Source organism: Vitis riparia, chromosome 10, assembly GCF_004353265.1.
Source record: "Vitis riparia cultivar Riparia Gloire de Montpellier isolate 1030 chromosome 10, EGFV_Vit.rip_1.0, whole genome shotgun sequence".
In the NCBI taxonomy this organism is placed as follows: Eukaryota; Viridiplantae; Streptophyta; class Magnoliopsida; order Vitales; family Vitaceae; genus Vitis; species Vitis riparia.
In genome coordinates this window covers 21,880,455-21,952,543 of record NC_048440.1, presented here as the reverse complement: position 1 = coordinate 21,952,543, position 72,089 = coordinate 21,880,455, and the positions used below count along the sequence as shown (strand labels likewise).

General features: G+C 33.4%; 3 protein-coding genes and 3 long non-coding RNA genes across 9 annotated transcripts; 4 read left to right on the top strand and 2 right to left on the bottom strand.

Moving 5' to 3' along the window:
• The first annotated feature begins 490 nt into the window (after positions 1–490).
• LOC117924067 lies at positions 491–1,390 on the top strand. Its single transcript, XR_004652711.1, has 2 exons — positions 491–1,124; positions 1,315–1,390. It is a non-coding gene; the product is annotated as an uncharacterized LOC117924067 (long non-coding RNA).
• Positions 1,391–21,760: 20,370 nt separating this feature from the next.
• LOC117924244 lies at positions 21,761–29,479 on the top strand. 2 transcript variants are annotated; one of them, XM_034842836.1, is made up of 6 exons: positions 21,761–22,431; positions 23,528–23,731; positions 24,816–24,861; positions 26,242–26,752; positions 28,354–28,660; positions 28,778–29,479. In XM_034842836.1, the coding sequence occupies exons 1-6, from the start codon at positions 21,903–21,905 to the stop codon at positions 29,128–29,130; spliced, it is 1,950 nt and encodes a 649-aa protein (XP_034698727.1). In that variant the 5' UTR covers positions 21,761–21,902; the 3' UTR covers positions 29,131–29,479. The 2 variants fall into 2 exon arrangements, with proteins under 2 accessions (XP_034698727.1, XP_034698726.1); XM_034842835.1 differs by having other exon boundaries at positions 21,764–22,431; positions 28,354–29,479.
• A 4,012-nt stretch (positions 29,480–33,491) lies between these two features.
• On the top strand, positions 33,492–45,655 carry LOC117924136 (ankyrin repeat-containing protein At5g02620-like). 2 transcript variants are annotated; one of them, XM_034842708.1, is made up of 5 exons: positions 33,492–34,094; positions 40,800–41,027; positions 42,263–42,302; positions 43,507–44,014; positions 44,659–45,655. In XM_034842708.1, the coding sequence occupies exons 1-5, from the start codon at positions 33,572–33,574 to the stop codon at positions 45,550–45,552; spliced, it is 2,193 nt and encodes a 730-aa protein (XP_034698599.1). In that variant the 5' UTR covers positions 33,492–33,571; the 3' UTR covers positions 45,553–45,655. The 2 variants fall into 2 exon arrangements, with proteins under 2 accessions (XP_034698599.1, XP_034698600.1); XM_034842709.1 differs by lacking the exon at positions 40,800–41,027.
• A 3,390-nt stretch (positions 45,656–49,045) lies between these two features.
• On the bottom strand, positions 49,046–52,364 carry LOC117924265 (plastid-lipid-associated protein, chloroplastic-like). Its single transcript, XM_034842858.1, has 3 exons — positions 51,700–52,364; positions 50,378–50,573; positions 49,046–49,759 (listed from the first exon to the last, which is right to left on the bottom strand). The coding sequence occupies exons 1-3, from the start codon at positions 52,155–52,157 to the stop codon at positions 49,445–49,447; spliced, it is 969 nt and encodes a 322-aa protein (XP_034698749.1). The 5' UTR covers positions 52,158–52,364; the 3' UTR covers positions 49,046–49,444.
• A 1,243-nt stretch (positions 52,365–53,607) lies between these two features.
• On the top strand, positions 53,608–55,003 carry LOC117924033. Its single transcript, XR_004652708.1, has 2 exons — positions 53,608–53,917; positions 54,028–55,003. It is a non-coding gene; the product is annotated as an uncharacterized LOC117924033 (long non-coding RNA).
• A 6,926-nt stretch (positions 55,004–61,929) lies between these two features.
• On the bottom strand, positions 61,930–64,494 carry LOC117924250. Of its 2 annotated transcripts, none has more exons than XR_004652747.1 (3): positions 64,424–64,494; positions 62,105–62,168; positions 61,930–61,945 (listed from the first exon to the last, which is right to left on the bottom strand). It is a non-coding gene; the product is annotated as an uncharacterized LOC117924250 (long non-coding RNA). The 2 variants fall into 2 exon arrangements; XR_004652748.1 differs by having other exon boundaries at positions 61,934–61,945; positions 62,100–62,168.
• Positions 64,495–72,089: the final 7,595 nt, after the last annotated feature.

The window sequence follows — 72,089 nt, the reverse complement described above, 5'->3', positions numbered from 1 at the left end:
TATGTAGTAGAATGGAATTGATTAAGTCATATTCCATGTCCCTAAAGACTTGTGTTCTGAAATGGGGGCTTTGATGGATATAACTGTTTTCTTCCCAATTTTTCTCTAACTAAACATATTTGTTCTCGATTGGACTCATTTTAATTGCTTTAACACATAACAGTAATGTTTAATAGCACCCACGATGTAAGTTGGATATGTAGTAGAATGGAATTGAGTAAATCATATTCCACGTCCCTAAAGATTTGTATTGTGAAATGGGTGCTTTGATGGATATAATTGTTTTCTTCTCAATTTTTCTCTAACTAAACATATATTTGTTCTCATGGATTTTGTTTCTTAGTCTATATATATATATATATATATATGTTCATAACTATTTATTTCTTTTTTGTTACATATTTTTACTATTTTTTTCCTTACGAATTATGGCGTAAACATCTCACAAACAAAGTTCTATTTCAGTTAAGCTACTATGGAAGCCAAGAAGAAGCATGATAAGAGATGAAATGTGAGATATGGAAAGTTTTGATACATACCTTGGATATTTAATTTATTTTGATGGTTAGTACTTTTGAAAGCTCTTGCATAAGAAATTTAAAATATAATTAGTTAAAGGAGAAAAAACAAACTTCGACTACTTCTCATTATAGTTTGTAATTGAAAATTATTAATAGGTTTTGCAAATTGCTTCTCGAATATACAAAGACATGAATTCTTTCTCAAACATACAAAAATTCCTAATTTAGCATGTATTTAGGCCATTCCATAGGCTTGATGTTCAACCCAAGTCTACTATATACTAGCCCACAATGGCTCTAACGCTTATTGTTCAACCCAAATGTAATACTAGGCCCAAAAATGCTTTAAGTGTTCTTTGACTTCAAGATTCATAAAAGGAAATTTCTAGAGTCTTAATTTATCATCATATCAAACATTGAACTTGAATCATTGATGTGTATAAATGAATTTAAATTATTGAACAAAAAAAATGACTTCATTATGTAAAGGAATTAGACGTAGATACAACTAAATGATAAAATTTTAAGAAAGAATAGATATAGAATTAGGTTTTAGATTGATTGTTATCAATCTACTAGTTAAAATTTTAAGATAGAGAATAGGTACCTTATAACCCTAAGGGGTAGCTCAGTTGGTCCGCTTTGGGTTTGCTCCCCAATAGTCACCAGGTCGAGTCCCCTCAGGGCCACTGGAGGTTTATCCGATCGTTAATTTCAGAGCCCCGTGGGATTCGTTGAGGAGCGCGTAAGCTGGTTCAAACATCCACGATTATCAAAAAAAAAAAAAAAAAAGGTACCTTATGCCTAACTCATAATATGAGTTGTTGATATATATGATAAAATTATATAAAAGAATGAAAATAAGTTACAAAAAATGAGACATTAATACAAAGTCAATATACAGACAAAAGTAATCATTTTTTTCCATGTGAATATTTTTTATTGGACCAATTTTTAATAACTTCTAAAAGGTTGTTAGAAAAAATTAAAAATAAAAAGGAAAAGTCTTCTTTATGGATCTTAACCCACTAATTGAAAGTTGTTTTTGTGGTATTCTATTGGTATAATATTAATGAAAATGTGCACAAACATGTTTAGATTCATATTTAGAATAAACTATACATTAGACTTTAATATCATAAAATACTCGGTTATTTAATTACAACAAATTTTAGTATTTCGGTAAATTAAGTATATTTAGTACTAGCTTGTTTCCATGTTTCATATGATATTAGATTGTTTACTTGTAAATTTAGTATTTATATGCTTAGTATTTTAGTAGTTAAATTTTAGATTTATAAAATATTATCCATATCATAAAACCACTTTCTATCAAATAGTGTTCAGTATTATATAAAGTAATCCTCAATGTCTTACATCACTAAAACAGATATTCACTTGAAGAACTTGTCACGCTTTTGGTAAAAAAAGATACTTCATGGGATGTTAGTATTAATTCTCAAGCAATAAGCCTAAGTGAGAGTAAGAAGGAGCCTGAAATAAAAGAACATTCCTCCAAATTATCCCAAATAAAGGAAGGACAAAACTCTCAAGAAAGTTCAACTAGCAAATACAAGAAGAGGAATGAAAGTCCATTATTTTTGGCAACAATGTCAGATGTTAAACAAATTGTCAAAGCAGTACTCAACTTTCGACCTCAGGCACTTGAGCATGCTAATAAGGAGGGAATGAACATATTACAAGTGGCAATCCTTTACAGTCGTATTGATATTTTTGATATGGTGATAAAGTTTGAAGTGCTTGCAAGAAGCCTATTATCAGCTACTGATAATGAAGTGAACTCCATACTACATATGGTTAGCCAAAAAAGAAAAAGTCAAGTTAGTGAAAAGATGCAAAGCCCTGCACTTCAGCTACGAGAAGAGTTGCTTTTGTCTGAGGTGCACTTCTACTCACTTATTAGTCATAAATATAGACATTGTTCATATTAAAGGGTGTAAATAAGGTCGTTTTGATCAATTTTTGAGTAAAAAAGTGAATCAAATTGATATAGTTGGTTTTATATATGATAGAAACGGAGCTAACCAAATTTGAAGTGAAAAACCAAATCAAACCAAACCTTTTAAGGTTGATTTGGTTCGGTTTTTGTGGATTGATTTTGACCCAACTTAATGACCTTCTTTAGTCCTTAGCCCAATTATATATTTATGTTTGTTTTTAACCTAAAACCCATTAATTTGAGTTTATATTTAGGCCTTAAGTATAATTTGCTTTTTGAAATAAATTGAAACCAATTTGGATTTAATGTTAAAAATATATTGAGTGCATTTAGAATTAATTTGACCATAATACAAAAACAATGAATCATTTTAATAGAATCCAATATAAAAAAACTTGTTAAATATCAAATAATTATATATAAGTTTTAAAATATTGGTTTGGTTTGGTTTTTATTGGATAAGAGACATGAAAATTGAAAACCAAACCAATATGATCAATTTTGGTTCGTTTGGGTTGGTTTGTCGGTTTTCTTTTTTTTTACTTACACCCTTAGTTCACATGCATTCACTTGGGTCAAGCCATTTGATTCTTCGTCTTCATTACCAAAAAGAGTAAGTTATTAGCTAGGTAATAGATGAGAAATATGCATTAAATTTGAAAAATGCTAAGTTACTGAATGGTAATCACACCTAATTTTAAATTTGAGCCATTATTGTGTAGAGCAAAATATAAATTGTAAAATAAAAATGCTAAAAGATGAGATTTAGATATAGAGAAATAAAATCAAATTAAGTATAAAAAAAATATAATCTAAGCATAATTAATAAGTAGAACTTTATTAGAAGTATAAACAGATATCATTTTTCTCATATATCAGTTTTTTTGTTGGCTATCACTTTTTTATATGGTATGAATAGCAGTTTCCCTATCATAGACTGATCTATTAACTTATCATTGTAGTCTTTTTTACACTAACACAAGGCTGAGTAAATGCACAGTAATGAGATTCAAATTCAAGATTTCTCATATGCCAAGATACCTATTAAAAGCTACTAGTTGACCATAAGCTTAAGTTGTTGGATAAATAACGAAATCAAGCTTACTAAGATTAAAACTTAAAAGTTAATGAATAATTGGCTTGAGTCACCATGTTTAATTCAAGTATGGGTATAGATGAAGGGATTACAAACAGAAAAAATGCTTGCATGCATGATAAGGGAGAATCAAATTCTCCATGATACGTGCTGCATTCCTTTTCTGTTAGCATAATATCCGCTTGTATAGCTGTAGGGATATGCTCAATATTCATATTTGATTCTTTCCTTTTATGTAGGAGTTTACAACTGTAATTATCGTGTATATAATGAAGAGTTATCTCCTCATCCGGTAAGGAGGATTTCAGTCATTTACCGTGTTTGTCAAACACCTTTATGGTATCAGAGCATAGTTTTTCTTTCGATTCTGACCATGGCTGTTTCGTCTTCTTCACCTCCCACTCTTCCGCTCAATACAATGGTGCATATGCTCACCATTAAACTGACTTCCTCCAATTATCTATTGTGGAGAAATCAGTTTGTTCCTCTGTTAGCTAGTCAAGAGCTTTTTGGTTATTTGGACGGTAGCATCACGGCTCCTTCTCCCATGATTACTGCCTCTGATGGCACCCCAAAATCCAATCCTGCATATACCTCTTGGCTACATACCGATCAGACACTGCTCAGTTTATTCTATTCTTCTCTCACAGAGGAATCTATGAGTGAGGTACTGGGTTTCCGTCACTCCCACGAGGCCTGGCATGCGCTTGAAGTCTCATTTTCGCACCGATCAAAGGCTCGCGAACTGCAACTCAAGGATGAACTCCAGCTGATGCACCGTGGCTCTCAGTCCATTGCTAAGTTTTCTCGCACCTTCAAAGGCATTTGCGATCAACTGGCTGCTATTGGACGTCCCATTGACGACACGGATAAAGTCCATTGGTACCTACGTGCATTGGGACCCGACTACAAGATCTTTTCTACCACCATGATGTCACAACTTCCTCTACCATCCTTTGCTGACATTGTTCCGAAAGCTTTGAGCCATGAAATCTTTGAACGGTCAGTTTCCCAGTCATCTTCCAACTCTGCTTATTTTGTGCAGCAAACTTCCAAAGTGGCTGGTCATAAGCAAGTGAAGCATCGGTCTTCAGCTTCTCCTACACCGTTTTCCAACTCAAAGTCATCATCTCACTCCTCCGTCCACTGTCAGTTGTGCGACAAAGAGGGCCACTTGGCTAAACGTTGCTGGAATTTCCTGAAACTCAAGAAGAAGCAATCAGCTAACCTTGCTGAGGCTTTTTCTGCCTGCTCGATTAAGGATTTTAATGACTCTAAATGGTTCCCTGACTCTAGTGCAACGTCCCACATGACTAGTGACACCGAAGGTGTGGATCAACCGGCTGTCTATTCTGGTAATGAACGTGTCACGGTTGGCAATGGTCAGTCCTTAGAAATCTCTCACACTGGTTCCATTTCATCTCTTGTTCCATCTAGTCCTCTTCTTTTATCTAATGTCTTAGTTGTTCCTGGAATTAAGAAAAATCTTATTTCTATTAGCCAACTTACTAAAGACAATAATTGTTGTGTTACCTTTTCTTCCTCTGGTTTTGCCATACAGGATCGGGTCACAAGAGTGGTACTGGGAGTCAGAAGATGTGAAAATGGTCTCTACGTGTTGGATCGTCGTCATCATGCCTTAGTGTCCACTACTTCTTCACCGCGAGCATCTGTTCGTTTATGGCATACTCGTCTTGGTCATCCACATTATCGTACTGTTGCTTCTCTTTCTAAATTAGGATCTATTTCTTGTAGTAATAAATTGGTGAACAATGATTCTGAAATTTGTGTTGGTTGTAGACTCGGCAAAAGCCACTGTTTACCTTTTTCTCTAAATAATGAACGTTGTGCTATGCCTTTTGATCGTTTACACTGTGATCTATGGGGTCCGTCACCAGTTTCTTCTTTTAATGGATATAGATACTATGCGGTTTTCATTGATGATTGTACTAGATTTAGTTGGATATTTCCTTTAAAACACAAATCTGATTTCTTTGATAATTTCATCAATTTACAACGTTTTATTGAGACACAGTTTTCCGCCAAAATCAAATCATTTCAGTGTGATGGTGGAACTGAGTTTACTAATAATAAATTTCGCTCTCATTTGCATTCGTGTGGCATTGATCTTCGTCTGGCATGTCCTTACACTCCTAGTCAAAATGGAATTGCCGAACGTAAGCATCGTCATGTCACAGAAACAGGTCTTACTCTTATGTTTCATGCTCGTGTGCCGCTCTTCTTATGGGTTGAGGCCTTCTCTACTGCCGTTTTTCTCATTAACCGACTCCCATCACCATCTCTTGCTGGCAAAAGACCTTATGAGCTCCTGTTTGGTAAGCAACCCGATTATTCTATGCTTCGTACTTTTGGGTGTCTTTGCTTCCCTTATTTGAGAGATTACTCACCTAATAAATTGTCTCCAAAATCTACTCCTTATGTCTTTTTAGGTTACAGTACCCTTCATAAAGGATTTCGGTGCTTAGATCGTAAGACACATCGTGTCTATGTTTCTCGACATGTGCAGTTTTATGAACATACCTTTCCCTATAATGGTGATTCTGTGCAAAATCTGCCATCTAACATTGACTATATTCATTTTTCTGAGTCTCAGGAATGTGTTTCTAGTTCTTCTAACGTTAGTACTTCAGATTCTTTGCCTTCACCATCTTTCTCGAATTCACTATGTCTGCCTTGCAATGATATTCCACACTTGTCTTCGACTTCTTCTCCTGGTCCGCAAGTTCCTCTTGATGAGGACTCTTTCTTGGATTCTGTTGCTACAGATTCGACCACTCCTTCACCAGTTTCGTCCTCTCCTCGTGTGATCACTTCTAGCCATCCGATGATTACTAGAGGGAAAGCTGGTATATTCAAACCACGGTTGTATCATGCTATGAATATCTCATCTTCTTCTCAGTTGTTTCAGGCTCTTCTTGCTCTCAAAGAGCCCCGAGGCTTCAAGTCTGCTGCAAAGCACCCTGAATGGCTCTCGGCTATGGATGATGAAATTCACGCACTGAAGAAAAATGATACGTGGGTTCTTGTACCTCGTCCTCAGCATCATAATGTGGTTGGCTGTCGCTGGATTTTCAAAACAAAGCTTCACTCTGATGGGTCTATTGAGCGTCATAAGGCACGTCTTGTGGCTCAAGGTTTTTCTCAAGTTCATGGTCTTGATTTTGGTGACACCTTTAGCCCTGTGGTGTGTCCTGCTACAGTCAGAATCATTCTATCCTTGGCTGTTACTTCTGGATGGCGTTTACATTAGCTAGATGTTAAAAATGCCTTTCTTCATGGCTTTCTCCACGAAGAGGTGTACATGGAACAACCGCCTGGCTACACTGATCCACAGTTTCCTCAGCATGTTTGTCGTCTAAAACGTGCTCTTTATGGCTTGAAACAAGCTCCTCGAGCTTGGTTTCATCGATTTAGCTCATTTTTGCTCAAACTTGGTTTTCACTCTAGTCAGGCTGATTCTTCGTTGTTTGTCTATCACTCCTCGCATGGTACTGTTTACTTACTTCTTTATGTTGATGACATGATTATCACTGGAAGTACTCCTTCTCTGGTTCACACCTTTATTACTCGGCTTTCCAACGAGTTCTCCATGAAGGATTTGGGTGATCTTCATTATTTTCTCGGCGTTGAAGTCCAAACTAATGAGAAGGGTCTACTTCTCAGTCAAACCAAGTATGCTCTTGATCTCTTGCAACGTGCTTCAATGATTGATGCCAAGCCTATTTCTACACCTTTTGTTGTTGGACAGCATCTATCCGCCGAAGGGACTCTATTCTCCGACCCTACTCTGTTTCGTTCTCTTGCCGGTGCTCTTCAATACCTCACGATCACCAGGCCTGATTTGTCCTTCAGTGTCAACTCCATTTGCCAGTTCATGCATGCTCCCACTGAGGATCATTTTCGTGCTCTCAAGCGTATCTTGCGCTATGTTAAAGGCACTGCTCATCATGGTCTTCAACTTCACAAACAGTCCACTCGTGATCTTCTTGGCTACTCTGATGCGGACTGGGCTGGATGTCCTGATACACGTCGTTCTACTACCGGCTATGCTATCTTTTTTGGAGCTAATTTAATCTCTTGGTCTTCTAAGAAACAAAGCACTGTCTCTCGTTCAAGTGCAGAAGCCGAATATCGCTCCTTAGCTGTTGCTACTGCTGATATTTCATGGATTATTCAGTTGCTTCGGGACCTTCATGTTACACTCTCAGTGCCACCTAAAATTCTTTGTGACAATCAAAGTGCAATTTTTATGGCAGTCAATCCGGTTACTCGTCCTCGATCCAAACATATTGCAATCGACTACCATTTTGTTCGTGAACTTGTTGATAAAGGCACTTTGCACATTGATTTTGTTCCTTCACATCTACAGCTTGCTGATTCTCTGACCAAAGGAGTTACCAAGCCACAATTCTATCTCTTTCGACGCAAGCTCAGCGTTCTCCCTTCTACCACGCTCACCTTGCAGGGGGGTGATAAGGGAGAATCAAATTCTCCATGATACGTGCTGCATTCCTTTTCTGTTAGCATAATATCCGCTTGTATAGCTGTAGGGATATGCTCAATATTCATATTTGATTCTTTCCTTTTATGTAGGAGTTTACAACTGTAATTATCGTGTATATAATGAAGAGTTATCTCCTCATTCGGTAAGGAGGATTTCAGTCATTTACCGTGTTTGTCAAACACCTTTAATGCATTTCAAGAATAACGACTCATGATTGTTGTTGAACTACCAATTTTTCTAAAAGCCTAAGCTTATAGGATTTGAGTCCAATGATGTATATCATGCTTCCTTAGGCCTTATACCCTCACATAGAGAGATAGACTAAATTTGGGAAATGCAAGTTATGGAGGGACAAACTAAATTTGGGAAATGCAAATTGTGGAGAGGGGGTTGAACCCAGGACTTCCCACCAATATCATGTTAAATAACCAATTTTCCTAAAAGCTTAAACTTACAAAATTTGAGCCCAACAATGTATATCATGTTTCCTTAACAATTGTATTGCATGTGTGGGAGCAGAAAGTGAAGTTGGCCTGTAAGATGCATGTCTCCAATCCTCTCAACAAAGACCAGCAGACTGCTGAAGAATTATTTGCTGCTAAAAATGAGAAACTCCATCAAGAAGCCAAGGAATGGCTAATGCGTACTACGGAGAATTGCACCATTCTTTCTGTTTTCATAGCCACTGTTGCCTTTGCAGCAGCCTACACAGTACCAGGAGGTCCTGATCAAAGCACCGGTATTCCAATCCTTAACTCTAAACCCTTCTTTGTGGTTTTCATTTTAGCTGATGTGATCTCCCTCGCTTTGGCTTTGACATCTGTGGGTATATTTCTCTTCATCCTTACATCCTCATTTCCATTAGAAGACTTCAAGAGATATCTTTTTAAAAAGCTGATACAGGGAATTATATGTCTGGTCCTCTCGGTCTCAATGATGGCAGTGGCGTTTGGAGCAACAATCGTAGTGATAATGACAAATAGTCCAAAAAATGTTGTTTGGGATGTGGTTGCATTCCTTCCTGTCCCCATTTTTTTTTCTTTCATATTCACCTCTACGTTCAGTAGTGCTGGGACCTTGTAGAGAATGGTTCGGAAGTTTTGTTGTAAACTTCCTCATAGTTGTTGCCATTCTGGTTGTAATATTCCTCCTCGTCCTCTTTTTTCTTCTCTTCTTTCTTCTCATTGGATATCTGGGAATGAATCTCGCTTCAGAACTCTTTTCAGAGCACCTTTTCTATTTCCAAGAAGTATAAGAACATGTTTGTGTATAAATAATTAGCATATTGAGGATCTAGTTTTATTATTATTAATGATTGGAATTTAATCCTATCAATTACTTTCAATTTGATTGCATCCCAAATTAATGTTCTTTCTAACAAGGAACACCCAGCACATTGGACTGGATTGTAGCTAGTTATACCCATTAGGTCTCTTGCTACCCAGCAATCATATGCACAAGCATAAAACCGATGTTGGAGATGTTAAGAGATTTCTGCAGATGCTGCCACCTCAGCAACCCCTCCTCACTCTCTGGTCTCCATTTTCCTTCATGGTGACTCGGACGATTCAGTTGCAGCAGGTTCGACAAATTCAGTTCCTATTTTATCTCCACAGCTTTCGGTAATAACCAGTTTGTAATTCAAAAGTTTGTTTTATCTTTTCTTTGTATGTAGGCATTTTTACATCTAACAAATTGCATAGTTCTTGTATACATATACTGATCCTGTACAGCACATTAAATCAATGAAGTCATTATTCAAATCATACAACCTTGTTAGGAGATTGCCCAAACTTAATGGAAGGGCAGCTCAGCTCCTACGTTCACCAGGCTTTGCACCACTCTATTCCAATTTGCTGCTTTACGAGCCATCTGCTAAATTCATGATTCCACCAATATCATCCACAGGATGAATAGAATGACAAATTGCTTGTGTGGTAGGCCATGAACTTTTAAAAATGCTCCTGTAGCTGAGTGGGTCCAAAGCATGGATTAAGACTAGTCACCAACCATATCTTTGTAAATCCTGTGGCATATATCATCATGCTTATGGGCATCCTCAAATGGTATTAAAGGGACTCTGCGGTGACTGTGGAAGCACCCCGACCAAATCCCTTCTAAGTTCTTAAAGCCTTCTGCTCTGCTCTCCCTCACCAAAAACACTCTCATGGCGGATACCAATTACACCAAACAAGGGTTGTTACCATTGTGGAGGAATCTTTTAATACCCATGATGGACATGTTCCAAAATGGGATGAATCATATAATGCAAAAAGTAAAAAATATATTAGAGGATCAATAACTTTTTAAGCTGGTAGATGATATCGCATTAGCGGTGCAACACTTTCATGTTACTACATCTTTTCCAGGGAAGATTGAGCATGCATGAAAGAGTGATCATTCCATTGAAGCAACTATAAAAAGTAATGACCCTTTACAAACTGTAGCCAAAACCCTAGCAAATCTGCGTCAACACTTACCAGTTCCCTATAACAAATTCTACTTCGGATCTTGAACAATTAGGGTACAAGAGCCACATCTTCCTATATCTTTCACTCCATTAGCCGCAAACAACATAGACCAATCAGTTATCATACTCTGAGACATTTATAAATGAAAGGAATTAAGCCGATTTCCGGCAAGAATTTTGACATTGTGGTGTGGAAATAATATTTATATATATATTTTGTTGTGTGGAGGTGGGGGGAGGAGAATGTAACAATATAAAAGGAATGATAAATTTTGGAGCCAAATAATGCATTGTGGGAGCAAAATAAATTCTTCCCAATGCCAGATGGTATCATGGCAGGCAAGAATAGTATATTTGGGAGCAGAATTTCTTACATCCTATTCTTGCACATATGGTACAAGACATTGAGGTCAATGTACAAAGACATAGGACTTGGGTATAACATAGGAGATTGAGGTGGTGTTTGTTTTTTTGGCTTTTTGCTGAAAACAATTTATTTTTCAGAATTTAGGTTGTTTGTTTTTCTACTTTTTCATGACTTATTATAAACTTTTTATTAAATAGAAAAAGCTAAAATATGTAGTTTTTTTTAAATAGAAAAAAAAAAACATATTGGTTTTTCTTTATTTTTAAATACTTAATAAAAATAAAATACTATAAAAACAAACAACCTAATATTTAACACTATTAAGTATTAAGGTTCTATTTAGAATTAAGTAAAAAAACAAACACCGAGTACAAACTTTTCAAATTCCTTATAAATCTATATTTGGGAGAGGAATTAGAGACATAAGAAGCAAGTGTGTAATGTAGGATAGAGGAATTGAACAAATTAGGAGCACACTTGGGAGACATCGGAGTGGAATGAGACAATTTATGAGTTAAATAAAAAAAGAAAGTTCAAAATTCACACTTTTTAACTTTCAACAATACTTTTATGTTTCAAAATAGATATTAGTATATGTTTAAAATCATATAAGTAATTTTAAATTTTAAAATAAGTTAAAAGCATGTCTTCTTAACAACACATCTTTTAAAATAATTATTTCAATGTATAAATAGATGAGATAAGATCAATATTTTCATAATCGAACCGGTTATTGAACCGGAAAAGTTACCGGTTCACTAGTCGAACCAATGATCGAACTGGTGATGTCATAAATATATAATTTATATTTTATTAAAATTAAAAATAATTTAAAGAAATTTATATAATATTAAAATTATAGCATTTCATTTTTTGTATGTGATATATCTATTAAATGATAAACATAAATATAAATATAAATGTATTAATATATCAAATTTATTAAATAAAATATGTATAATATTTACATATGATAAGAAAATTATAACATTTAATTTTATCTACATATCTATGCATTTTATTATTTTAAAATTTTAAAAATATTATATCAATTAATTTATATTATTTTCATATTTATTATTAATAATTATTATAAAAATAAACATGAATATAAATATTTATATTTGCTTAAATTTTTTATACTATAAAAATTTGCAAAGAGCATTAATACAAAATATTGTTTCACATGTATATCAAAGGAGTTGTGTAGCCTGATGGTGGGCTGTTTCTTTTGTAAAACTTGGATCCGAGGTTCAAATCCTCACACATCACTTCCATTTATTGTTCTTTATTTCTTTATAACCACATCCCACATAGGAAACTCACACAAATTTAATGAGTTGATTGAGTTCTATAAATAACCCACACAGGCCACAGCTGATGGAAAAATGCTCAATGGGCTGCTCACTGGGCTGCCTGGTGAGGGAAAGATTGTAGGCCCAGACAAGGCCCAAGAGTATTTTGGACAACCTTCAGTGTGACCGGCTCACAGAAAACCGGACTTATCCAATGAACTTAAAAATACTTTTTTTTTAAAAAAATTATTAAGTATATTATTTGTATGGTAATATTTTTATTTTTATCTATTGTATATTTAGATTTTTATTTAATTTATTATAATTAGCTATTTATTATATATTTTCATTTTATGACACCGTGCCTAGAAAATAGTTAAAATCAATAAATATCGAGAGATGAGAGAGTGAAAAATTTTGTACTTAAAAGCATATTTTAAAAAAAAATGTCCATAGAGAAAATAAGTAAGAGAAAAAAAATAACAAAAAGAAAGATTACTTGGATGATAGAATAAATAATACGAAAGAAAATAAATAAATAAGAAAAGTGATATTTAGGTTTGAAAGGTCGAAGAGGTGACGTGAGAGAATTTAAAAAAAAAAGCAAAAAAAAGTGGCACGTGTGTTTGTGATTTAAAGAAAATGGCAAAAATTTTGAAATTATTATTTTGATTACCGTTCAAATTATTGTATTTTTAACTAGTTTGGTCTTGTCTTTGTCGGTGGGGTTGGGTTTGAAAGGGGGTATTCAATCTAGGTAAATTGGAGGTTTATACAGCTCATAAGAAGACTTTATGAGGTGCGGCCGTGCGGGGTCAACATACAAAATCCAAGTGTTGAAAAGACAGCTCTGTTTTTGCATTTTTTGGTTGGACTTGGTGCGAAAGGGATGTATTTAATTTATGGAAATTGGAGGTTTTCACAGCTCACCAGAAGACTTTATGAGGCGTGAGTCCACATTTTTGAAATGGGACAAATCTGGCGTGAAAGGGGTATTTAATTTGGGGAAATTGGAGGTTTTGACAGCTCATAAGAAGATACTTTATTATCCAGTGCTTAAAATACTTTATTTATTTTGTGAACTTTATGAGTAGATGATATGTTTTTGTGAGAGTATGGGGTCTCATATAACAAGCACAGGTATTCCACTCTTCTTCCTTCCGTTTGTTAGACAAAACAAAAACTATATAGTGGTATTTTCTCCTATTTTTAATTAATTTTGGTGAACAATTACTAAGCTTAGTTAGTGGAATCAAATTTTCACAACACTTAAAAATCGTTCAATTGTGAGGGGAGAACATCAATAAACTTTATGCAAAATCATTGTATCGGAAAGGAAGAGTGTCAATCAACTATTCTAGGCATAAGCAGGAGAATTTTTTTTAGGAGAGCGCATCTGCAATTAGTTTTTTTTCTAATTTTTATTTTTTTCTGTTAATATAATATTTAATTTATTATTATTGATGGTTGGATTTAAGCCTATTTGAATTACTTTTCTATTGATTGCACCTTAACTTAATATCCTTTCAAGACAATTCCATGATTGAGAGTTAGAGACAGTGAAGGTCTTTTACAGAAAATTAAAAACATTCGATTAGACATGATGTAAGGGATAGAATGATTTGATCAGTCTCAAGGAATGAAAACTTTTTTGGCTTCAAGGGTTCAAAGGCTTTCCCAAGTAGAGTTGTTCTATGCATTACAAAACATCTCAATTTTCCATTATCTTAATCTATCTTCAACTAATATTCTACATATAGGATGATTAATGGATGATATTTTGATTTCATTAGAAATCAGGATTCACTTGTAAGTCTAGGACTATAATCCGATGGCTAATGACTGCTTCATTGGTAATCATCTTATTATAAGCCTACTAATCTAATGATCACAATAGGAAATATTACTCTTTCCATGCATTTGTGGTTGCTTTTGGATAGCCACTTTGTGGTTGTCATTCCGCCAATATTGTACTTGGATGATGATCACTTGTATCGTTATCTTTCTTTCCATGCATTTGTGGTTGCTTTTGGATAGCCACTTTGTGGTTGTCATTCCGCTAATATTGTACTTGGATGATGATCACTTGCATCATTATCTTTGCTTTTTTGAATAAGCCAAAAAGGATAAGCTAATTGACATGCAACTAATTTACAACTAATTGATGTGCATTTTATTTGAAAAGCATTTTAAGAAAAGCGAGAGTTTGTTTGAACATCTGATTTAATAACTTTTTTAATTATTATTTTTAATTTTAAAAGCAAAACACATGGATGGGCTTGTTGTATTATTAGTCTCAAAAAAATAAGGTTTCATATGTTGTAGCTTTTGCCACTTTAAGTCTTAATATTTTTCGTTGAAACAACTTCTTAAAATTAAAACAAATATAAAACAAAAGAGCTTTTGTTATTCAAAACTCCTTTTTAGGTATAAAAATGGTACCAAACAGTGCATTGAATAACATAAATCATAACCCACTTCAAATCTTTTAAAATGTTTATATTTAATTGGTTAAGATTTAAAATCATACCATGTGTTTGTACGATAGGAGTTTAAGTTTTTAGGACATATTCATTCCCTCATGCAAACACAATGTTTTTAGCGTGTCCCACTGGATTATAGAGTCACTCACATAACAAACATCCTCTGCAATTAAGGCTAGATAGATAGAGTCCTATACTAGATCAGGTATCAACTATGATATTATTTGTAATGATCGGCTCCTTATTATGTAAATATTATCCACTTTACGCATATTTACGACTTTAAAAGATGTCTACATCTCTAAAAAGAGATCACTATATATATATAGTACTATTAAAATCTTCTTTTCCTATCAAATGTGCTCAAGAGAATGCTTAAAGGTTATCCTTGTGATGATTGGATGGAGAAAGATGTCAATTAACTTAGCACTCCTCGATTTTTAGGATGTTGATGTGATTTTAGGAATGGATTAATTAGTTTCCTATAATGCCTTTGTTGATGGTTTTAGGAAAAGGGTGATCTTCTGAATTCTTACTTAGCATAAGTTAAGTTTTGATGGAATGCACATGGATAAACCTTTGCATATAATCTTAGACTTGCAAGCTAGTTGCTTACTAAAAAAGCATTGTCAAGGCTTTACAGTACATTTGGTGAGTTACTATATTGAACTAAAGTTATGAAGGCTCATTAGGATCAAAGCAAATAATATCTACACAAAAGAGAGTGAATCATTATAGATGTTATATAGTCAATCATCAACCTCAATGTAAGACTTTGTTTGTTTAAACCCACAAGGGATGTTTGTTTGTCCAAGTGACCTCGCAATCTCATAGGACATAATGAGGATGTTATATTTGCATGAAAAGTCATGAATGTTATATGCCACATTGGATAAGGGAAGAAATTCCTAAAATTGTTTAACTTCTAGGTTTCTTATACTTGTGTTAACCTATTTTAAAGACATAAGGACCTATTAGGTTAAAAGTATATAATATTTACATGAGAGGAAGTAAGTCGTTACTTGAGTTAGGCCTTTGCATAATTTGAACATTACATAATTTTAACTACAATTTAACTTGGAGTTTAGCATAACTTGTGCTTAATTTAAGTGTTGGAGTGGCTTGACTCTAGATCTAAGTCTTTTACGATTTCCATTTTGAAGTTTTCAAAATTTTGACAATTAGAAGAAACTTATAAAAAAATTAAAAATCCTTTGAACTAATTAACAATTTAAAGTCTATTTTGAAGTTTTGAATAAACAAAAATCTCCTTTAAAAGAGCTCTATTTTAACTTCAACCATTTAACTCTTGAATTATGTTTTGCAATGTTCAGTACCTACAGGAATTGAAAGCATAATATTTGGAAAATTTTATGATCCTAAAAAATATTATAACTTAATTCATATTAATATTAAATTTACGATGATTAAAGACATTGGTTCACTTGGAGAACGAGTGATAGTAATCTTACAAATTTGATTTCCCATATCAATATTTGTTATATTTTCTATGAAAGGTACATTTATGGGTGAAGAAGGTATAGTCACAGATTCCATAATTATAGAGGATGGAATCGAGGAAATATTATGAATGAAAAAGAAACTAGCTCGACCACACCAAGTGGTCCTGACTGTCTAGATGAGCAATGCAATATCATTTCTACCAAGTGGTCCCCTTGAGTGTTTGGATGAGCAATGCAATATCATTTGGCCACTAGATTGCTTTTGGATATCCACTTTATGGCTATCATTCCTCTAGAATTTACTTAGATAATGGTCACTTGTTTGATTAGCTTTGCTTTTCTGAATAAGCCAAAAAGAAGAAGCTACTTGCCAAGCAGCTAATTGACTGTTGGACCAAGCATGAGTGTATGAACCATCAATGGATGGTTAAAATTAATTGTGCCTGCATTCTTATCTCCATTCATGTACAACTAATTAATATGCATGTTTCAACATCAAATTCTTGTGAACTTTGGAATATATATTGCAATTAATAAGATACCAAAATTGATAAAAATTTGAATTTGAATCAAATTAAATTTTATCATAATTGGTTTTCAAATTTGAATGTTAACCACTTCAAATATTGAATTTTAGGCTTTACTTTGAATCTTAAATGCAACCAGCATGGATCCTACCCATTACAACATCTGGTGTGTTGTTCAATTACTCTCTGCAAGGGATCTGGATTGTTCTAGGCATTACAAAACATCTCAATTTTCCATTATCTTGATGGATGATATTTTGATTTCATCATAAATCAGGATTCACCTATAACTGTAGGACTATAATCCCACGGCTAATGAGTGCTTCATTGGTAATCATCATATCCTAAGCCTACTAATCTAATGATCACAATAGAGAAGATTACTCTTTCCATGCATTATTGATATTATTAGAATTACAATGACTAAAGGACACTTTCTAGTTCACTTACAAAAGAGTGGTGGCCCTCTAAAAAATCTTTTATCCAATATCAATATTCGTCATTGGGACAAGCAATATCTGTTATATTTTCTATGAAAGGTATGTTTATGGGTAAAGAAAGTCAAAGACTAATTCCATAATTGTTGTGGCCCTGACTTTTTGGTTGAGCAATGCAATATGATTTGGTCACAAGATTGCTTTTGGATAACCACTTTGTGGTTGTCATTCCGCTAATACTGTACATGGATAATGATCACTTGTATCATTGTCTTTGTTTTTTTGAATAAGCCAAAAAGGAGAAGCTAAGCTAATCAACATGCAGCTAATTTACAACTAATTGATTTGCATTTTATTAATTTGAGAAGTACTTTAAAAAAAGTGAGGGGTGGTTGAACATGTGATTTTAAAACATTTTCTTTCATTTTAAAAGAAAAACACATACATAAGCTTGTTAGGTTTGTTAGTCTCAAAAATATTTTTTCATAATAAAATAAAAGGATAATTCTTAAAAATTAAGAAGTTGTTTTCAATTATTTCCTTATAATATAATAACAAGAAGTAAATCTTGAAAAGCAAATAAAATAAACTAATAGAATTCTCTTTATTCCAATGATGAAAATATCGGTAATCACGAATATATCGACAGTTTGATTTTATGGAAATATTAGAGAAATATCGGTGAATATTTTCTCACAAATATCGGTGAAGTAAAAATTATTCAAAATTCTTAGAAATGCTTGGAACAACTCCAAAAAATGATAAAATAAGCAAAAATATACATTTTAAACTTATTTTATAAGTGTAATTGACATAGATATGGTCAAGAAGAAAAATATAGGTAAGTAGAAATATATCAGTACATTCGATATTTAAATTTTAAGAATTATAAATATGAATTTTGGAAGTATACACTTAGAAAGTTAGAATTGAATTCAGAAATATTTGATTTGATTGAATAAGAATAATTTATACATAAATATAATACATATGACATTGTAATAGTTCTTAGTACTAAAATGAAAATCGATGTGATTCCATCATATTGTTAGATGAAGAGATCCCATTTTGTTGAAGACAATATTTATTTAAAAAAATTTTAAAATGCTTTTATTAAAACATGTTTTATTTATTACATTTTAAATGAAAATTAAATTAATTTATATAAAATATTTTATTTGAGATTTAATTTCTAAAATTTTATTAAAAATATGTGGTAACAACTTTTTCTATTAATATTAATTTATTTAAATAATTAAAATTATTAATAATTTATCTTATCAAATTAATTTTAATTTATAAAATATTATAACTTTCTTATTTTTTTTTATATTGTAGAAATTTTTTTGGTAAAATTATATTTTTAATATTTAAAATTAAATAAAATTGAAAGGGTAAATGTAAAAAAAATTTAAGAGTGAAATGATAATAATTTTTAAAAATAGGATCAATGAGATAAATATGAAAAGTAGTAAAAAATAAAAGGATAATATAAAAACATGGGTGAAATATGGGTCATCAGATCATCAAAAATTCAAATTTGATAGTTAGATCATCAAAAATTTAAAAATTCAATTTTTTTTTTTAAAAAGGGCAAAAACTTGCCGATTTTTTTAGCTCATTCTCCGTTGCTCCCTACGTGGCTTCATGCTCGATTTTTTCACCCACAAACCGATATATCGTTGATATTTTGATGATATTACTATTTTTTTTTAAATTCACATCGATCGATAATCGATGTCCAATATCATGTCGGACACCACCAATATTCGATTTATCAGTAATATTTCGCCGATAAAAACTGAAATTTTAATCCTTGCTTTATTTTTCTATTTGCTATCTCGACCACCTTTTCACATATGACCTCTCTTAGAATTGAATGTACTTTTTTGAATTTATCGTCTTTTATCTTCTTGAATTTTTTTATTAGACAAACAAACTCTAAATGGTGTTTGTCTTTGCAACACTTGGCCAAATGACATGACTAATAACCGAATGGATGTGCATTGCTTAATTCAAAGACTGATCATGAAATCTCCAAATGGATCCCACTTCTCAGGGCAGGTAGTCAGCCATGTTATCCTCATAATTTTGAGGGTCCCAAGAGCAGGAATTATTAATTCAAGGCTTTATTCAAAGGTAATGCATAGTTTTATTACCACTGCAGTTGATTGACGTTATAAGTTTTTTTGAATATTAGTGTGGAAACTAATAATATTTCCATGACTTTATGTTGAAGGTGAAACTGAAGAGTATTATGCCATATTCGTCATCTCCAATCATCAGGAGAAAAGAGAAGCAAGGAATATGGCATATTATAACTCCTTTGGAGTTGGAAATGAAAAAAGAAACGGAATCAAGGAAAACTCACTAGAAAAATGGGACAAGGAATGATGTCACCTGAGTAGTCATCACAATGAACAACACCTGCATCAAATTCTAGTCACAGGGTAATCTAGGCAGAAAACTTACATTGGGCTATTGTGATGAATGAATGAAAAAAGTGGTCCTCAATGTTTGGATGAGACATGCAGTAGCTTTTGGCCGCTAGATTGCTTGCTTTTGGATAGCCAGTCTATGGCCCTCATTCCTCTAGTACAGTGCTTGGATAATGATCACTTGTTTGATTAACTATGCTTTTCTGAATAAGCCAAAAAGGAGAAGTTGATTGACATGCACCTTATTGATGATAGATGGATTTGCATTTTATCTAAAAAGTATTTTAAGTGAGAATTTGTATGAACATATATGATTTAAGAATAATATTTTTTTTACTTTTTATAAAAATGCATGGGCTTGTTAGGTTGTTAGTCTCAAAAAATGTTTTTTCAAAACAAAATAAAAGGAAGGTAATTTTCAAAAAATAAGAAGTTGTTTTCAATTATTTCCCAAGAATAAAATTAAAACATGAAAATTTTTAAGAAAAAAAAGCAGTAAACAATAAAAAATAAAAATAAAAACAAAGATAATCTTTATTCTCTTAATTTTTTTTTTATTAAACAAGCAAACTCCAAATAATGTTAAACTTAATGCATTTAATTGATTGGTTAACAATTTTAGCAATTTATACAAATAATTTAGAACTCATCGATTCAATTAATATTATAAATTTATTAATTAAAATTGATTTAAAATAATTTATAACATAACCAAGGCAAAGCCAATGCATGCCTAGGAGGGGCATATGCCCCCTCAATTTTCCTTTTTCTTTTTTTAAAGAAAAAAAAAATCACATAGAGGGATTTGAACCCTTTTAATGAAAAGGTGAAGAATTCCTTTATTACTATTAGATTATAAATAGTTTTTTTTTCTTTTTTTTTTTGCACCCCTAGATATAAATAGTTAGATGTTGTCCCTTCAAGCTATTTTATGGCTCTACCATTGAACATAACTACCTTTATTTCCATCAAATAAAGAAATTTTAAATCAAATCAGATTTTATATGTTGGATTGGGTAAAGGTTTAATCATTTTTTTAAACAATTCCTATCTCTAGTTTGGATGATTATCTCTACATATTTTTATGTGACTATTCCTAGACAACATGACAATTATGAAAAAAGAAGTTACAATGTATACATATTTTCTTATATATAAAATTAAAAAAATTTCTTTTATATATATATATATAGAGAGAGAGAGAGAGAAATTATATTTTTTTTCTTTTATCTCTATATATTTTTTATGTTGCCAAGATTTTCGCCTTAAAAATAATTTTTATTTTTTTTCTGTGGCCATCCATTATTGTCATTCTTCCGCGATTTGGGGAAAAGGTTTTCTCACTCCATTCAAGCATCTTTCTCATGTGGAGAGAAGATATTGGAAATCCATGAAATTGATGTCTTCAATCTTGTCCAACTTCAGCTTTATCCATTAAATTAAATTTTATATTGTTTTGAGAGAGAGAGAGGTTGAAATTTAATAAGTATTTGGTAAAACTAAAGATTTAATGTTTAATGATTTAAATAATTTTAAATTAATATATTTATATTGTTTATTTAAATTTCAATATTTAATCATTATTTAAATATTAATGTTATTTGTTAAAACCAACTTAAAATTTTGTCAAACAATGGAAGAAAGAGACATAATTTATGAAAATTGTATTATTTTAAAAATACGAAATAACATTTAAGGTCTCTTATCGATTTTAGAAATTCTAAATAATTTTTATCTATTTTTCTATTTTATAATAGAAACAAATTTTTATTTATTCTATAAAGTATTTTATAATCTTATTGTTGTAAGTTCCAACACATTATTTTTCTTAAATCATCTCAAATTATATATATACTAATTTAAGAAACCTATAATTTTACCTTTGCTAATTAATGTGGAATAGATAGATAATAGGAATGGTAAGATGTTATTTAATTGCTTGTGTGGTATGCCATGAAGATTTATTTTGCTTTTGAAACGTTGGCATGTTCCTGAACTATTTTAAACAAAGCATGGATGAAGACTATTCCGGAACCCGACACCAACCATATCTTCGTAAATCCTGTTCCATCATCATGTTTATGGGCATAGCAGGCAAGCTGGCCGGACACCCACGGTTATAAATAAAAATTAAAAAATAAAAATAAAAATAATCATGTTTCTATGAGCATAGTCGAGTGATATTTAAAGGGATTTTGCAGTGATAGTGGAACCACCCCCACCAAATCCACATTACCACCCAAACCTACGATGACCCTGTGAGAACCCATCCCTCACTGCTAAGCCTTCTGCTCTGCTCTTCCTCTCCAAAGACGCTCTCATGGCGGATACCGATCATACCGAGCAACAGAAACACATTGCTTATTTCGACAGAGATTTGAGGTGGAAAGACTGCATCTTGGACTCTGTAGAGTTCGATAAACTTCCAGAAGGCCCGTTGCAGAGAATTACTAATCACAACGACACAGTCCTCCACTTGGCCGCTCACTCCAAACAAAAAGATCTGGTACTCGACTTACTAAAGAAGTTGCCTAAAGACCGCAACCATAAACTTTCCGATATTATAAACACCGATGGCAACACTATACTCCACGAAGTAGCCACCAGCGATGCCATGAAAGGTGCGGCGGAGGAGCTGTTGACGAGAGATTCTGACTTGCTAATTGCGTCCAATGGCTCAGGAGAGACGCCTATATTTTGTGCAGCCCGCTATGGCCAAACTGAAATGTTTGAGTTTCTGGCTGCGAAATTGGGGCTAACGAAAGAAGGTCCAGAAGATTATAAAATCTATTTGCGGAGAAAAGATAGAACAACAGTTCTCCATATTTCCATCGCCTCTGAGTGTTTCGGTGAGTTATATATTCTGCACTTAATTCATCTCCAAGTTAAGTTTTCCTTAACTTGATTAAATTTTCTATCATGATTCGTTCTCAAGCGTCACGAAATTAAGTTTTCCTTTGGGCAACTTTTCTGCAAAAAGTAGCATTTCAAGGTCAAAATACAACTTCAATAGTATTTGAATATAAAATATGACTTTTTAAAATATTTGAGTAAAACTTTCAATTTTTTTCTAATAGATTTATCAGCTGTTTTTCCTCTCAAACACGAAAAACAGATTTTAATTTAATATATATATATATATATATATATACATACATGCAAGGCCTGATAAAATAAGAGGAAAATAGAAAATATATTTGAATTGATTGATTCTTTTCTAACTTATAATTATGTTTTTCTATTTAAAAATATGATAAATTTAAAAACAATGAGAAAAATTGGCAGAAAGAGGGGAAAAGAGGCAAAAAGAAAAAAACAAAAGAAGACAAAAATGAAGAAAAAAAACTTTGAACAAAAATTAAAAAATAAAGAATAGGTTCATCACAATAAATTTTTCTTATGTCATCCTCCATATTTAATTTTCATCTTTCTACCTCTCTATATACATAATTTTTATTGTATTTAATATTTCTCTATAAGCTCTATGATAAATAAAACAAGAAAATTTAAATTCTTGTTATTTTTTATTTTTTTTTCTTTTTCCTACAATTTTTTTACAATCCAAGCAGTGCTTTACGTGGTGTTTTGTAATCAAAATAAATGCTGAAAATTTAAAAGATTAATGCTATATCCTAATTAAAGCCTTATTAGACATAGCTTTAGCTTTATCATGATCCTTTTAAAAAAGATCTTTGAATAAAAATTTTAAAAATAGATTTATTAGTACCACATTTAAATGAAGTTATAAATATTCATGGAAAAACTTTTTTATTTCTTGAATAAATATGAACTTTCCAAAGCATTTTTGGCCAAAAGTTACTAAATTGTAACTTTTATTAATTTAGTATTTTCATTCAAAGAACTTCTTGACTATATATGTATAAGAGTATTGAACTACTAATTTAATATTTTTGTTTTTTGCTTTATCTCTATAATATGAAACAGAGTTAGCCTCGCATATTGCTGACTGCTACCCATATTTAATTGACGAAAGGGATCAATCCTCAATGACTGCTCTTCAATATCTCGCATGCAATCCATCTGCATTTCAAAATGAGAAAACACAAATAAGACGAGGATTCATAGAGCAACTCAGCAAATCAAAAGGAATTATTGGAGAAAAAATCATATGGACTATCAAAGTCTACTGTATAGTACACTTAACTCCTTCGTTATCATCATTTATTTTTCAATTACTCAATTACTCTTATTTGCATTTTTATTTAGAAGGTAAAATTTTATTGAAATTGGGTATGTCGTTAATAGTTTTGGAGTGCTAGATATGCTTTTATATATTCTCCCTTTTTGAAGATATTGTTTTAGAGTCGAGTTAACTAGCTAGCAATCTTATTAAATGTAGTGCACTTTTTGGTAATTAGTGTACATTGCTTTATAAAAGGAACATATGAACGAATGTGTTTGATTACATAGAACTACTTAGAGATAACTCAAAAAAAGATTAACTACAAATTAAATATTCAATGAAATCAGAAATAAAATACAAAAGTGATAGGTGATACAAATGATACATATGGGAACTCCCTCCAAACTCTTTCATTCAAGTAAAACCATGGATCTAGTCTATTGTATAGAAAATTTAATATATCTTTTATTTAGATTAGATGCAACTTTCTTCAAGGGATTTACTCTAACACACACTTGTACTCTTCTTTAATGATTTTTCTATCAACTCTTCAACTTTAGTCTACTACAAGCATATATTTCTTCTTTTATCATGAATTGCACGAACTGCTTAATTCATGAGATATTAAGCACTCTTTGATTTTGTTAATTTATGTTTATATATTTTTAAAAGTTTATAGGTCAATTTATAATTCAATTTAATTGGCTTACATGGTTTTGACTTGAAAGAAATTCCCAAGTCATATTCAATATCCCTAATGACTGGTGTTGTGAAATGGGGCCTTTTATGGATATAATTGTTTTCTTCTCATTTTTTCCTCGGTCTAACAAAATATATTTGTACTCATGGATTTTGTTTCTTAGTCTATCTATCTATATTTATTCATTTTGATTATTCATTTCCATTCTTTTGTTGCCTAAACATCTCAATTTTTCTCTAACTAAACATATATTTGTTCTCATGGATTTTGTTTCTTAGTCTATATATATATGTTCATTAACTATTTATTTCTTTTTTGTTACATATTTTTACTATTTTTTTCCTTACGAATTATGGCGTAAACATCTCACAAACGAAGTTTTATTTCAGTTAAGCTACTATTGGACATAAGAAGAAGCATGATAAGAGATGAAAGGTGAGATATGGAAAGTTTTGATACATACCTTGGATATTTAATTTATTTTGATGGTTAGTACTTTTGAAAGCTCTTGCATAAGAAATTTAAAATATAATTAGTTAAAGGAGAAAAAACAAACTTCGACTACTTCTCATTATAGTTTGTAATTGAAAATTATTAATAGGTTTTGGAAATTGCTTCTCGAATATACAAAGACATCAATTCTTTCTCAAACATACAAAAATTCCTAATTTAGCATGTATTTAGACCATTCCATAGGCTTGATGTTCAACCCAAGTCTACTATATACTAGGCCCACAATGGCTCTAACGCTTATTGTTCAACCCAAATGTAATACTTGGCCCAGAAATGCTTTAACTGTTCTTTGACTTCAAGATTCATAAAAGGAAATTTCTAGAGTCTTAATTTATCATCATATCAAACATTGAACTTGAATCATTGATGTGTATAAATGAATTTAAATTATTGAACAAAAAAATGACTTAATTATGTAAAGGAATTAGACGTAGATACAACTAAATGATAAAATTTTAAGAAAGAATAGATATAGAATTAGGTTTTAGATTGATTGTTATCAATCTACTAGTTAAAATTTTAAGATAGAGAATAGGTACCTTATAACCCTGAAGGGTAACTCAGTTGGTCCAGCTTTGAGTTTGCTCCCCAATGATCATCAATTCGAGTCCCCTCAGGGCCATTGGAGGTTTATCCGATCATTAACTTCAGAGCCCCATGGGATTAGTCGAGGAGCGCGTAAGCTGACTCGGACATCCACGATTATCAAAAAAAAAAAAAAGGTACCTTATGCCTAACTCATAATATGAGTTGTTGATATATATGATAAAATTATATAAAAGAATGAAAATAAGTTACAAAAAATGAGACATTAATACAAAGTCAATATACAGACAAAAGTAATCATTTTTTTCCATGTGAATATTTTTTATTGGACCAATTTTTAATAACTTCTAAAAGGTTGTTAGAAAAAATTAAAAATAAAAAGGAAAAGTCTTCTTTATGGATCTTAACCCACTAATTGAAAGTTGTTTTTGTGGTATTCTATTGGTATAATATTAATGAAAACGTGCACAAACATGTCTAGATTCATATTTAGAATAAACTATACATTAGACTTTAATATCATAGAATACTCGGTTATTTAATTACAACAAATTTTAGTATTTCGGTAAATTAAGTATATTTAGTACTAGCTTGTTTCCATGTGTCATACTTGTAAATTTAGTATTTATATGCTTAGTATTTTAGTAGTTAAATTTTAGATTTATAAAATATTATCCATATCATAAAACCACTTTCTATCAAATAGTGTTCAGTATTATATAAAGTAATCCTCAATGTCTTACATCACTAAAACAGATATTCACTTGAAAGACTTGTCATTCGTTTGGTAGAAAATGATACTTCATGGGATGCTAGTATTAATTCTCAAGCAATAAGCCTAAGTGAGAGTAAGAAGGAGCCCGAAATAAAAGAACACTCCTCCAAATTATCCCAAATAAAGGAAGGACAAAACTCCCAAGAAAGTTCAACTAGCAAATACAAGAAGAGCGATGAAAGTCCATTATTTTTGGCAACAATGTCAGATATTAAACTAATTGTCAAAGCAGTACTCAACTTCCAACCTGAGGCACTTGAGCATACTAATAAGGAGGGACTGAACATATTACATGTGGCAATCCTTTACCGTCGTATTGATATTTTTGATGCGCTGATAAAGTTTGAAGTGCTTGCAAGAAGGCTATTATCGGCAACTGATAATGAAGGGAACTCCATACTACATATGGTTAGCCAAAAAAGAAAAAGTCAAGCTAGTGAAAAGATGCAAAGCCCTGCACTTCAGCTACGAGAAGAGTTGCTTTTGTTTGAGGTGCACTTCTACTCACTCATTAGTCATAAATATAGACATTGTTCATATTAAAGGGTGTAAATAAGGTTGTTTTGATCAATTTTTGAGTAAAAAAGTGAATCAAATTGATATAGTTGGTTTATATATGATAGAAACGGAGCTAACCAAATTTGAAGTGAAAAACCAAATCAAACCAAGCCTTTTATGGTCGATTTGGTTCGGTTTTTGTGGATTGGTTTTGACCCAACTTAATGACCTTCTTTAGTCCTTAGCCCAATTATATATTTATGTTTGTTTTTAGCCTAAAACCCATTAATTTGAGTTTATATTTAGGCCTTAAGTATAATTTGCTTTTTGAAATAAATTGAAACCAATTTGGATTTAATGTTAAAAATATATTGAGTGCATTTAGAATTAATTTGATCATAATATAAAAACAATGAATCATTTTAATAGAATCCAATATAAAAAAACTTGTTGAATATCAAACAATTATATATAAGTTTTAAAATATTGGTTTGGTTTGATTTTTATCAGTTAAGAGACATGAAAATTGAAAACCAAACCAATATGATCAATTTTGGTTCGTTTGGATTGGTTTGTCGGTTTTCTATTTTCTTTTTACTTATGCCCTTAGTTCACATGCATTCACTTGGGTTAAGCCATTTGATTCTTCATCTTCATTACCAAAAAGAGTAAGTTATTATCTAGGTAATAGATGAGAAATATGCATTAAATTTGAAAAATGCTAAGTTACAGAATGGGTATCACACCTAATTTTAAATTTGAGCCATTATTGTGTAGAGCAAAATATAAATTGTAAAATAAAAATGCTAAAAGATGAGATTTAGATATAGAGAAATAAAATCAAATTAAGTATAAAAAAAAATAATAATCTAAGCATAATTAATAAGTAGAACTTTATTAGAAGTATAAACGGATATCATTTTTCTCATATATCAGTTTTTTTGTTGGCTATCACTTTTTTATATGGTATGAATAGCAGTTTCCCTATCATAGAATGATCTATTAACTTATCATTGTAGTCTTTTTTACACTGACACAAGGCTGAGTAAATGCACAGTAATGAGATTCAAATTCAAGATTTCTCAGATGCCAAGATACCTATTAAAAGCTACTAGTTGACCATAAGTTTAAGTTGTTGGATAAATAACGATATCAAGCTTACTAAGATTAAAACTTAAAAGTTAATGAATAATTGGCTTGAGTCACCATGTTTGATTTAAGTATGGGTATAGATGAAGGGGTTACAAACAACAAAAATGCTTGCATGCATTCCAAGAATAACCACTCGTGATTGTTGTTAAACTAACAATTTTCTAAAAGCCTAAGCTAATAGGATTTAAGTCCAACAATGTATATCATGCTTCCTTAGGCTTTATACCCTCACAAAGAGAGACATACTAAATTTGGTAAATGCAAATTATGGAGAGACAAACTAAATTTCGGAAATGCAAATTGTGGAGAGGGGGTTGAACCCGGGACTTCCGGCCAATACCATGTTAAATAACCAATTTTCCTAAAAGCTTAAACTTACAATATTTGAGCCCAACAATGTATATCATGTTTCCTTAACAATTGTATTGTATGTGTGGGAGCAGAAAGTGAAGTCGGCCTGTAAGATGCATTTCTCCAATCTTCTCATAAAAGACCAGCAGACTGCGGAAGAATTATTTGCTGCTAAAAATGAGAAACTCCATCAAGAAGCCAAGGAATGGCTAATGCGTACCACGGAGAATTGCACCATTCTTTCCGTTTTCATAGCCACTGTTGCCTTTGCAGCAGCCTACACGGTACCAGGAGGTCCTGATGAAAGCACCGGTATTCCAATCCTTAACTCTAAACCCTTCTTTGAGGTTTTCATTGTAGCTGATGTGATCTCCCTCACTATGGCTTTGACATCTGTGGGTATATTTCTCTCCATCCTTACATCCTCATTTCCATTAGAAGACTTCAAGAGATATCTTTTTAAAAAGCTGATACAGGGAATTATATGTCTGGTCTTCTCGGTCTTAATGATGGCAGTGGCGTTTGGAGCAACAATCAACCTGATGATGACAGATAGTCCAAAAAATGTTGTTTGGGATGTGGTTGCATTCCTTCCGGTCCCTATTTTTTTTCTTTCATATTCACCCCTACGTTCAGTAGTGCTGGGACATTGTGGAAGTTTTGTTCAAAACTTCCTCATAGTTGTTGCCATTCCGGTTGTAATATTCCTCCTTGTCCTCTTTTTACTTCTCTTTGGAGCTTTTCAAGGACTGCGCTGGACCTTTAAAAAGGTTTGTGAGCTTATATGTAAACCTGTTCATTGGATATCCGGGAAGAAATCCGAGCCCAAATCCGATACCCAATCTCCTCAGCCAACCACTCAAGTTTGAAAAAAGAAACAGAATCTTGCTTCAGAACTCTTTTCAGAGCACCTTTTCCGTTTCCAAGTAGTAACAGAACATGTTTGTGTATTAATAAATTAGCATATTGAGAATGTAGTTTTAGTTGTACTACTAAGTTGGTGGAATCAAATTTCCACAACACTTGAGATCTCTGTATCGTGCTAGAGGAAAATCACTTCTATGCAGAATCATTGTATCATAAGGGAAGAACGCCAATCAACTCTATGTGAAAGACGGTGTATTTTTCTTGAGAGAGCGGTTTTATGATCAGGTTTTCCTAATCCTCATTGTTATCTGATTAGTATAATATTTGGTTTATTATTATTAATGATTGAAATTTAAGCGTATCAGTTACTTTCTATCGATTGCATCCCATTAATATTCTTTTTAATGATGAACACCCAGCACATTGGACTGGATTGTAGCTGGTTATACCCATTAGTTCTCTTGTTACCCAGCAATCATAAGCACAAGCATAAAACCGATGTGGGAGATGTTAGACATTTCTCTGCAGATGCTGCCGCCCCAGCAACCCCTCCTCATTCTTTGGTCTCCATTTTCCTTCACCAAACTCAAACCATTCAGTTGCAGCAGCTTCAACAAATTCAGTTCCTATTTAACCAGTTTGTAATTCAAAATTTGTTTAATCTTTGTATATAGGCATTTTTACGTCTAACAAATTGCATGGCTCTTGTATATATATACTGATCCCGCACAGAAAATTAAATCAATGGAGTTATTATTCAAATCATACAACCTTGTGAGGAGAATGTCCAAACTTAATGGAAGGGCAGCTCAGCTCCTACGTTCAGTCTTTGCACCATTCTATTTCAATTTGCTGCTTTACGAGCCATCTGCTAAATTCATGATTCCACCAATCACCAATATTATCCACACGATGAATAGAGTTTGGCCATTGCATTTAATCTCAGGTTCATTAAGTAATGTTAAATCACATTAAAAGATGCTCTAAAATTTAAAATAAATAAAGAGGGGATTTTGTTTGTGTCTATTTGGAATTTCAATTCAAAGAAGCAATTCAAGTAATTATATATTTTGTTTCATTTATAGCATTATCAGTTAGGTAAACTGACGTGTTTCCAAAATGGTAGAGTGCGTGGACTCCATGTTTTAATCTTTCAAGAAAATATTAGTGATTGTTCCAACTTATGAATGTAAGAAATGTGAAATTCAAAAGAATCACAAACAAAGGGAAAAAATAGAGTTTAGGGTTTCTTGTTATGATCACTTATTAAAAAAGGTAAATACTAATTGAGTTTAAACATGTTTACAATAAAATGATATAAAAAGGAAATGATTAATTTACTATTACTTCTAAAATAATATATACACTTCCAAAAATAACCTCAGGAAGCACTCTAAAATTTGATCCAAAGTTAGAGTTGGTTATATTCAATCTTCAACTATCTTGCAACTCCTCTTGATTTTTACTTAGACTTGTTTTTATGAGATTTCATCTTCTCCAAATATGTTCATAGACACCATCATTTATGTCTCATGCTCATGACTTGTCCCTTTTAAATTTGCTTAGCTCTCATCATGTTTCTCAAAACTCGAGTCTCTCTTTAAGCATATTTGATCCTTTGCTCTTCCTTGGTTGAAATTGAGTTTGCATCTTTTTCCTTTCCTAAATATGAAATTAAGCTCAAAATGTATGTTAGATTCATAATTAGTATCTTAGCATCAATTCAAGTTAATTTAGATGAGTTGAACGTTTTATAATGCATATGATTCGTAAGATTCTTTTTCCAAATCCCAACTTCATTTGTGATATCATGAGCCAACCATTTTTCTCTCTCTATTCTTCTTTTAACTCCCCGATTCCACCCAACTACCGTTGTTCATCTTCTCGCCCAACCTAATGCAAAGGGAGAAGTCAGAGCTTTAAATTTGAATATACAGATCTCCATGTAAAGAAAAGAAGAGATGTTTGTCTTTGATTCTTAGAGTTGAAGAAGGTCTATCCATCATCAGTTTGGAAAAGGTTTGGAATATGATTTGAAATAAAGGACCAGTTAAGGATTATATACGATACCTACGCTAGTGGTGAAGCCCACTGTTGCTATAGGTCTTTGGTAGCAGTATAAGCGAGCTTGCTGCTATAGCACTTGATATATGGCTACATTACAAATGTACACACACTAAAAGGCCATTTGTAGAGTTCCTCTTATTGCTACAACTATAAGCTTACCATAAAATTTTCGCACCAAACTTTCCCTCTTTCAAGACTTGGGGGCACAAATAAATTTTTGAGATTTTTTTTATCCCACTAAAATTGTGGCTATAGCTTCTAATTTTTGTAGTGATATATGTGTCATTGGAGCACATATTTTGATTAGTTCCAATCATAGCCTTTGAGTCTAAGTAAAATTGTATACTTAATTAATTTCATAATTAGTTATTTTCTATGCATATTAGACATATGGTCTCTACATTTACAAGATTTTTATATGAGACTCTTTAAGTGATTTTTCGCACCAATTATGCTTTTCTTGGTGCGATTGCTTGATAATTCTCATTCCTAGATATTTGCATTGATTAAAAAAGAATTAGAATTATGAAAAATAAAATTAATTTTTAACTTAAACAACCGTAGCTAAACACTCCCTCTACATAGTCTCACAAATGAAGATAAATAAACTTTCATATAAGTAGACTATTCAATGGATAATACGAGTTTGTCCATAACCCATGTAACATAATAGTTATAGGGGGCTACATCATATAAAGCAAGTGAAAAGATAAATGGTTGCAATGAAATCTCTATCTTCAATTTTTTTTTAGTTCCAACTCCAAATATCTACTCAAGCAAGCAAAAAAATATCATTAATTTATATAAACTTCATTGTTAACTTAAAATATAACAAACAATATTGATAAGAGTTTTTGTATGGATGAGAACTATTACTTACTAAAAATTATAGTTTTAATAAATGGAGAATGGGATATCCATAGTGCATCAAGTCCTGATAATGTTTAATCTTTATAGATTAAAAATGCAAGATGAATCTTAATATATAGAAGCTTATAGAAGTAGAAAGTTGGGGGAATATAATAATGCCTGAAGTACAAGCATCAGCCTTGTCTATTTTATGAGTAGCTTTTTCAATGAATTGATTAGAGAAGAAAGATAGCATTTTACTTTGTTTCTGTAATCATATAAATAATTTATGAGCCCCGGCAGTGCACATGTTCTCAATATCCACAAAAATAATAAATAAAGATATATTATTTGAATTTTTATGAAAAATAAATAAATTTACATTCGCTTGAAGCCTGTAGACGAACTCTCCTAGGTATATAATTTAATGCTGTGTTATGTTAAAACTAGAGATAAATCTAAGTATATGTTATTACATAATATAAATGTTAGAAAACTATTATACTTTTTGCATGGTCTAGATTTTTATCAATATTTCTAATTTTGCAAGAGTAAGTATATATATATGTCTTGTTTCAAAATTTCTTGAATTTGTAAAAGATAAAGTTATAAGAATATATAATCATTCTTGAAGGACAACTTTTCCGGTAGGCAACTTTGCTCTTTTGCTCTTTGATGGTAGGCTTCAATTTTCCATACTAATAAAAAATGTGACAAACTTTAACTTTATTTGTCTTATGAAATAGGTAAAGAATAAACAAAAGATAAACCTTATGAAGTAGGTAAAGAATAAAAGAATAACTTTGTCAGACTTATGAAACAGGTAAAGAATCATACAAATAATGCAAATGCTATTAATTAAATTTGTTAATCTTGTCCTAATGTACACATTTTTCAAAGCCAAAATGTTCACTTAGCCCACAGAGAAAATTGATTCACTTGGGCATGATCTAAATTTTTATTTATATCATTTTCAATATAATATCTACAAAGGGCAAATATAATTTTTTTTTTTTTTTTAATTTTTCAAAGCATGTTCATACGAATAATCTAAAACCATTAAAAGTCCAGCATGAAAATCGACATGATACAAGTTTATAAAAGCAGAAGCAGGATGTTCTTGACTCCAGTGCCCTATCATATAACCTTTATTTCTTTGAAAATTGTTTTTGATAACTTCTCAAAAGCACTTTTATTTTTTTGGAAAAACAAAATATAATAATAATAATAAATTTTAAAACAAAATTTTAAAAAGCAAGCTTCAAAAAAGGTGACACACATGGCTTTTAGCAAGTAAGGAATTTTTTCTTCTTTTTGTAGCATTATGAATTGGATAAATATGATGAGATATTCACATTTATCATAGCCATAAATTAATACTGTGGGCACACTCAAATGATATAAAATGGATTTTGCTGTGGCCTCACCAAATCCATATAACCACTACTGTAAGAAGTAAGAACCCATCCCTCACTGCTAATAAAGCCTTCCGCTCCGCTCCGCTCTCCCCTCTCCAAAGACTCTCCCATGGCTGCTACCAATGATTCCGAACAAAAGGAACTCATTTCAAAATTGTACAAAGCTTTGAGGAAAAAAGACAACGAGCATGTGGCTGAAGTCTGCCATGAACTTCCAGAAGGCCCGTTGCAGAGAATCAGTATTTACAACGACACAGTCCTCCACATGGCCACTCACTCCAAACAAAAAGATCTGGTACTCAAATTACTAAACATGTTGCCTGCAGACCGTCAACTTTCCGATATTAAAAACAACGACGGCAACACTATACTCCACGAAGTAGCCACCAGCGATGCCATGAAAGATGTGGCGGAGGAGCTGTTGACGAGAGATTCTGACTTGCTAATTGCGTCCAATGACTCAGGAGAGACGCCTATATTTTGTGCAGCCCGCTATGGCCAAACTGAAATGTTTAAGTTTCTGGCTGGGAAAATGGGGCTAACGAAAGAAGGTCCAGAAGATTATAAACCCTATTTGCGGAGAAAAGATGGAACAACAGTTCTCCATCTTTCCATCGCCACTGAGTGTTTTGGTGAGTTACATATTCTGCTCTTAGTTCATCTCCAAGTACTGCTAGTCCATTTCTATTTCTAACGTGTCTCTTTCTCAAGCGCCACGAATTAAGTTTTTGGATGCTGAATGCTTAAGTTGTTAAAGCCCTTGGAGAACTTTTTCTACTAAAAGTTGAAGTATTTGAATATATATACATGCAAGACGTGATAAAATAGGAGGAAAATAGAAAATATGTTCCTTGGAATTGATTGATTTTTTTGAATTTTAAATCATTTTTATTGTATCTAATCTTTGTTTATAACCTTTAAGATAAATCAAACAAAACAATTTAAATTCTTTTTATTTTTACATTTTTTCCTTTTCCTACTATTTTTTTACAATCAAAGCAGTGCTTTTCATAGTGTTTTGTAATCAAAATAAATACTGAAATTTTAAAAGATTGATTTCATATCCTAATTAAAGCCTTATCTGACATAAGCTAAAAGCTTTAGCTTCTAAAAAATATAGAAAGAGTTTCTTAAAAATTGATTTGTTAATGCCACATTTAAATGAAGTTATATTGTATTCATGGAAAAACTTTTTTTTATTAAATAAATATTAAATTCGCAAAGCCTTTTTGGTTAAAAGTTTCTAAATTGTAACTCCCCCGCCGCCCCGGCGTCCCCAAAAATATATGTATATAAAGAAAATTCATTATACACCCAAAAGTGTATCCTATGACAAAAATAAAACTTAAGCTTTCAAAATATACACTTTATAAATTATTTATTGTTGTAAATGAAAAGAATGAATGACCACATTGATGGCCATTATGAACTCCCATTACTCATCTTAAAGATGAGTAAATGGAGTTCATATTATGAAGCCTATAAAAGGCTTCTTACTCCTCCATGTAAAAGGATCCCGAGAAAGAAAGAAAGCTTTTCCTCTCATTCTCTCTCTTTCTCTCTCTTTCTTTCACTTTCTCAATTCTCTTCTTTGATTCCTTCTTCCATATTATATATCAAAGTAAGATATATTTTATCTCTACTACTTTGATTTGCATTATATTTGTCTTTGTTTTACAACACGTTATCAGCACGAATTGCTCTGAAGGTAATTCTCGTATCTTAAACTTGAAATTATTTATATAAAATAAAATTTTACATATTTATATTATTGTTGACTTGTTTTGTTACATATTGTTAAAAGTTATAAACAAATTATTTGATTTTGTTTATAATCAAAGTTATACCAATGCTATCAAGTTATTATAACTTATTTTAATAATATTGTTTTGTCATATATATGAAGTTATTTGACAATGTCGAATATCACAAAACTCGAATTTGTGGCACTTGACATTTCGGGAAAGAACTATCTATCTTGGATCCTTGATGCTGAATTACATCTTGATGCAATGAACCTTGGAGCTACGATCAAACAAGGAAATCAAGCATCCCTGCAGGATCGCGCAAAAGCATTGATTTTCCTTCGCTATCACCTCCATGAAGGTTTAAAAAATGAGTATCTTACGGTAAAGGACCCATTTACTCTATGGAGTAATTTGAAAGAAAGATATGACCACCAGAAAACTGTGATTCTCCCAAAAGCTCGATATGATTGGATGCACCTAAGGTTGCAAAATTTTAAAACTGTTAGTGAATACAACTCTGCACTTTTCAAAATCAGCTCTCAATTAAAGCTGTGTGGAGAAAAAATCACAGAGGAAGACATGTTAGAGAAAACTTTTACTACGTTTCATGCCTCGAATGTGCTCCTGCAGCAGCAATATCGAGAGCGTAGATTTACAAAATATTCTGAATTAATATCATGTCTTCTTGTTGCTGAACAAAATAATGAGCTTTTGATGAGAAATCACCAGTCTCGTCCAACTGGATCTGAACCATTCCCTGAAGTGAATGCAATATCATCCCAAACTCGTGGACGTGGACGAGGACGAGGACGTGGTCGTGGTCGTGGAAGAAATCCCCGATACCATGGTTCTTATAGTAATAATTCTCAGAAAATGAAAGCCTCATTGCACCACCAGAAGTGGAACAATACTGAGACAATACAAGAAAATGGGAAGCGTATACAAGATAAACCTGTTAAGAACCATGAGAATAATTGTTATAGATGTGGTATGAAGGGGCATTGGTCGCGTACTTGTCGTACGCCCAAACATTTGGTCGACCTTTACCAAGCATCAATAAAAGCTAAAGGAAAAGAGATAGAGATGAACTTTACCGATGGTGATGGATTGGACCTAACCTACTATGACATTGATTTCTTTGGAGGTCCCAATGAAAAAACAGACCATTTGATAAATGATGAAAAAATTAACATTGATTGATGTTACTTTATATATAAAATAATATATTATTATGTCTTATATTTACATCTGATTTACTTTGTTATTTACATTATGCCCTGTTTTTTTGTTATATCTGAAATCCATGTGTTATTTGGTCTCAAGATGAATGAGGATGATGTATGTCTTGCGGACTGTGCGACCACGCACACAATTCTTCGAGATAAAAGATATTTCCTCGAATTGACATTAATAAAAGCTAATGTAAGTACCATATCAGGTACTACAAACTTAGTTGAAGGCTCTGGAAGAGCAAACATAACGTTGCCAAATGGAACTAGATTCCATATAAATGACGCGTTATATTCTAGCAAATCCAGAAGAAATTTGCTCAGTTTTAAAGATATCCGCAGAAATGGATATCATATTGAAACTATGAATGAAGATAATGTAGAATATCTTTATATTACTTCCATTATATCTGGCCAGAAGCTTATAATGGAAAAACTCCCGGCTTTCTCCTCTGGGTTGTATCATACAACTATAAAGCCTATTGAATCATATGTTGTCGTGAACCAGAAGTTCAACGACCCAAAAGTTTTTGTCCTTTGGCATGACAGGCTAGGTCACCCAGGGTCTTCAATGATGCGTCGAATAATCGAACACTCACATGGGCATCCACTAAAGAACCAGAAGATTCTTTCGCCCAATGAATACTCATGTGCTGCCTGCTCACAAGGTAAATTGATAATCAGACCATCTTTTACTAAAGTCATATCTGAGTCACCAATCTTTTTAGAAAGAATACATGGGGACATATGTGGGCCTATCCATCCACCATGTGGACCATTCCGTTATTTTATGATCTTAATAGATGCTTCTACTAGGTGGTCACATGTTTGTCTCCTTTCTACACGTAACGTAGCCTTTGCTAAACTCCTTGCACAAATAATCAGATTACGAGCACAATTTCCAGATTATCCAATTAAGACAATACGTCTTGATAATGCTAGCGAATTTACTTCTCAAACATTCATTGACTATTGCATGTCAGTAGGGATAAATATTGAGCATCCTGTTGCTCATACTCATACCCAGAATGGTTTAGCAGAATCCTTCATCAAACGTCTCCAATTAATAGCTCGACCATTACTAATGAAAACCAAATTACCTACTTCCGCCTGGGGACATGCTATTATGCATGCTGCAGCTTTAGTCCGTATTCGACCTACAACTTACCATGAATACTCCCCTTCACAACTTGTGCTTGGAAAACAACCAAATATCTCTCACTTACGAATCTTTGGTTGTGCAGTATATGTACCAATTGCACCTACACAACGCACTAAAATGGGTCCCCAACGAAGACTTGGGGCTTATGTAGGTTTTGATTCTCCATCTATCATAAGATATCTTGAACCTTTGACAGGCGATGTTTTTACAGCCCGCTTTGCGGATTGTCATTTTAATGAGAGTGTTTTCCCATCATTAGGGAGAGAAAAGTCGATTCTTGAAGAACGACGAGAAATTAGTTGGAAGACATCTACTATGACCCATCTTGATCCTCGTACAAATCAATGTGAACTAGAAGTTCAAAGGATCATTCATTTGCAAAATCTTGCAAATCAATTACCAGATGCATTCATTGATACAAAGAAAGTGACAAAGTCATATATCCCGGCTGCAAATACTCCAGCACGGATTGATATCCCTGTAGGACAGTTAACAAATGAATCTAAGATACACCTGAAGCGTGGTAGACCTGTCGGCTCAAAGGATGTAACTCCCAGGAAGAGGAGAACCCAAGAAAAACTTGGCACTCTAGAAGAGACCATCAAAATGACTGATCAGTTTAAAATTGATAAATCTATAGCCCTAGAAGAGGCACAAATAATGCAGAAAGCCCCTGAAGAGGCACATATTGAACAAGAAGCCCCCGAAGAGGCACATATTGAACAAGAAACCCCTGAAGATCCACATATTGAACGAGAAGCCCCTGAAGAGGCACAGGTACCTGAAAATTGTGAGATCTCAGTAAGTTATGTACAAATGGGAGAAAAATGGGATCGAAATAATATTGTTATTAACAATATTTTTGCTTTCCAAGTGGCCTCTAATATCATAAGAAATGATGAAGATCCCCAACCACGAAATGTGGAAGAATGTCGACATAGAAATGATTGGCCAAAATGGAAAGAAGCTATACAGGCAGAATTAAACTCATTAACAAAACGAGAAGTTTTTGGACCTGTAGTCCAAACACCTGAAGATGTAAAGCCTGTTGGGTACAAATGGGTATTTGTACGAAAGCGCAATGAGAATAATGAGATCATAAGATATAAAGCGCGATTAGTAGCACAAGGTTTCTCGCAGAGACCTGGCATTGACTACGAGAAAACATATTCTCCTGTCATGGACGCAATCACATTTCGTTTCTTAATTAGTTTGGCACTCTCAGAAGGACTGGATATGCGTCTCATGGATGTTATTACAACATATTTATACGGATCCATGGATAATGATATATACATGAAAATCCCCGAAGGATTTAAATTGCCTGATGCAAATAATACAAAGCCTCGTAGCATGTACTCAATCAAGTTACAACGATCCTTGTATGGATTAAAGCAATCTGGACGCATGTGGTATAATCGCCTTAGCGAATACTTGCTAAAAGAAGGGTATGTGAATAACCCTATATGCCCATGCATCTTCATTAAGAAATCAGAAACCGGATTTGCAATTATTGCAGTGTATGTTGATGACTTAAATCTTGTTGGAACTCCTGAAGAGCTCACAAGAACAACAAATTACTTGAAAAAGGAATTTGAAATGAAAGATCTTGGAAAAACAAAATTTTGTCTCGGCCTGCAGATCGAGCATTTTCCAAATGGAGTTTTAGTACATCAATCAACATACATTAAGAAAGTTTTGAAGCGTTTTTATATGGATAAAGCGCATCCTTTAAGTTCTCCAATGGTTGTCCGATCACTTGATGTGAAAAAATACTCATTTCGTCCTTGCGAAAAGGATGAAGAGTTACTTGATCCTGAAGTACCATATCTTAGTGCTATTGGTGCACTTATGTATCTTGCCAATTGTACACGTCCAGACATTGCTTTTTTTGTCAATTTATTAGCAAGATACAGTTCCGCTCCAACTCGAAGACATTGGAATGGTATCAAACATATATTGCGTTATCTTCGCGGAACTACTGATATGGGTTTATTTTACTCAAGGGAATCAAAGCAACAATTGCTTGGATATGCAGATGCAGGATATCTTTCAGATCCACATAAAGGCAGGTCACAAACAGGGTATGTGTTTAATTGCAATGGTACTGCTATTTCATGGAGATATGTCAAACAAACAATGGTAGCCACATCATCAAATCATTCAGAAATACTGGCAATTCATGAAGCAAGTCGTGAATGTATATGGCTAAGATCTATGATCCAGCATATTCGGGAATCATGTGGACTCTCCTCTATCAAAGGTGACCCGACAACATTATTTGAAGATAATGCTGCATGCATTGCACAAATAACAGGGGGTTATATTAAAGGAGATAGAACTAAACACATTTCACCAAAATTCTTTTATACACATGAACTCCAGAAGAGTGGTGAAATTGATGTGCAACAAATACGCTCAAGTGATAATCTAGCAGATTTATTCACAAAATCATTGCCAACCTCAACATTCAAGAAGTTAATACACAGGATTGGAATGCGTCAACTCAAGGATATCGACATGAGGGGGAGTATGCTTGTAAAAGGGTGTTAGTGTACTGTACTCTTTTTTCCTTCGTCCAGGTTTTGTCCTACTAGGTTTTACTGGCAAGGTTTTTAATGAGACAGTCCTAATATACCAAGAAAAGAATATTGTACTCTTTTTCCTTCGCTAGGTTTTTCCTATAGGGTTTTTTACTAGCAAGGTTTTAATGAGGCATATTCTTTTAATATGGTGGTCATCCAAGGGGGAGTGTTGTAAATGAAAAGAATGAATGACCACATTGATGGCCATTATGAACTCCCATTACTCATCTTAAAGATGAGTAAATGGAGTTCATATTATGAAGCCTATAAAAGGCTTCTTACCCCTCCATGTAAAAGTATCCCGAGAAAGAAAGAAAGCTCTTCCTCTCATTCTCTCTCTTTCTCTCTCTTTCTTTCACTTTCTCAATTCTCTTCTTTGATTCCTTCTTCCATATTATATATCAAAGTAAGATATATTTTATCTCTACTACTTTGATTTGCATTATATTTGTCTTTGTTTTACAACATTTATAGTAATTTTAATTTAAGCTTTCACTTTATATATTATTTATAGTAATTTTAATTTTGATATAAATATTGCAAAAAGTGTACTAGACTACTAATTTAATATTTATGTTTTTCGTTTTATCTTTGCAAAATTGATGTGAAACAGATTTAGCGTCATTAATTGCCGAGAACTATCCATACTTAATTAAAGAAAGGGATCAATCCTCAATGACCGCTTTTCAATATCTTGCATGCAATCCAACTGCATTTCGAAAGAGGAAAATACAAAGACGAGGGTTCATGGAGCAACTCAACAAATCAAAAACTCGAATGAAACAAAGCTCTATACTACAAGAATTTGTAAAATTTTCCATGGAAATTCTCACGGAATTATGTATGGTACATTTGACTCTTTCTTCATCATCATCTATTCTTCATTTACTCAATTACTCTTATTTGCATTTTTATTTGAAAGGCAAAATTTTTTTGAAATTGGGTATATGGTTAATATAGTTTTGTAATGCTAAATTTTGTTGAATTTTTCAGTGCATTTTTTCATAATTAGTTTACATTGCTTTTTGAAAAGAACATATGTACAAATACGTCTTATTGCATGCGACTACTTAGAGAGAGGTGAATTGATAGTTCAAACAAGATTAATTTTAGATTAAATATTCAACAAGATCAAAAAATAAAATACAAAAGGTGGTAGATAAACAGATGATATATATGGGAACTCCATATAAACTCTCATTCAAGCAAAACCATGTATCTAGTCTATTGTATAGAAAATCTCATGAATCTTTTACTCATATTAATTGCAACTTTCTTCAAGGGACTTACTTAACCCAAACGCTTATGCTCTTCTCTAGTGATTTTTATATCAACTCATCAACTTTAGGCTACAAAAGTATATATTGCTTCTTTCATCATAAACTGGTCCAGTGGACTATTCATGTGATATATATTAAACAATCTTTGATTATGCTACTTTATGTTTTATATATTTTTAAAAGTCTATAGGTTAATTTATAACTCAATTCAATTGACTTATATGATTTTGACTTTAAAGAAATTCATAATTTTGATAATGTTCTAAACTATATTTTACTAGAGTCAGAAACAGACTTCTATGTATATTGTTATGGAACAAAAGAGGAGAAATATGTAAAACAATGTATGATATACATTCAAGATTTCAAGCCTATCTAACCCAATTGAACCCAATTTAATTGCTTTAACACATAGCAGTAATGTTTATTCTCCATAAATAGAATAGGACCCATGATGTTAGCACTATGTGTAGTAGAAAGGAATTGAGCAAATCATATTCAATGTCCCTGTTTTGTTGACTTGTGTTGTGAAATGGGGGCTTTTATGGATATAACTGTTTTCTTCTCAATTTTCCTCTCTCTAACAAAATATGGATTTTATCCCCATGGATTTTGTTTCTTAGTCTATCTAATAAAATTTGATATATAATTTTTTTTCTTTTTCATTCACCAATAATTGCTTACTTTGATTTCCTATAATTAATAACCATTTATTTCTTTTTCTATTACATATTTTTATTATTTTTTCTCTTACAAATTGTGGCGTAAACATCTCACAAACAAAGTTTCATTTCAGATGAGGAAACCTTCAAAAGAGATGTGATGAAAAATAAAAGGTGAGATATGGAATGTTTTGGTATGCACCTTGGATATCAACTTATTTTAATAGTCAATACTTTTAAGAGTTTTTACATAAGAAATTTAAAACATAATTAGTTGAAGGAGAAAAAACAAACTCGAACTACTTCTCACAATAGTTTGTACTTGAGAATTGTTAATAGGTTTTCGAAATTGCTTCTCGAATATGCTAGGATACGAATTCTTTCTCAAACATACAAAAATTCTTGATTTAACATATATTTAGACCATCCCAAAAAATAGATGTTCAACCCAAGTGTATAATATACTAGGCCCACAAAGGCTCTAATGCGCAATGTTCAACCCAAGAGTAATTCTAGGCTCAAAAAAGAAAATTCTAGTGTTTCAATTTATTATCATATCAAACTTTGAATTTGAATTATTGATATGTATAAATAAATTTGAACTATTGAACTAAAATAGAAAAAAAAATGACTTAATTATGAAAAGGAACATGACCTAGATAAAAATTAAAAAAAATTTATAACATTTTAAGAAAGAATAGGAAGAGAATTAGGTTTTACATTGATTGTCATCAATTTACTATTTAAATTTTTAAGAAAGTACAGAATAGGAACCTTAAGCCTAACTCATGATATGAGTTGTTGATATATGTGGTAAAATTAAACAAATGAATGATAATAAGGTATAGAAAAATAAGACGTCAATACAAAATCAATGTACAAACAAATATAGCCACTTTTGCTATGTGACTATTTCTCATTAGCAATGACCCAATTTTTAATAACTTTTAAACGATTATTAAAAAAATTAAAAAGAAAAATGAAAAGTCTTCTTTATGGATCAATTGACCTACTCATTGGAAGCTATTATTGTTGCAGTATTCTATTGGTGATATAATATTAACCAAAATATGTATAGGCATGTAAGGACTCATATGTAGAATAAACTATTAGACTTCAATATTATATGATACTAAGTTATTTACTAATGATAAATTTCAGTATTTTAATAAATTGAGTATTTAGTATTAGCTTGTTTGAGTGTTTCATATGATATTAGGTTGTTTATTTGTAAATTCAATATTTATATGTTTCAGTATTTCAATAGTTAAATTTTAGATTTATGAAATATGATCTATATTATAAAAGCACTTTTATATCAAATAGTTTTAAATATTACATAAAAGTAATCCTCAATGTCTCATGTTACGGGAAACAGATTGACACTTACAGCACTCGTCAAGAATTTAGCAAAGCACGACACTTCATGGGATGCTAATATTAATTCTAAAGCAGTGGGTCAAGATGAGAGTAAGGAGTATGAAATAGAAGAACACTTCTCTAAATTGTTCCAAAAAAAGGAAGGACAAAACTCCCAAGAAAGTTTAACTAACAAGGACAAGAAGAGCGATGAAACTCCATTATTTTTGGCAACAATGTCAAACATTGAAGAAATTGTCGACAAAATACTCTACTTCCATCCTCAGACATTTACACATACAAATAAGGAGGGAATGAATATATTACATGTGGCAATCCTTTATCGTCATATTGATATTTTTGATATGGTGGTAAAGTCTGAAGTACTTGCAAGAAGGTTATTATCAGCTACGGATAACAAAGGAAACTCTGTACTACACATGGTCAGCCAAAAAAGAAAAAGTCAAGCTAGTGAAAAGATGCAAAGCCCTGCACTCCAACTACAAGATGAGTTGCTTTTGTTTGAGGTGCACTTCTACTTACCCATTAACCACAAGCATATACATTGTTCACATGCATTCACTTCGATTAGGCCATTTGAGTCTTGATCAGTCTTTATTACCAAAAAGAATAAGTTATTAGCTAGGTAATTGATGAGAGATATGTGTCAAGTTAGAAAAATGCTAAGTTACTAAACGATTACCTCAACTAAAAGATGAGACTTAAATATAAAGAAATAAAATCAAATTAAGCATAAGAAAATATAATCTTAGTATAAATAAAGAGAACCTTGTTAGAAGTATAAACAAATAAGATCAATTTTTGTCACATATGGGTTTTTCCTTAGCTATCACTTTTTTTATATGGTATGAAAAGTAGTTTCCTTATCGTAGAATGATGTATTAATTAATTTATCATTGTAGTCATGCTGGACTGACACAAGGCTCAATAAAAGCATGGGAAAATAAACACATTAATGAGATTCAAATTCAAGACTTCTCGTAAGCCAAGATACCTATTAAAAGCTATCCTAGTAGACCTATAAGTATAAGTTGTTAGAAAAATAATGATATCAAGCTTAAAAGTCACCATGTTTTAATTTAGTCTGGTTATAGATGAATGGATTACAGGAAAAAAAAAAAAAAGCTTGTGATGGTATGTGTGGGTGCAGAAAGTGAAGTCGGCCTGTAAGATGCATTTGACCAAGCCTCTCAACAAAGATCACCAGACTGCTGAAGAATTATTTGCTGCTTCTAATGAAAATCTCCATAAAGACGCCAAGGAATGGCTAATGGCCACTACTGAGAATTGCACCATTCTTTCTGTTTTCATAGCCACTGTTGCCTTCGCAGCAGCCTACACGGTACCAGGAGGTCCTAATCAAGATACCGGCATTCCAATCCTTCACTCTAAACCCTTCTTTATGGTTTTCGTTTTAGCTGATGTGATCTCCCTCGCTTTGGCTTTGACATCTGTGGGTATGTTTTTCTCCATCCTTACATCCTCATTTCCTTTAGAAGACTTCAAGATATATCTGTTTAGAAAGCTGAGACAGGGAATTATATGTCTGGTCCTCTCGGTCTCAATGATGGCAGTGGCGTTTGGAGCAACAATCGTCCTGATAATGACACATAGTCCAAAAAATGTTGTTTGGGATGTGGTTGCATTCCTTCCTGTCCCCATTTTTTTTCTTTCATATTCACCTCTACGTTCAGCAGTGCTGGTACCTTGCAGTGAATGGTTCAAAAGTTTTGTTGCAAGCTTCCTCATAGTTGTTGCCATTCTGTTTGTATTATTCCTCCTTGTCGTCTTTTACCTCTCTTTCCTTCCGTTTGCCCTCGCTTTCTTTTCGTTTGCCATGGTGATTGTAACATTCATCGTTCTCCTACTTCTCCCCATTTTTCTTCTCTATGGAGCTTTCGTAGGACTGCGCTGGACAGTGAGAAAGGCTCCTGAGTTTTTATGTAAACCTGCTCATTGGATATCTGGGAATAAATCCCAGCCCAAATCCGATACCCAATCTCCTCAGCCAACTACTTCTGCGCCTCTTACCGATCAAGTTTGAAAAAAGAAACAGAATCTCGCTTCAGAACTCTTTTCGGAGCACATGCATGGATGAATGATTACTTATCACTGGAATTGTCCTCTACCTTATATATATTGTTTATGATGACTCATTATTATTATTATTATTTATGGTTGGAATTTAAGCCTATCTAAATTATATTTTTATTGTTTGCATGTTAAATTAATATTTATTCAAGATAGTTTGATGATTGGGAGTTAAAAGAGGAGGCCTTTGAGTTAAAAATTCAAAAACATTTGGTTTGGTATGATATAGAGAATAAAATGAACTGATAGATCAATTTCAAGAAATGGAAAGGTTTCTGTTGATTAAATATAAAAACAAAAAACAAAAAAAATAAGAGATTTAGCTTTGATAGCAATTGTGAAACAAAGCTAATTAACTTTAGAGAATCACCCAAGAGAGGATTGAATTGGTTTAATTTATTAAACCTTTTTTTGAAAAATGACAATAAAAGCAACAAAACAAGTAAATAAATAAGTAGTTGAGATGAGAGAGATGCAAACTCTTTTTATAATGATTCGGTAATCTACTTACGTTCACTCTCTTCACTCTCTTAAGCAAATTAAGGTTTCATTAATCACCAAGACATTAAGGTCAAAGTCTTCAACCTTCTTACACTTTACAATCCTTTCCAATTTTCCACCAACACTCAATAGATAGAAAGGATTTTAATGTTCACAATCCTAATACAAAATGGCCCACAATGCAAAATAAAACTAGAATGGAATTCAATGGTGCAATGAAAAGGATTCTTCAAGTTTTGAACTAATGCACTTTAATGAGGAAGTTTTGAAAAAAAGAAAAGGAATGGTAAGCAAATAAATGCAAGTATTCCCTTGTTAATAAATGCATAGACTCCAATTTGTAGAAAACAAACATCTAAAACAACAAAGTTGTCTTCCACCAATCAATTTCCAATTCAATCAATTGACTAGTCGTTGACACATTTAATGCACAACTATTAATTATTGCCTTTTTTAAGGTTCAACCAACCCTTAACTAGGCCTCAATCAGACCTTGACCAATTGAGTTAGATGTTCTATCAAAAACACCAAGCTACTAGAGAGAAAGAAGAATTTTTTGGGCAACTTGATCGAACGTCAATCAAAAAAGCCTAATTGGTTGAACTGATTCAAACGATTCAAGGTATCCTTGATTGATTGGGCTAAAAACAACCCAAAATGCTTATGAACTCATTTCTAATCTTCTAATATCTTGACCAATTCATTTTAAAACCTATATAAGACATTTTTGAAAGACTTTAACCTAAGGTTTTGAGGTAAAAATAAAATTCATCAATTTTTAAAAATAAAAACCATTTTAAGTTTAGATGGTGATAAAGTATAGAATCTTTGAAGGGCGTAAAAAAAAGGTTAACCCTAAGTGCAACGACGAAAACCATCTTACAATATTTTCCTAGGCACTTGAGTCTTCATGGTCCAAAACTTCATGCTTTTGAAGTGTTTCCTTAATGCTTGAGCTTTCTTCAAAATTTGTGCTTTTAAACTTGAGCACTTCACTTGACTCAAAACATTAGTAAGCTTAACCTTTGTTTTGTAATTATCAAAACTCAATTAAGAAAATACTTGGCTAACAAATAATATTAATTAAGGTTAAGTTTCATAAGAAGCTTAATTGGGATTAAATTTTTGTTTAAAATGTACATCTAGATTTAACTGTGATTAAGTTTAACAAAATCACCATAATTTTTCATTGATGCGAATTGTTACTCACCATCATTAACCTTGCTAGATAGATAAAATGTTTCAACTCCTTTTAGGTTATTGTTTACCTCTCTTAGATCTTTTTCATAGCTAATAATGAAGAGTAATTAATGGTTCATCTCCAGCTCTTTTTTGTGATAAAAAAAAAGAGGATAAGATAAAATAAATAAATAAAAAATGTTGAATATTTACATCATTCAATTATTTCTCATTACCAATGATAAAGATTAGAGGAAAGAATAGTGAGGACTTCTTTTACTTTACAGCAAAGCAAAACATAAGGAGAAAAAAAAAAAAAAAAAAAAAAAAAAAAAAGAGAAAACATGGAAAAAAAAAATAAATAAAGGGGTCATTGGGATAGGTGGGTCAAAATATTCACAAAATTGTAAAAATGACTCTTTTATTAATTTGATTAAAATTTGGCTTCCTTTGAACAAGTTTACCCCTCTATTTTATTGCCCTCCAAGGGCTTCTCTTTTTTCTCTCTTTCATTTCTTTTAATCCCTCCACACCTGTTTGTATCCCTAGCTCTCCCATAAATCCAACATAAATTGTCTTTAATTGAGTCACTTAACACCAAAACTTTCTTTTTTTTCATTTACTTTCTAACTTGCTCTCATTTCTTTATTAGTCTCACTCTTTTTCTTTCTTAACTGATGATGTTCCAGAAAAACTCTCTCTCGTGATAATGATTTCTCTCATAAAACATGTTCCTACCATTATTATAACTAATAAAAAACTAGATAAATAATAAAAATAGAAATAGAAAGTTAAAAAAAATATATATGACAAATCATTCTTTTTTTGTTCTCATTCAAGATATATTGTCAGTTCATAAATTTAGTATAAATTAAAAAAATGTTTTCATGATATACAATGGTTAAATTTATTTATAAAGAACTTAATTAAGATTAAGTTTGTAAATTTAATTTCAAAATAATTTAATTAGGGTTAAATTTCATTTCATTTACAAAGAACTTTATTAAAGTTATGTTTTTAGTTGGAATATTTATCTAAATATAAATATAATTAAGTTTCATTTATGATATTGTAAGGTATTAAGATTGAAACTTTGATTCCGCAATCAATTGAGTGTGATCCAAGGTTTTCGTTAAAGAACTTGTTGAAAATCAATAAATTTAAAAAATAAATAAATATATAAATAAAAAAAGAAAGAAAAATGCAACAACACCAACTAAAATCCAGAGATTTAACCGATGGTAGCTTTCTAGTTAATCTTATTCTCAATATTATCAAAGTTCATATGAAACTATAAAAAAAAAATCCTAACCCAAAACAAAAAGAAAAAATGGAGGATGTGGCGAATCTCAGAAAACAAAGAAATATGAGACAACATCACTCTTTGATTTTTGACATGAATAAGATTTTAATCTTTAGTTCCTTGATCTTTGCTTTTAGGGTTTAAACTTCATTGAAAGAGGAAGTAGTAAAAACAGGGGGAAATGGGCTAGAAATGAGATATACATAATGATTTTAAAGTAAAGACAATGGGTCATTTCCAATGAAAAAGGGGCTCATTTTTCCAATTTCAAACTAATTTTCGCCCTGTAACCAAAATATGTCCCTTTAACCTTCCACAAAAACATAAGTCATTGTTCCAACTTCTACACATAAGCAAGAGATTATGTTGCTTGCCTGCTACACAATCCAAACGCGTTCCACCCTCCTTTCTTATTATATCCCATGAAAAATACATCAAAAGATAGAGAAAAAAAAAATAGAAGTAGAAAATAAAACCAACTTAGTCAATATCTCTTAACCACCAAATGAGGGTTGAAGCGTTGAATCTGATACAGCCCCCTTTCCAAAACCAATAATGTCATTCAAATTCTGCAGGATCCAATGAAGCAAGAAGTACTAAATCAATGTAGCTTATGAAATATAAGTGTTATTCTATAAAATGAATCATCTTGGAGTATTAATTTCACATATATGATCTGATTCCTGGCACAGGTGCTAGAAATCTAAACCTTTTTGGGTTTTGTGGCTATGGTCTAATCTATTTTATCTGACAATGATTTATAAACAAGATTCTTCAGTTCATTCTCCATTTATTCTTATATAGAATCCAACATGTCTCTGGAGAAGCATCACACTACTAAGAAATAGTCCTTTGCTTTGGCTCAAGATACCAATAGGGAGCTGCCTTCCTTTATGAGCACAAAGATACTGCCAGCATCTCCCCTAGAGATTCGAAGATCTTCATCAAGGTATGTGGTTAGCAGCCATGATTCAGCATTGCTGTTTGGGATAGAGAACTTCAATGGTGGTTGGCTGGAGATTGTCTTGGCAACAGAAGAAGCTGTATCTTGGACTGAGGTGATCAAGCCTTTGAAGGGCGTCAAGTCAATATTTTGTCCCAGAAATTCCACATTCTCTGGTAACTCGATGGAGTCAGTCAGCTGTGGAGTGCCAATGATGCCTTCTTGGAACTTGATCTGAATTTAAATAAAAATGCATACCAATTTAGAGCAGAACCTTGTACCAGCCCCAGTAAGAGGGTGGAAAAGAACTTTCTTGTTTTTGAATAGAATTTACAATCAAATAGAACCCTGAAAATGCAGGAGCATATACAGGAACAATAAGGAAATGAAAATCATTCAACTTTGTTTTGGTGGAGCATACAAACAATTCAATAAGTATACTGGAGTGTTGAGTGGAAAAAAAAAATCTAGAATAATGAAAAATATAAGTTATTGAATTCCAGATACTAATTATTACCATTATGAAAGACGAAGAACCATTTCACCATGTTTTACATGTTGGAAAAAGAAAAGAAAGTGGATCAAGTTCATGCTCATGACCTTTCCTATGGTCCAAATATTCTCCTTCAACTAATTCTCCACCATTTTTCTCTTACTACTATGGCAAGTGTGAGAATTTTTTTGATTGAGTATACACAAAAAGAAGGATGATGATCTTTAAAGAAGATACAAATAAAGATGCTGACATGTACATTGAGAATGAATCCTAAGAAGCGGTCAATCACTAACCTTCCTGTTAAAATTTGTCACCATGATAACCAGGGAGTATATGGTTCAGGTATAGAGAAATACCTGCACACGCTTGGGACTTCTGACTTCAAATTTAGCATTGGTACTGATGGAAGTGGTAGCCAGAGGCCCAGAAAACTGGACAGAATTCTGGACTGTGAAATTCTCCGAGTCGATGGTCTGTGATATCTCCTCAACCTTCACCAGCGGCAGTGTACCCCTTGACAACAAGGGGAACAAACCAGCAAAAGATGTGTACCTGCAGCACCACACAAAAATCTCAGTAACACTATCATGCCCAATTTGAATCCCCTTCAAGAGAGTTACAACACACTAACACTGATGAACAAGCCATATTCACCATCTCTAGAGAAGCATGCAAATCATAATCACTCCCGGGTTGGACATGAAACAAGAAATAGAATCAGGGAAAACTCCCAAGCATCAGGCAACACAATAGAAAATATGGCTGGAGAAAAGAATGCAGAGTTAATACAAACACGAGTTGACATTAATATAATGTTCTCTTGTGCAGGCATCAGAATGAACTACACCCGTAGCTAAGTCTAGCCATTGGGTAATCTTGATTTTGCTGCCAAAGAAAAGGACTGAACACAGTGTACAATTTGGTGTATGTAAAGCAAAAGCAGAGGAAAACACATAATAACTTTGAAACATATATGAGATCTCCAAGGTTATGTTTGGTTAAAAAAAAATTGTTAAGGAAAATGATTTTTCTCATATTTGATATTAATACGGAAGATTTCGAAACCAAAGTCAAATTAATTAAAATTATTAAGAAATTTACATAAAAGAGTTAAATAAATGAAAAGAATTTAAAGTAACATATAAAAAAATAATTCATTGACTTTAAATTCATTTCCTGCTTTCCATTCAACTTTCCAAAAACCAAACAGCGCCAAAAAGATTACAACATAAAACAAGATGATTCTGCACCCTACTTGCACATATTGACTCAGACAGCCATAGAATAATGCAACATCACCAATCAGATTGATGGTCAGAGCTCAACCTCGATTAATCAAGCAGCTGCCTCAAGTTTGATTTTACAAAATCTAAAATAATCAGAGAAGGCAAAGGGGCTTTTCACACACCCGTTTCTTCTCCTTAGATATCTCATGTAAGTCCCAGTCACTCCCTTAATTTTGATTCAGTGATCCATTAGCATCAAAGAAAGCAACTATTACAAATAAATAAATCCGAAGATGCATTTTCCCTCTGTTAATCAGGAAAAATTGAGAAACATGCTCAACAATGATCCGTGAGGGAAGTCATTTTAAATAACTTTCCGTTCTTTTTCCCCTAGTCTTTCCCAACAACCAAACGGATAAAAAAGAAAAAAAAAACTAAAGCAAACAACTTACGCTAGAATCCATTTCCCATTGAGCAGAGTCAACGCCTCAGTTGGCGCCGGAGTCGGATTCTTCGCTTCCAATTGAGTAATAAGCTCCACAATCTCCGCCCGAGTCTCGCTCGTCGCCTTCAACCCCCGATCAGTCCCGTAAAACGAATCCACCAACGCCTTCTTCAAACTAGTAATCTCCTTCGACTTCTCCTCCTCCACCACCGCCACCGTCGACCCTTCCCCCTCCGGCTCCACCTTCTCCGGCCCCCACTCATCATCCAACGCCGTCCGAACCAAAACAACCGGCCTTCCCCTATTCACCTCCCCCGCCGAAACCCTAACTCTCCCCACTGCCTTCCCCACCACCCCCACCGAATTCGCCGGAAAAAAAGCCAATTTAGCGCCAGACTGTAACTGAGGTGCCGCCACGGCGCAGGTCTTGCAGAAAATTTGATTGAATTGAGAAACTCCAGCCATTTTCAGAATCTCAAAGTTCGAATCTTTCGCAGAGAAAACAGAGAAGAAGCGAAAAACGCAACTGCTCTCTATTCAGTGAAGAAACAACGTTAGAAATAGGCGGGTACGGAAGACGGTTATGCCCTGGAGACCGGAGGCAGTTTGGCCTCATTGGTAGGGGTAATATCGGGAACCGTGGCCTAGTTTTCTTTGCCACGTGGAATTTCTGTGTCTGTGGGATGAGTGAATTTTTCAGACAATAAGCCAGCGAGGGGGGTGTGAGGCTGAAATTGGTTTTGTATTTTGTGTGAATTCAGCAAAGCCGTGTGGATCCACTCCTCTACATCCTTCCCTTCTGTGGGTTTCTATTCAGTGTGAGAGCCTTCACGAAGCTTCCACTAAAATATCTCCTTTCTGGGCTAGCTTATTGGGCTGGGCTAGTTGGAAATGGGCCTGCCATTAGTATTCTCTCCCCATGTTTGGATTTGTTTATGAAAAAGTTAATCAGGGATAGGCCCAATTATTTTCTTGGGCCAGGGCTTGCCCACTTCCTTTTGTTGAGTCCAGGTGGTCCAACACTCCCATAATATATTCGACTTACCAATAAGTGGACTCCAATCATTGATCCAAAAATATTGGGGTCCCTCAAAAGAGAATCAAGTATTAGATTATAACTATGAAAATTATTTGAATAAAAAGTTGTGTTGTACTCAACGTTATAATAATCATAAGGTGTCTACTTTATCTAGATTTGAATCCATTGAAAAAGGAGATCCAATTAGTTTGATAATATAACTTCAACTTTTGGTCAAATTAAGCAAAAATTTTAAATTTCTTTTAATTTGTGATTATGCATTTTGTAATATATTTAAAATATTGATATTTAATTTAAATAAATGCTTAAAAATGAAGCACGCCACGACGAAACCTATAAGATGCCTTATATTGTAGCCATGCCAACAACTGCCACATGGCATGGCCGGCTTCCATGGGCTTTGACTGTGCTTTGGCCAGCGAAGACCATTTCTTAAGCATTACAAATGGAGTATAATAAAATGTGATTAATTAATTAATTATGAATTATTGTCCTAACCTACCTATAATTCATTTGCATTAATTTATTTCTTTCAATTTTCAAATTATTAGTTACTAATTAAAACAATTAAATAGATATAAATAATTTTTTTAGGAAAATAAAAAAAAATGGTAACTAAATGTCAAATCCCTTCTCTAAGAAGAAAATCTCTCTATTGGATAAATTATAGAATGCTCTGTTAGGTATGCAAGAATCAACTCCAAAAATTCTTCTTAAAAAATAAATATTTAATAAATATATTTATTGGATTTAGTCTTTTTCATACTTATTCAAGAAAAAAAGAAAAGGAAAATACAATTCATCAGGGTATAAAATTGAATAAAATTTTATTAAACAGAGGAATAAAGTTGAGCAAGGATGCGCAGAAAACTAGAAGAGAACTCTGTACAGACTCACATTTTCTCATTTCTTTTGTTTTCTTTCCTTCTTCTATTTTGTCCTTGTTTGTTTCTTCAAAGCTTGAATACCCATCTCATCGATGACGGAGCTGCCTATGATCTCAAAAACCCATTGTATATTCACTTTCCAACCGTGCAAAACCGCTTTCTTTGGACCCCATTTCTTAGTTTGCTTCTGTCGTTTTCGTATTTGTGAATTGAAGACGAGGTGGGGGTTCTGATTCTTGAAGAAACTCACGAGACTTACATGGATGAAGCAGGCCAACTCGTCGGCGTGATCAGTGATTGTATGTACTCTTCTTCAAACCCCTTTTTTTTTATGATTTCTGGAAAAAAAATTTCGTGGGTTTGTGTGAGAATGAATGGAAACGGTGAAAACTCCCTTGTCCGTTTGCAGGAGGCGAGAACGCTGCTGTGGTTCCTGAGAGAGGAAATGGACGGTTTGGATCGAATCGGGAGGTGGAGGAGTATAAAGCGACGGCTGGGATTTAAGAAGATGAGCTGCTGCGGCGCGTCCTGGGGTTTCAGGCCGTCGACGATGACCGTGAGAGAGGATGACAATGACGACGACGATGGAGTCCAAGCCCAAGCCCAAGCCCAAGCGCAGTCCATGGCTCAGGCCAAGAGGAAGTGGGTCAGGCCTCGCCGGGGATCAGTCCGGACCGGGGCTGCGTGGGCGAAGCTCCGGTGTCGCCGAGGATGAACCTGGCGACGGCGCTCGCGGCCGAGAGGCAAATGAGGGCGGCGCAGGACGTGGCGACCGTGGCGGAGGGGCCCACGAATGGTGGGACAAGTGAGGGTGCACCTGGGACGCCGCTGAGGGTGTCGCTGCTGAGACTGCTGGAGGAATCGGACGGTGGGGATGGGGAGATGGAGAAGGAGAGAGGAGCGGGGAGTGATCAACTGTGCTGCGTGTGCATGGGAAGAAAGAAAGGCGCAGCTTTCATACCATGTGGTCACACCTTTTGCAGGGTGTGTTCGAGGGAGCTGTGGTTGAACCGAGGCTCTTGTCCCCTCTGCAACCGTTCGATTCTCGAGATTCTGGACATATTCTGAGCCGTCAGATCAACCGCCTCGGGATCCGACGGTTGATGGGTGGACTCAAGGAGGGAAAATTTTTCAAAAGGGTGATTCAATTTTCGATGTTACGAGGATTTATTTGTAATTTGATGATTTTATTGCGACTTCAAATTTGTCTATTTTTGTGAATTTCCATTTTTGGGGTGGTGCATTGGATTCTTGTGAGCCCATTGATTGCCCATTTATTGATTGGGAGAATTGTGTTTTGGGCCCAGTTGGGCCCAAAAATTAACAAATGGTCCATATATGTTACAGAATTAATAGAAAGGCTATGAGATATTGAGTGACCTATATACCCTTCAAATTTCCAACTCAGATTGCTGTAAATTAAAAGGGAGAATTATGTTAAATGTGAAATGCCATGTCACCTTCGCTTCTGTTAGTACTCTCGATGAAACCTCTGAACTGAGCGAAGCTTATCAATGGCGTCCCAAATGGCGATCCTCTCCAGAGCCCGTAAAACCCTCCTCAAAACCCTAAACCACCACAACAATCCCTTTAAAGCTTCCATTTCCACCTTCACATTCCTCTCCCAGGAACCCCAACTCGCCGAGCCCAGCCTTTCCTCGCCATCTCCCACTCCACTTCCTCCCAACCCCGCCTCAGGAAGCCCGCTCTACAACGAGAACTGGTGGAGCCCCATCCCCTAGGCTCAGTCCATCATTCCTCTAGGATTTCTGCACCAGTCCTCTTCGTCGCGGCTGCAGACGCTGGATGTGCCGAGCCTGATGAACGTGTTCGCCGATTGGATGACGTCGCAGCGGTGGGCGGATATGAATTAGTTGTTCGAGTTTTGGATTAGGTCGCTTGATAAGAATGGGAAGCCGAATAAGCCGGATGTGAACTTGTATAACCATTACTTGAGGGCGAAGTTGATGATCGGCGCCTCGGCTGGGGAGCTGTTGGATCTAGTGGCACAGATGGAGGACTACGCCATCATTCCTAATACGACGTCGTTTAATTTAGTGTTGAAGGCAATGTATCAAGCCAGAGAGACCGAGGCCGCCGAGAAGTTGTTTCAGGGGTTAGGATTCTTTTCTTCTGCTTATATTCACAGTGTTGTTTTTATTGTTTTTCAAGAAATGTTTTAGTATTAATGTTGATTTTTGTCTATTTCTGAAAATGGAACGTCAGAATTCTCTTTCACTTACCCCCATTTCCAGAAAATTAAGGCTGTTCCTTCTGGAAAACAAATTATCATTGAACTTTTTTTTCCTAGGAAACTGCATACACAAAATTTGAATATGATATGCTTGATTAGTGGAGAATGAAAATGAACTTGGTACCTAAGACATTTGCATGGATTTTTTCATTTTAATTTTCACGTAAAATTGTTATTAGATGCCATGGATTTGTTAAAGCTTCGTAGGTTAAGATGTGGGTCAAGACTTTACAAAACCAGATAAGATTCATGCTTGGGGAGATTGGCCATAAAGAAAATTTATGAAGGTGACCGATAAAATAGTTTATTTATTAAGGCTTCATTAATGGCAAGATTTAATTACTGTTTGAGTTGAGGCTAAGATATGGGACAAGAATTTACAAAACAAGATTAGCTTCATGCTTGGGAGATTGGCCATAAAGAAATATTTATGAAGGTGGCTGATAAAATGGTTTAGAGAAACTCTCATTGGTGATAAGAAATAGGATAAGATAAGTAAACCTCTCGATTATTCCTTATAATAATCAAAGATTTCGTCATTTCTCATATCTTATGTTCAACTAATAGGATATGATAAGTGATGAGATAATTTATCCAACTTTTTTTTTAAATCTCATGAGATATATACATCCCATAGATCTGCCTATCAAAAAAAAAAAAAAAAAAATACATCCCATGGATCCTAAATTCGTTCATCTCAACCATTTTCTTCATTTTTTTAATGGCACTTGGTATATTTTTTATTTTAAAAAATATCGAATACGGATATGCAATATATTTTCCTTTTTATTTTTCATTTCTTCTACAAATCAAACATGAACATATTATAACATCTCTGATTGGATATAATGAACTAGAATATCGTTTCTATCCGATATAATATCCAAGAACATCATATTCTACATTGACAATGATCTTTAGGATATGTATATATTATCCTATCATGTCGGCCAAATGTAGTCAAAGTGTCTTGCAAAAGATGGTGAAACCTGTTTACGTTAGATGTTGGCTGTAATGGTTGGATATTATCAATGAAGTACATATTATTGACTTAGTGAAGAGCTCTCAATGGTAAAGATTCATGGAAGAGCATCAATTAGGGGTGGAATGAGTTCATGAGGTTCATTTCCTTCTCTTTGGGTGATTAGCGAAGAGTTAGGTTTTGTCATGATATATGGTGTGGGGAGTTGCTGTTGCATGTCCCCCAACCGATTTCTTCGGCGGGCGAGGGTTGTGAGCAAGTCAGAAATCAGAAAAGCCTTGCATCTATTTTATCATCATCATCATTTCAAAATCCAAATGAAAGTTGGTGTAAATTATTTTCTCTCACATTTTGATTTGATCATATCCATCTTGGGTCATAGGAATGAAGCATGAGGTAAGTAAATTGAAGAAACTTACAGTGAATATTTTCGAAAAGATCTCCTATTAAATGGCATTTCACATGTTTGAAAATTCTTCACTTTATAATCTGGTTGTTGGCTGTATAGTGTAGGCAATAAATGGGTATGGTGGAGACGGTGAGTTGTGGGAATTAGTTAGCGCACTTATGATGAATAGAAAAGTAAATTGGGTTTCATTTTTCCCCTTTTCAGTCAGCCATGACATTGGGATGTGGTTAACCCGGCCATATGCACTCTTTAAGTTGTAGGTAGGTCGAATTCCTGCAACTGTACAAGGCATTTACACCAACTGTACAAGGCATGTACACCAACTGTACAAGGGTGTACAAGGGTATGTATCTTAAGGGATTTCGAGTGATTTTTAAGAACTTGCTCATTTACTTTTTCCAATCGTGGGGGACATTCCTCACACTTATTGGTTGACAACATACTCATTGCATGCATTTTATTTGATATCTACCATGTTAATTCATTGTTTTATCTCCCCTACATTACTTATGCGTATGAACGGCAATGAGGGTTCATTTTTTCCTCATTTTCCCTCATCCACGAGAATGGAAACATTGTTGCCCCACCCATATGCACTTGTTCGGTCGTCCCTTCGGTGGATTGCATAACTGTACAAGCCATTTACACTAACTGTACAATCCAAATGTGCTAACTGTACAAGTGTGTACAACCCTACCTATATTGAAGGATTTCAACTTTTTTTTAAAACAATCGTTGCTCATTTCCTTCTTTTTTTTACTAGGGAAACATCCCTCACAGTCATTCCTCATTTCCCTTCGTACGCATTCAAATGCCTTGTGGTAGCACACTTATGTTGCATAGGAACCTAAATTGGGTTTCATTTTCCCATTTTTCACTCAGCCATTTCTTTGGAATGTGGTTAACCCGCCCATATGCACTCCTTCAGTTGTATTTAACTGGAATTGCTCCAACTGTACAAGGCCTTTACACCAAGTGTACAATGGCAATGTACTAAATGTACAAGGGTGTACAAGGGTATGTATCTTAAGGTATTTCAAGTGATTTTGAAGAACTTAGTCATCAACATTTTCCACTCGTCGTGAACATTCCTCACACATATCGGTTGACAACACACTCCTTTCACGTATATTATTTTATTTGTACAATGTTAGTTCATTGTTTTAGCTCCCCCACATTACTTAGGCGTAGGAACCGAAATGAGGGTTAAGTTTTTCCTCATTTTCCCTTATCCACGATAATGGAAACATTGTTGCCCCACCCATATGCACTTGTTCGGTCGTTCCTTTGGTGGATTACATAACTGTACAAGTCATTTACACTAACTGTACAATCCAAATGTGCTAACTGTACAAGTGTGTACAACCCTACCTATATTGAAGGATTTCAACTTTTTTTGAAAAAAATTCGCTACTCATTTCCTTATTTTTTTGCTAGGAGGGCATCCCTCACAATCATTCCTCATTTCCCTTCGTACACATTCAAATGCCTTGTGATAGCAAACTTATGTTGCATAGGAACCTAAATTGGGTTTCATTTTCCCCTTTTTCACTTAGCCATTTCTTTGGAATGTGGTTAACCCGCCCATATGCACTCCTTCAGTTGTATTTAAGTGGAATTGCTCCAACTGTATAAGGCCTTTACACCAAGTGTACAATGGCAATGTACTAAATGGACAAGGGTGTACAATGGTGTGTATCTTAAGGTATTTCAAGTGATTTTGAAGAACTTAGTCATCAACATTTTCCACTCATCGTGAACATTCCTCACACATATCGGTTGACAACACACTCTTTCCACGTATATTATTTTATTTGTACAATGTTAGTTCATTGTTTTAGCTCCCCCACATTACTTAGGCGTAGGAACCGAAATGAGGGTTAAGTTTTTCCTCCTTTTCCCTTATCCACGATAATGGAAACATTGTTGCCTCACCCATATGCACTTGTTCGGTCGTCCCTTTGGTGGATTGCATAACTGTACAAGCCATTTCCACTAACTGTACAATCCAAAAGTGCTAACTGTACAAGTGTGTACAACCCTACCTACATTGAAGGATTTCAACTTTTTTTGAAAAAAAATCGTTGATGGTGGTGTTTACTTATTGTTGGTAAGTGTTATGACAAAAAATTTCTATCTCCCTCTATTCGCCTTGTTATCTTGGGTAACAACACATAATTTCAATAGGCCAGTTTGTTGCCTTTATGAAAAACTCTCATTTGATGTTGATGTGAGGACAAATATCTTTGAGGTATCTAATTCAACAGCTTCATGCAAAATCAGATAGTTAATTCACATTCTATGGCTTTAGAGGTTTATTTTCTCTTAATTTTTATCCTTCCAATATTCTTAAATTATGAGTATGTTCACTTCTTTTGCTTGTAAGACGGATTTATGACTCTGCATCAATGGAAAATTATGTGCACAGTATGGAGTGACAGATAATAGGAGAACTCAAACGAGTACATGAGGGTGTCGAATTGCACATTTTCCTTTTCGTTTTTAGATGAAGCAAATAAATGATCTTTTATCCTTGAACTAATTGTTTTTCCCTTTATGTGTGCAGGTGGGTTGATTCTTGAAGTGGGAGCTTTGTCACGATTAATACAAATACTTCAAAATAAGAGGCTTAACATCAAATGAAAGATGAGAAGAGAAAAACAGCGAAGTCTAGATGATCAAGATAGTTTATTTTATAGGAAGCCAATCTATGTTAAGAGTTGGATAATAAGATACCAACCTTCTTTTAAGTTTTTACATTGTAACTATTTTCATCAAATAGTATCATATACGTTTCGGGACATGTAATTATGCATTTCATTCCAATTAAAATTCCAATGTATTGAACTTAAATTTTGGTTATTTCGCAGTTTATCAGCACATGTTTCTTGTTTTTAAATTTTGTTTTTCCTCCGTTTATATTGGTTGTTGGACAAATAATGGCTCATTCTCATTTCATGTCGTTCTCCAAGTTTGCTGAAGAATTTCTTTACTTGATAATTTTATTAAGTCATTAAATACATTAATCATGTTTGTTAAGATAATTTCATAGCCCATATGTTTAATATTAAATTCATTTCATTAATTATTTACTATTTATATCTCTATATCATTTTATATGTACATCTTCATATTTATTACATAATTTTTATAGTCAATATTGTGTAGTACTATATGTTTGCAAAATTTTAATTATGAATATGTAATAAAGCAGTTACTAATTAAAGAGTAATAAAGATAAATGTCAAACTCAACCGGTACTATAGAAAGGTCGACCGGTTTCATACCCGTTTCACCAACATTATTTGTTAACTAACTATTTTAGTTCACCCGTACCCGATCGGAGCACGTTCGGCTTCTGAGAGTCCAATAGTTCACTTCAACCGGGAAGAGGATGTTTATGGATGCGTTATATTGGTTTCTGCCAGAATCGGCGAGCAGTTCGCGACTGCAAACCAATATCCAGTCGCCCGGTATTTATTTCATGGACAGAGACCTGGCAGCACATACTTAGCCTCGACCGGTAGTCGATCGATCATCGTCCGGCCGTTGACCAGTCATAGACCGGTCTATGATAACCGGTCGACCGGTTGTTGTCCTTTCTGCTTGCTATGAATATCGTTGATCGGATGTCGACCGGTTGATGGTAACCGGTCGACCGGATCCATCCCCGGTCGACCATCTACGGGTAGCTCATAATTAATTTAATTCCCTTGTCAATTTAATTAATTTGATTATATTTTTCCTCTTTAAGCCTTCATTTAATTTTTCCTCTTATTAGGAAATATATCAAAACTTGTTTTTAGGAAGTCAGCAACTACTTCAACCAATGGTACACATTTATGAATTTAATCCAAGTATGCCAACTCACTAATAAAAGAGTTCCAAAATATGCAAATTTGTTAATTTTTTTAATAGTTATTAATTCAAAAATTTTATTAGTTCTAAAACTATTTTGAGAACTCACATTTCATGAGAGAATGAAATATTTTTTCTTATATATATATATATATATATTGAACCCAAATTAAAACCAAATCAAAAACATTTGCAAGCAATATGACACTACTCTGAATATACGTATGCTAATACAAAATATATATGTCCCAGTTTTGCAACACAAACAAAATAACGACGTGGTCTCAATGCAATCAAGGTGCATGAGGTGGCGGTGGGAACACGGCGCAGAGGTACGCCATCATCTCCTCATGCTGACGCTCCTGGCGATCAAGCCTCTGTAGGATATGCTCATGCGTAGCCTGCTGCTGATCCATACACTCCTCAATACTCTAAAATCTCTGCTGCAGACCCTCGAACTGATATGTGAAGCCTATCTGATAATGATCCATGCGATCCTCCATCGAGTAGAATCGAGTATCGTTGACAACATCAAGCTCCTCCATACGAGCCCCAATAATAGGTGGATGCCGAATATGAGTGTCTGGTACTTCTTCAGTGCGATGGAATGGCATGTCATATGGGGCATAGGGTGAATCATGCTCGGCCTCAGGAAAGTCATCTGCTGCATAGCCCGAGTGACCAGTAGTAGGGGAATGTACACTTCTTTCTCTTCGAGCATCCAATCTATGGATCAGACCATGCATGATGCCAAGCTGCTGCTGAATGCCTTTTTGATATGAATTTATTGCGCATTCTGCTGCATAATACTTCTCCAAGATTTCCTATCACATGTTAACGAATTAGCATAGGCAAATTTAATTTCAAACTAGTTAAAAGAAATTGATTAGAAGTTATTAACAATATAGCAATGATAACCAAATTGTAATGTGATTCAGATGTATTGAATGTGTAAAGTAACAAGTAGTTTTAGCGTACATCACCTCCGTAGTGGCCATAGAAGAATGAAATGATTGTTGTAAGCTTCAACCTTGGAAGAACGGGCACCTGGAAATGGGTGTTATAGCAGTTATTGATGACCTGGAGAAACTAATAATAAAGGGAAAGGTCAATTGACTATTTCGACAATTAATCTGTTTGATTAATTTGGTAATGGTGTTCCATAATCATAGTTGTAAGGAAAAAATAAATGAAATACATAACAATATGGCATTTTAGGAAAACGCTTACAGTTTGGAAGCAAACACGTGTATGATCGATTATCCAACCGGCAACCAGATAAATTACTAGATAATAACCATATGGACAACGTGTGTAACAAGTATATCTAATTGAGGACAAATTGAAAGACAATTTTTATGACGTCTTAGAAATTAATGGCACATTGAAATAGGTGCAACCAAAAGATAATGCGATAACAAGACTAATTCACAACTTGGAAATAAATATAGGGGAAGTCTCGCTTTATTGAAAAAAAAAATTTGTCACCCCAATACGTAAAATAATGTAACAGAAATTGTCATCCTTAATGAGGCTCCAAATAAGAAATGCTCGATAATGTAGACACAGAGATGGAATTAAATAACAACTAAAAAGAAACCACATTCAAAGTGCACTTTCAATTAAGTTGGTTACTGAAAGCAACTCTAAATAAGAAAAATTCCAAAATAGTGCATCGTGCCTATAAATAGGGCAATACATAAAAACGAGAATCAACAACCCCATACCATATACCATACAACAATACATAAAAATTTGAAGGAAGATTTTAGTATATTGTAGTACTTGATGCATATACAATATTTCTAACAAAACCAAGCATAGAGGTCCTCTTGATATGAGGAGTATCCACCGAAAAACACTGAAATTGAGTCCTGATATTCAACACTAAAATTTTAAGTTTGGGAAAACCCAGTCTTTTTCATAGTTTTACTTCCAAACACTTAAGATCATGAGGGAGGAATAATTTTGCAACATTATCACATCCAATGTCAAGGCAAAGGCAAATATCTTGTAAGTTCAGCAGATCAAAGTGATTGTGCCTCATCTGGAGCCCCAAGACTCGACCAACCTTCTAGTTAGGATGTCAATTAAAATGCATTTTACTCATTAATTGTGGTATTATTCAAAAAGGGGTATTTTTATGCTTCTTGAGGTGATGTCTTGCCCCTCAAACATAATTTAAAACCCACAACACATAAATTCATTTAGCCATCAAAAGTTCTGATGAAACAAGATTCCTTTCTATATATGTAGTAAGCATGCAAGTACATATATTTATGCATATATTCAAAACGAGTATTAAAACACTTTCTTGTGCTCATGTCTCACATATGTCTTTTTCCGAAAAGAAGGTTCAAAACAGAATTTCTAAAACCACAAACCATATGTTCATTTTAGTTTTTAAAAGTTTGCAGAAACATGAGCTCTTTCCATATATGTATGTGCACAACATGCTTAGGTAGAATATATGTGTTTATGCATATAACACCATAAACAAGGAAAGGAGCCATCAACTAGCTTACTTCTTTAACCCAAAGAGTCAATAATCAATCCTCACTGGAAAAGAAAATGAAAACAGAGAAGAATGACAACAAAAAAATCAACTAAGAAGAAAATTGTTCATGTTTACAACATTGTAACAGTCCAAAGTTCCACTGTACATAAGCTAGGAAATTACACCACTCACAGATGTTTCAAACACCTAGATAGTTACCCAACCCAAATTCAATTCAAATGAGAGTTCTCTTGATTTTCTGAAAATTGAAAAGCAAACAAAAATACAATCAACCACCAAGCAGTTGGGAGGTGTGGATCTTGGTGGGCTATTGGGGGTAAAATTACAGATTTACAAATCTCAACGTTAAACAAAAATCGGATATCTAACATCTATATCTATATCTATCATTATAATTTTTTTATGAAATGAAATGAAAAGAAAAGAAAAGAAAAGAAAAACCCCAGAAAAACCCCGATCCAACCATAATGGAAATGGATGATGAACTTGAGTAATCATGCTGGAATATAGAAGAAGAGCTGAAAACAGGAGGCAAAACACAGACCAGGTGGGGACCAGCAGGGTTACAACTTATATTTGCCTCATCAACGTTTGGAAGCCCAAGCTTTGAGGGATGTACGTATCTGGCCATCAGTGGCATGCACAAAATAGAAATAACTATCCTCGAACATGTAACAGTAAAAGAGATATTTAACATGTCATAAAAAATGCTAAGTACAAATAAGATCCTATGATGATTTCCTTTAACAAAAACCCACAAGTCAATAAAAAGTAATTCAATAACCTTGCTTTGTTGAGAGTGATACATGGCCTCTCTTCCTCCCGACAATCATCCAATTCTCAGAATTTGCATTGACTTCGTATAATACCTTATCCTGTTGCACAAGGAAAGGGTTATGTCATCCATCCGAAAAATGTGCACAAGAGTTCCTCTTAAAGTCACATATCCCTTACAGTAAGTAATAGGATAATACCCAAACACAGTTTTAGATTTTAACAGCAAACACAAAATACCCCAACTTGAGTTACTATCTAATTTTTCTTAACATTGAACCCAGGTAAAAGAACTTCGGATATTGTGATCGGAGCATTATGACTTTCATAGATCAAGTGCTGGAGCTAGTGTTACCCTGGGAAAAGAATTTCATATTGTGAATAGAGCATTAAGACTTTCATGGATCGAGTGCTGGAGCTAGTGTTAACCAATTGAAAAATAGTGCTAGAACTAGTTTTTAACTAAAAATATAATTATCTTGATGAAAAAAATTAAATTAGGATGCCAGAGACAACTTAGTTTACTTTAGCAAAGTCGGAAAAAATGTGAAACATCAGGGTATTTAAGGATACTTCACTTGAAAAGAGAATAAGAGGAGATTAATAGATAAGCCCTTTTTTTCACAAATGAAATGACTAAGGCAATGATTTACCACAGCATGACACAGACTTAGCTTGAGAGTGATCATGCTCTCAAAGTTAAACCCTAAGTACCAAAGGAACACCTGGTGTCCTAAATTAATCAATCATTTTGAGCAGTAATCTAGAATGAAAAGTTCTCTCACTTACATTGTTTTGAGAAACTGCATTCTCATCAAAATCCTTCAACCTTTCAACTCTCCATTTCATGGTTACTAGCTACCCAACTCTAAGGCCTCTTGAAGAAAGAGGAAGAAAACCAACTGCAAGGCACGAATCCATCACAGGTATCTGTAAAACAAGAGCACTCCTGAAGATTAAATCTTGTGTAGAACCCTCAGATCCAGCAGGTTCCACAGTGACAGGCGTATGAGCTCCGATTGTTCTATTACCAGCAATTCCATATCTGATGTTCAACACACTCTCTAGTTGTGGTGCCTTGGCTTCATCCTGTGTAGAACCCAAATCCGGTGGTGATCGTCGACACCAATGGATTGACAGAGATGAAAAACTCCACCGTTTACACCTAAAATCGGATGGCCGGGAAACTCCAGATGAAGATAGGATTAAGGCATTCTTTGGGCGGAAAGGAGAGAACACTCAGGAATGTGAAAACGCCTCTCAATTTTGGGGAAAACGAAATGGAAATCCAACGTCGATTTTGTTTTTAATTGGATGGTCGGCAAACTCCAGATGAAGAGAGGATTAGGGCATTCTTTGGACGGAAACGAGGGAAACACTCAGGAATGTGAAAACGCCTCTCAATTTTGGGGAAAACGAATTGCAAATCCAACATGGATTTTGTTTTTTTTTTTACATTAGCCAGCAAAGGGCATTTTCGGCATATTATAAATTGTATAGCCTTCTTATCAATTTTGAGACTTTGTCTGGGTGTTGGGCTTAATTCTGTAACATATATGGACCATTTGTTAATTTTTGGGCCCAGCTGGGCCCAAAACACAATTCTCCCTTATTGATTTAAGTCCTTAATGGGCCTAGGAGAATGATAAGGGCGAAGAAAAGGGGATGATATAATGATTGCATTATCAAAAAAATTGTCACAAAGTGGAAGAAAAAGGAGATAATAATTGATTTTGCGTTGATTAGGATGAAAAAAATTCTTTCAATCACAAAAAGTCGTGTCTATCAATTGGGATTTGGCCTTGACTTTTATGTTATGAATCATTAGTTTAATATTTTTTAAAAGGATCATTTTAATAGGAAATTAATTAAATATCAAATAAATTTTTATATAAGTTAAAAAAGGAGTTTTATATGAAATAATATTATCTAGCTTTTACATCAAATTTCCCTTTTTTTATTATAATTTTTTTTTCAAATATAAAATAATTTTTCAAATAATCAAATTAAAACAATTACTAGTGTTAAAGTTTATATGTTGAAATATTATGTTAATTTTAGTGAGATTGTTTTAATTTTGTTAGGAAGTTAGTTTTGTAATGACAATTATCTAAAGCTTTCACGTGACTACTTAGTAGATTGCTCAATTGAGTCATAATTACTTTAAATATTTGCTTAATGTTTCTAAAATAACAAAGAATTTACTAAGTGTGTCTTAGTTCGCACAAGATAACGATATCTTTCTTGAATTCCACTCATATTTTTTCTCGGTCCCAATTAGATCTCTGAAAAAAAATTATTTGATTAATGCCACCTAAATTTCTCTAAACAATGGCAACCTTGTTATTTGCTATCTTTTGCTCTTTCTCATGTAAATGTAACATTTTTTTGAATTCTCAAATGTCCAAACCTATAATTTGTAGTTCTATTGTTTATATTCTTGTTTCTTCTTCGTCGTAATTTGTAGTTTTATTGTTTATGTTCTTGTCTCTAAGAAAGAATTGTAAATGTTACACTATATCAATAAAATTGATTCATCCTTTTGTCCTACTTATTATCTTGGTAAAATCCATATCAATAGTGGGATAGTTCATAGAACTTATTCTCATACTCATTGTAAAATGGTGTGACTAAAAGGAAGCATTCTCACTTCATTAAATATGGTATCACTCTTCTAGCAAGGTTATCTATGCCTTTGAAATTCTAGGACGAGACTTACATATCCACTACTTATCTAATTAATAGGTTTCTTATACCAATTTTGCACAAAAAAATCTTCTTTAGAAGTGTTATTTGAAACTTAGCCTAATTATTCCATACTTCAAGTCTTTAAATGTGTTTGTTATCCAAATATAAGACCTTACAACAAGCACAGACTAGTCTTTCATTATATTATCATGCATTTATTAACTATAGTCTAAATCACAATGGTTGCAAATGTTTAAATCCTATTGGCAAAATCTTTATTTCATAAGATCTCATCTTTTATTAACAACCCTTTCCATTTTTTGCCAGTTCAATCCAAAGTCGACTCCACACTCATCTTCTTTCAGTTTAAAGTCTTTAGCAATGATACCAACCTTATCTCTTCCCAATACATCTATTCACTCTTCAATTCAAACACAATCTAATTCTTCAATTGCAATTTTTTGCCAGTTCAATCCAAAGTCGACTCCACACTCATCTTCTTTCAGTTTAAAGTCTTTAGCAATGATACCAACCTTATCTCTTCCCAATACATCTATTCACTCTTCAATTCAAACACAATCTAATTCTTCAATTGCAAATGTCCTTGTTGAAAGTTCTTGCACAATTCCTACTTCATAAGAAACTTGTTTTTACCAATTACAACATTTTTAAAACCCACTTTTACTTCTAATGTGCAAGCTTTGTGGTTGGTACTGACACATATGCTGACAATCCAACATCAATGCAGGCTTAAAAGAAATTAGAAGTTGGCAATGCACACCAAATAGTCACAAGGTCTAAAGTAAGAACCCTTAAACATCAAGTGTTTAAAGTAATTAGGGAGTTTAAGTTAGTAGAAGCTACTTTACAACATATGTTGTGGAAAGTTGTCATGACAAATGAATTTTTTGATTTAGTGAAGAATGGAACTTAGTGTCTTATAATTCAGCCACTAAGGAGAAAGGCAATTAATTAAAAGTTGGTATTTAAAGTAAAAGAGACTAATGGCACCATCAACAAGTACAAAGCTTAACTTATAGCCAAGGGGTTTCACCAAATGGCAAGTTTCAATTTTAACAAAACCTTTGGTTCAATAGTGAAACCAACCAATATTAGAGTGGTTTTGACTATGACTCCAGCAAAAGGTTGGACTATTAAACAATTGGATATTAATAATGCATTAAAAAAAATGTTTATGGAATAGTCTCAAGGATCCATTGATCCCAAGTCACCAAATGTGGTTTGCAAATTACACAAATCCATATTTGGACTAAAGCATGCCCCAAGGACTAAATTTTAGAAGTTGCATAGTGCTCCTTTCATTTGGTTTAGTCTAAGCTAAATATAATTAGTCTTGGCTTATATTAATTATACCTACTCACTCACCTTTTGTCCTTATCTATATAGATGACATCTTAGGGAGAAGAAGAAATAATATAAAACTATAGAGCTTAATTAACAAGTTGAATCATATTTATGCTTTGAAAGACCTTAGTATTGTAAACTATTTTTTAGGAATTCAAGTTAAGTACACAACGGATAGGATTCATCTGTCACAAACTATATACATCACTGAATTATTTTTTTAAAGGAAAAAACACACTATACAAAAGGCGCTAATTCACAAATGACAAGTGGTCATCAACTGTCTATGTTGGGAAGTGATGCTACTCAAAATGTCAAAGCTCTATAGAAGTGTAGTAGGAACTCTTCAATTCATTATTATTACTAAACTTGAGATTTCTCATTGTGTGAACAAGGTCCATTAATTTATGCAAAATCCGTTAGAAACACATTGGCAAGCTATGAAGAGAATATTGAGGTACTTAAGAAGCTTTCTTGGTTATGGTCTTTATCTTTGGAAATCTGAATGAGATATGGTAAGCTTTTGTGATACAAATTAGGCCATAAACCCACATGATGGAAGATTTATCTCAAGGTATTATGTCTACTTAGGTTCTACTCTAGTGTCTTGGTACTCTAAGAAGCTACATATAATTTCTAGGTCTTCTATAAAAGCTAAATATAGAAGTATAAAACATTATAGTGGTTGAAATAACATGATTGTGCTTATTATTAAGAGAATTAAGGGTAATTGTTCATAAAACTCCAATTATTTTATGACTACTTGAGTATAATCATGTTGGCTGCCAATTTAGGTCTTCATGTGAGAACAAAATATATTGAATTAGATCTATATTTTCTAAGGAAAAATGTTTTATAAAAGAGAATTCAAATCTGTCATGTGGCTTCATTAAATCATATAGTTGATGTATTTACAAATCCTATTTCATGCTCTTCATTTCCATTAACTCTACCCTTTGAGTTTGAAAGGAGTTGTGAATGCCACATGTAAAATAGTCTACTACACGTGTCATTATTTAAATGGAGTTATTATAACTAGTTGGAAGTAAATTGTATTTGATCAATGAAGGAAGCCATAACAACACACACATATAAAATAAAAATAAAAAAAAATAAAAAATTTAGACTTATTTTATTCTCTTAGAATTAGAAATAATATTTTAAGATCTTTTTAAAGTGATAATATTTTAAAATTATGGAGTATAGTACTTAAAACAGTTCAAAGATTTGCTTTACTCTTTTGGGCCTTAAAGCCATGCCCCCTTTGGCCCATCCATCCAGGGTTTTTGGTTGCCAGTCTTTGATCCAAATGGGCCTATATTGGCCCATTACTCCTCAACCGCAGCCCAAACCTCAAACTTCAAACTTCAAACTCCAATAGTATTTAATTGGGTATCATATATATCCCACGTTTGGAAAGCCTTTTGGCCAACTTCAAACAATAAAATAAATGTATTTTTCACCTTTACATACCAGCATGCAATCTAATTAACCTCAATACACTCAAAAAATAAAATAAAAAATAAAAAAAAATTGCCAAAAGCAGTTCCCAGAAGTGCTTAAATGGTAACGATTCTCATTGTCCAAGCACTAGCCATTTCTGAGTAAAAGGACATGCGGGCGTGTAAGAAAGGAACAAGTGGGGAAGGTGGATAAGCATTGAAGCAAATGGCCTCCTTCACATTGGAAGTAAAATACAACATGCGTATTGCCAAACAGTGGCATGTTTTTAAAAGCAGATGATCGCTGATAAGCATATAATTCTGAGCAACTCTGAAATGGATGTTTCTGCGTTACGTACAAGGGATGTGTTTTTGAAGGCAAAATAAAGAAGGGGACAACTCGAAAAAAGCTTCTTCAACTTTAGGAAAAGCCTCTTTTGAGGGTTCCAATTATTTCATTTTTGCCTTATTTTATTACTATTTTTTTTTTTGGGGGGGGGGAGGGGGGGTGGTTCACCCTTTTGTCTGATTATGATATATACAGTGAAGGTCTTCCCATTTTCTTTTCAGTTTGTAGATTTCATGGATTGCCTTCGGGTGGCATTTGAGTACTTGTATGGCCTTCTAAGCTTTTCATGTTCATGCATTTGTATAAAGTACCACCATGGGATTTGACATGATAGAGGATGAAATGAGTATCAAACATCATAGTGGGAAAGATAAGTCAAATAATGGAGCAACACTAGATCTTTCTGAAAGGAAAGAGGTCACTACTCAAATCTCAATAACTTTATTGATATTTTGTACATGCCTAAATTCTTAATTTCTTGGGCCTAGGCTCATACATCAAACCATGCATTATTTTCTAAGGCATCATTCTTGAGAAAGTGCTACATTTATTATTTGTCGAGACACGGTATTTTGTAAATCTAGTAATCTCTCCCTTAACATTTTTCAAGGAGTACAAAGCATTATTTGTCACTTCTACAAGAATATCTGCTTCAATATAACTTTTTCATGACTCGAGTTTAAAACTCATATATGGTATCATTTGTTTGATTCAAACTTTAACTATCTCGATTAACTTTTAAGTTTCACTTCATGAAGAATCTCTTTTCAAGTATAACTTTTTCATGACTTGAGTTTATAACCCATATATGGTATTATTTGTTTGGTTCAAACTTTAACCATCTTATTTAAAAGTCATTTGATTTATAAGCTTAAAGCTTAAACCCTAAAAAGTGGTATGATAGCTAAAGTCGGGATTTGAATCACGAAAACATGATACAAATTCCAAAATAGGTATGAATACCTAACTTCTTTTCTTGTCAAATGTCATGGGTCCAAACGGTAATAATATCACATAAATTTCAACATTGGTGCATTTACTATAAAAGGTTTAGTCTCCATCGCTATCACCATGGGAGGTAGTTGAGGATTCAAGTCACTAGAATATGACGTGAAAACAATAAAGTGGTGAATTAGGGTTTTAGAACTATAAATACAATCACAATGATTTAGTATAGCTCCATAAAGTAGATATATCCTCGTGAAACAAATGCTTGAAATATGTAGAACTTTCTCATCAACAGTATATGATGAGAATACTTACACGGGCTTTTGTACAAATTAATTCACAGTAGCACGGAAAACAAAAGGCCAGTGGTTGGTACAAAAGATTATTGATTCCATTCAAGTAAAGGACTAGAAGATGAGCAAGTGGTCAATCACACGATTAGCACGCAGGATAAAAAAACTAGTACCACAAATCAAAGATGGTCCCATGAATCCCATGAAAGATTGAGCCCACAAGACCCTTTGATTTGATATCCTTTGACCCCTTCCCGAGGAGAAAAAAAAGGAATCCCTAATTTGAATGTTTGATATATGGACCACAGAGTTGGAAGGAAAAATAACTCCGTTACCAAATATCCACACCAACAAAATAATTTTCAAACTAGAACTTCTCAATCTTATCAATATTTTTTTTTTCTTGTATACGACAAAACCGTAATCATCAACATTTTCAAGCATAAATTTAATTAGAATTGTAGACTTGAATTTAAAAATTAATTTAAGATTATAATTGATAACTATTATTTTGATCATTTAAAATAAAATTCAAAACCATAATTACTAACTTTTCATACGAAAAAGAAATGTTCATCCGCGTTTCATTTT

Bases quoted from the DNA above. Each gene is read 5' to 3' on its own strand.
- LOC117924244 (XM_034842835.1), top strand. From the start codon at position 21,903: ATGGCGGATACCGATCATACCGAGCAACAGAAACACATTGCTTATTTC. The intron at 22,432-23,527 runs GTGAGTTATATA...AATATGAAACAG, and splicing joins CATCGCCTCTGAGTGTTTCG to AGTTAGCCTCGCATATTGCT. The intron at 24,862-26,241 runs GTGAGATATGGA...TCACTAAAACAG, and splicing joins AGCATGATAAGAGATGAAAG to ATATTCACTTGAAAGACTTG.
- LOC117924136 (XM_034842708.1), top strand. From the start codon at position 33,572: ATGGCTGCTACCAATGATTCCGAACAAAAGGAACTCATTTCAAAATTG. The intron at 41,028-42,262 runs GTATGGTACATT...GTTTCATTTCAG, and splicing joins GGAAATTCTCACGGAATTAT to ATGAGGAAACCTTCAAAAGA. The intron at 42,303-43,506 runs GTGAGATATGGA...TACGGGAAACAG, and splicing joins GATGTGATGAAAAATAAAAG to ATTGACACTTACAGCACTCG.
- LOC117924265 (XM_034842858.1), bottom strand. From the start codon at position 52,157: ATGGCTGGAGTTTCTCAATTCAATCAAATTTTCTGCAAGACCTGCGCC. The intron at 50,574-51,699 runs GTAAGTTGTTTG...GTGGTGCTGCAG, and splicing joins AATGGGAAATGGATTCTAGC to GTACACATCTTTTGCTGGTT. The intron at 49,760-50,377 runs GTATTTCTCTAT...ATTTAAATTCAG, and splicing joins GAAGTCCCAAGCGTGTGCAG to ATCAAGTTCCAAGAAGGCAT.